Here is a 72,089-nt window from a genome sequence, read left to right as displayed (position 1 = left end):
CTTTCCTATGCATTATAAGTTTATTAATTGGGCACCTGGCTCTTTTGCCCTGCCAGATGTATTGCTTGAGGAGTTTAGTCAATTCTTGAAAATGTGAGGCTTTATATGGTATCGGAAGGGTTCTGAATATATATAAAATTTTTGGTAGGATCAACATTTTATATTCTCCCTGCCCCCGATAGTTCGGTTGCTGAGATTTTGGAAAGGGTTTTTTTCACGTCCTGTAGAAGATTTTTGATGTTGACGTCTGCAATAAGGGATAGGTTCGTTGTCAACTGTATGCCTAGGTAAGGAATCTGTTTGGAGGCCCATATATAAGGGAATGTTTGTTTAAGGTATGAGCTCACATGGCGGTTTAGCCCTAAATCTAATATTAGGGATTTATAAAAATTTACTTTATAGTAGGATATCTGTCCAAATGCTTCTAAAATGTCATGTGTAAATGGTAGAGACACAACCGGATTCGATAAGAAAAGAATGATATCATCAGCGAACAAATTGGCTATGTGTTCTTTTCGTTGGACTTTGAGTCCTGAAATATGTGGATGGGATCTAATGGCCTCCGCCAGAGGTTCTATCATCAGATTAAATATTAGAGGTGACAGAGGACACCCCTGGCGGGTGCCATTCAATATGGTAAAGGTTTTGGATAAAAGCCCCATGGTAAATACCTGGGCAGAAGGATTGGAATAAAGTGCTAGGATAGCCGACAGGGCCTCATTTTGAAAACCAAACTTCCATGTATTCCCACTGGACCCTGTATAACGCCTTCTCTGCATCTATTGAGAGAAGCAGAGAAGGCGTTCCACGAGTCCCAGCTTGGTGGATGATGTTTAGTAAGCGCCGTGTGGTGTCTGATGCCTGCCTCCCTTTCATGAATCCAGTTTGGTCCGGGTTTACTAAGTCTGGCATAATATCAAAAATTCTGTTTGCTATCACTTTAACATACAGTTTAATATCTCCATTGAGGAGAGAAATGGGGCGGAAGTTGGCTGGTGTGTCTGGAGATTTCCCTGGCTTGGGCAGAGTGACAACATAGACCTTAAGCATTTCTGCTGGGAAAGATCCGGTTGTCCTAGCTACGTTAAAGATAGAGAGAAGGTGGGGGGATAGTATATTGCTGAAAGTTTTGTAATACACATTAGAGAGCCCATCTGGGCCTGGGGATTTCCCTGAAGGTAGGGATTGGATAGCTTTCCCCAACTCGGTGGATGTGAATGGGGCACTTAATTCCTGAAGTTGGGTGTTCGATAACGAGGGTAGATGAACTTTAGCTAAGAAAGACTCTATGTTCTCCTTTGTTGGCCTAATTGTGTTGGGGTCCGTATGTAGGTTATTATCACGGTCGATCTGTCGTTCTGGTCGTACATAGGAAACCTGCTTTACGGAGAGCTCGTCGGTATCCTTAGACGCGTGTTAGCGCGAACGAACGCACGCGAGTGCATGTAGATTCTAACAGGCGCACGCGGGTGCGCGTCGGCACGAACGAGCGCACGCGGGTGCGCGACGAAGTGAACGGCCGTACGCGGGTGCGCGGGGTCACGAACGGGAGCACGGTTACCCGCGGGGGCATGCAGACTCGTCGTGCGACCGTTCTTGGCGCCCAAAGGGCTACTTAAGGAATCAGCTTCTGTTCCTTCTTGCTGTCCTGTCTACAGCGTTACCTCTGACTTCTGCTATCTGTTCCTGCTTGTTCCTGATTACCGTACCCGGCCTGTTCCTGACTTCGTTTGATTGGTGCCTGCCACCGACCTCCTGCCTGCCTGACTACGTCTCTGCCTTCTCCTGTGTACTTCTGCTGCCCGCCTGATACCGACCCGGCTTGTTCCCGACCTCGTCTGCTGTCACCCGCTGTTCCTGTCTGTTTGCCAGTGCCTGCTGTACCCGCTGTTCCTGCCTGATTGCCAGTGCCTGCTGTGCCCGCTGACTGCTCCAGCCCGTCCACCTGTGCCTGCTGTTCTCTCGGACTTCTGCCGGCTGTTCCAGTCACCCACCTGTGCCAACGTTGTGACCGCATCCCCGTCTGCCATCGGGTTTCTACTCTCTCGGGCCTCTGTGGATCTCTGCTGCTGCATACCCGGCCTGGCACTTGTACCCTCCGAACTCTTGAATCCCTGTCCCCACTTCCAGGGACTCTCGAGCCAGAGGCTTACGAGGAGTAGCTCCCTGCATTCTGGGCTCTCCAACCAGGTACGTGACAGTTATAAAGAGATGCAGAGTAATCTGCGAATGCGTCTGCAATTTCCTGGGGGTGTTCTACTTTAGCTGTTGTTTTGGGGTGCAACAGATGTGGGATTGATGTTTTAGTACGTTTATCTTTTAAGCGATTGGCCAAGAATTTACGCACTCTGTTGTTGTTTCCATAATGATTAAGTCGGAGCCTTTTCATAGCGTGCTTATGTATTACGCTGTACCATTCTCTAATTTTATATCTTACTTGAAATAACTGGGTTGCGAGGTCAACAGATGGGTTTAACTGGTTACTCTGTTCTAAAGAACGGAGTTCAGTTAGTAGGTTGTTTAATTTAGTAGAGCGGGCTTTTTGGATTTTGGAATTAATTTTTATTAGGGCTCCTCTTATAAAAGCTTTATGGGCATTCCAATTAGTGAAAGGGGTGGTACACTCAGGGTCATTGAAATTAAAATATTCCTGAAGTTGTTGGGAGATTTCTTTTTGAAATTTTGGGTCTTGCAATATAGTCTCGTTGTTCCTCCATATACGGGATGGAGCGTGAGTTCTGCCTCCCTCAATGTGAATCAGGACGGGGACATGGTCTGACCATGTAATATCTAGGATAGATGAGTGTGTAATCCTGTGGAGCAAGTCCTTATCAGTGATAAACATATCTAGTCTGAAGTAGGAATTAAATCTAGGGGAGTAATACGTGTATGATCTTTCGTTTGCATTTAGGCAACGCCAGGCGTCATATAATCCTTCCTTGAGCAGGAGTTCTCAGAATTTAGGGAAATGATTCCTGACTCCAGAGGAGGTATCCAGATCTCTATCTAAAATCATGTTGAAGTCCCCACAAATTAATATGCTTCCAACTCGCACCCGCTCCATTTGTTTAATAACTTTCTTTAAAAATTTTAGTTGGTGCGAGTTAGGAGCATATACACATGCAAAGGTAATGGGAATCCTGTTTATATTGCAAACCAAGATGATCATCAACAAAAGAGTCTTTAAGTTCAAAGTTCACCGAGTCTCTCACGGCAACCATGACCCCTCTTTTCTTCGCCGTAATAGAAGAGTGGACGATAAACGGGAAGTTCTGGTGCATGCATGTGGGCTTAGACAATTTGTGAAAGTGCGTTTCCTGCACTGCCAGTATGTCCACTTTTTGTTTGATTGCTTCTTGCCAGAGGGATCGTCTTTTGGCAGGGTGGTTGAGTCCCCGTGCATTAAGTGAGAGGATTTTAATACTCATAGGCTTTTAGTATGAGGCGATAGTTTCTGCCATGTGTAGATGATTTATAATTCAGTCCTGGGGAGTAATCTAGACGATAGATGAAGATTTCGTTGAGAGTTCGGGTGTACAGTGCCGTCATAGGGATGTGTCGTCCGTTAGGTCCAACTCTTGGAATGGGTCCATGGAGAGTTGTCGTACTGCAGCTTTTCAGACTTGTTGTATAGTTACACATATTTTGTACATACGTGTCGGAGCATAGTAGGTAGATGTATAAGAGATCTTTGAAACATAAAACTTGTGTGTTCAACATGTGAGCAGTCATTTCTTCTTGCCAGTGGCATGACGTATGCAAGCGCTAAGAGATAAAAACAAGCAAAAAGGAAAAAAAAAATAGAACAGCAAAACAAGAATTAGAAACAAGACCCATAAGGGCCAGGCAACTGGGATGCCCAATTTGGGGGATTAACGGTACGGTGTCAGGTACCAAGGACGCTCAGGGAATCCTAATGGAACTTATGGAGGGGAAGAGGCTGTGGGAGAGATTCAAGTGAAATGAACTTTCGATCTCCGTTGTTGTTTTACTTGCCAGTCATTGTGTAGTTTGACTGGTAGTCGTCCTGTCGGCTGAGATGTATCCAAAACTGGAGGTAATATTTGCTATTTTCTCAAGAATTGCAGCCCTTTTTCCAGGGAGTGGATAAGGTGGGTGGATCCATTGTAAGTCGCTTGTAATTTAGCAGGGCATTTCCATTTATACATGATCTTGTGGTTTCTCATGGCTTTGGTTATAGTTGCCATGTTGCGGCGAAGCTGCAAGGTGTATTGCGACAAGTCTGGCAGGATCTGGAGTTTAGAGACCGCCTCTGGGATGTTGTCACCTTTACGCAGTGCCTCCAGGATTTTTTCTTTGGCGTTGAAAAAATGTACTCTATGCAGAACATCCTGGGGTACTTCTTGAGGCAGAAAAGATGGTTTTGGGACCCTGTGAATTTGGTAGATCGTCAGATCCAATGGTGATAGCGACAGGACCAATGCTTGAAAGAGGTCCTGAGCGTAAGTTGGGAGTTGCTGCGCTGTTACTGATTCTTGGACCCCCCGGATTTTTAGATTGGTCTTCAAGGTCCGCCATTTTTAGTTGGATTTTGTCGATAGCCTCATGGTGCGCTGTATGAGAGTCAACCAGCGCATTGAAGGAGGAGGTGACATCGCACATTCTAGACTCCACCTGATGCACTCTTTCCCCCAAGTCGCTGATTTCAGCTCTGCATTGATGTAGGCATGCCATCATGTCATTTTGTAAAGATGATCTCAATAACATTAATAATTCTTTCAGAGTAGTATCGAAAATAGGCTGACCTGTGGTTGGGAACTGTGCGATTGGATCCGCTGGTTGATGAGTTGCCGATCCACCACCGATCGGACCACTCACCTCCATGTCCAGCTCAGCCATTCCAATTTGTGCTTTAATAACAGGCTCCAATCTGGGCTTGGATTTAACAGGGCTTCTGGTCGATGGAGAGTTGTTTGGAGAGTCAGGGGATTGTTTGCCTGTTTCATCATCCATCTCCGCTGTGTACTCTGCTCTGGTGAGCGTCTTAGCTGACACTGCTGACGCTTGAGGCTGCGAGTACTGTGCTGTGTGCTGTCCTCCCCCGCCATCTTTCCGTGGCCCGCGGTCTATGGCCAGGAAGAAGTCTGGTAATTTCATCGCATTTGGCGGGTTCTGAGATCTTCTCCCCATGTTGGATTGGTCGGCGGAGGTCTCCTGTATCGCTGCCACTCGATCCGCTGGCTGTGCTATTCGTTAAGTGGGCTTGTGTGAGCTGATTCCCCGAGCGTTGAGCGGAGCTCTCTTAGAATGCGGCCATCACGCTGCGCGGTCGCCACGCCCCCCCTTAAAGGTTAATTTAAAAAAAAATAACAAACATGTTATATTTACCTGCTCTGTGCAACGGTTTTGCACAGAGCAAAACCATTGCACAGAGCTCCTGGCTCCACCCACTTAACCAGTGCCCCCAATAGCAAGCCGCTTACTATGGGGGCACTGGTATGTGCTTGTTCCCATGCCTCGCTCTATGTATCCATAAGATACATAGAGCTGTGGCCCTGCCCTGCCCGGTCCCTCACTCTCTCCTCATTGGTTCACTGGATGTGATTGACTCAGGACAGCCGAGGCACATCGCTGGATTGAGATGGGGCTCAGGGGAGCATTGGGGGGGGCTGTGTGGGGAGCAGCACACAGAAGGTTTTTTACCTTTCTGCATACAATGCATGAAGGTGAAAAACCCTCAGCCTTTGTAACTACCTTAAGGGCTGCATTAGTGCAACAAATGTTAACCACTTCAATACCGGGCACTTTCATCACTTCCTGCCCAGGCAAATTTTCAGCTTTCAGCGTTGTCACACTTTGAAAGACAATTGCGTGGTCATGCAACGCTGTACCCATATGACATTTTTTTTTTGTCAAATAACTTTTTATTAGTTTAAAGTGAAACATTACACGTCAAACACTTCGGTACAGCATTGGGGGAGCTAAAGAAAGAGAACAGAAAAATTACAGGGGAGAACATACCATAAAAGCATAAAAGCATATTGGCCTACATAGTATAGCCACCTGGAGCAGGTACAAGCCAGGCCAGGTAGAGCTATTCACAGACAGCATGTTCTGCAACACATGTAAGACAGGGATAAAGTCCAACCAATAATAAACCAATCCTCAAGACTCAACAGCCAGTCAAGAGTGGCAATCCGAGGATACAGGTGTCGACTAATAGTGTAAAATACTTATAATACACTTTAACCCAATCAAACACCCCCCCTCGGGGGGGGGGGGTTTGGAAGAGAGATAGGTATAAGAGAAAGGAAGAAGGGAAAAAAAGAGAAAAAAAGAGAAGAAAGGGATACCAAAGGATAGAAAGAAAGGTAGAGGAAAAGGAGGGGGTAGGGGTGGGTAGTCATCCGAAAACTTCCGCTTGCCTGTCAGGGTCGATCGCCCTTAAGATTCCAGGGATTCCAGACTACGTCATGCGCTTCCAGCCGGTCCTGTATCCTGGCGGTCATCCTCTCCATAAGCTCCACGTCTCTAATGCGGGCGTATAATGCGTCCGGGGTAGGGGGGTGTGTTTTTTTCCAATGGAGTGCAACAAGACACCTCGCTGCGGTCAAGATATGGCGGGATAATTTCTGTAGGGATTTGGACAGTTTGGGGAAAGGGACTCCCAGTAAAAAGTGCTTTGGGTTCAAGTCCAGGGGTTGGTCCAGGACACTGGCCAAGAGCGTACGGACTTCCGTCCAGAAAGGGACTATACGAGGGCATTGCCAGTATATATGCAAGAGGGTGCCCTTATGCCCCACACAGCGCCAGCACCGGTCTGTTGTAGAAGGATAAATAGCGTGCAGGACATCCGGGGTCATGTACCAGAAGAACAATATTTTGTATGCATTCTCCCGGTAGAGCGTACACATGGAGCTCTTGGATGCCTGTGACCAAATCACCCACCATTGCTCCTCCGTGAACACTTCACCTAGAGCCTCCTCCCATTTAAGCATATATGCATGTTTGCCGTTAAGACCCATAGGAAAGGCGTTAATTATTTTATAAATATCCGAGATCATCCCCCTCTGTGCCGTACCTGCTGAGACAACTATTTCAAACATGGTAGGCGGGGAGAAACGGAGGTCTGATGAGATGGTCTGGGCAAAGTGACGGATTTGTAAGTAACTATAGAAGCTCTGCCGGGGGAGGTCAAACCGGGATTGGAGTTCAGTGTAAGTCAGTAGTCTCCTAGATCTGGGATCCACCAGAGATCTCAGATGGAAAAGGTTCCGGGAGGACCAGGGGTGTTGCATCTGGCGAGATAGGCTATCTGGCACTCGAGGGTTGGATATAAAAGAGGTCAGGAGCGATTTAGCCGAGGTCAGGGCAAACGCCTTGGAAGACCTACGCCATAGGTTCTGCAGGTGGGACATGGGGCCCAACAATTGGGACTGAGGAACCACTGCCGCCGCACTCCAGAGCATACTATTAGGGTGTATAGGGGCCAACCACCGGGATTCAATTTCCGACCAGCGATTGTGAGGCCTCTGGGTAGTCCAAGAAGCGACCGCGCGGAGTTGGGCAGCCTGATAGTACCTGACTAGGTCCGGGAACGCTAACCCCCCATCCGATTTGGAGGCGGTCATAACCGAGCGAGGTATCCTGTGCCTTTTATAGTTCCATACAAATCGAAGTAGGTCCCTTTGCAATTTTTTCAGGTGAGAGGAGGGGACTGGAATGGGGAGGGTCTGAAAAAGATAAAGGAGTTTCGGGAGGATAGCCATCTTCACAGAGGCTATTCTACCAAGCAGAGAGATTTGGTGTTTCCGCCACTGTAGCAACAGATGCCTAATATCTCCATAGAGGGATGGGTAGTTTGCCTGATAGAGGGAGGTATAGGTTGGGGTGATGTTTACCCCCAGGTATCGAAGGGAGGTGGACCCCCAGTGGTAGGGAAAGTTGGATCGTAGGTGTTCCACCTCCAGCGGTGGAATGTTAATCGGGAGGGCTTCGGACTTCGACGCATTAAGTTTGTAACCCGATAGCGCACTGTAACGATCCAACTCCATATGCAAGTTGGGCAGGGATATCCTGGGTTGGGTAAGAGTAAGAATTATGTCGTCCGCAAATAGCGAGATCTTAAACTCCTGGCCTCGCACCGGAACCCCTCTTATAGCCTGGTTCCGCCTGATAGACGCCGCCAGGGGTTCAATACAGAGGGCGAATAGTAGGGGTGACAGCGGGCATCCCTGACGCGTACCGTTGGAGATGGAAAAGGGCGAAGAGGTGGCAAAGGGGGTCTTCACTTGAGAAGACGGGTTGGAGTAAAGATGTTGTATGGCCCGCAAAAAAGGTCCCTCCATCCCTATGTGGGTCAGGGTGGCGAACAGGAAGGGCCAACCTAGTCTATCAAATGCTTTTTCTGCGTCCAAGCTCAGGAGCAGGGACGGCACTCCCTCCCTGTTCGCCACCTCGACCAGGTCTATCACCTTCCGGGTGTTATCCCCTGCTTGTCGGAGGGGGACAAAGCCCACTTGGTCCTTGTGGATCAAAGAGGGTAGGACCTTGTTAAGGCGCAGAGATAACAATTTAGTAAAAATTTTTAGGTCTGCGTTCAACAACGCAATGGGTCTATAATTCGCGCAATGGATGGGGTCCTTATCTGGCTTGGGGATTAAGGTAAGGAAGGAACGTTGCATATCTGAGGGGACGGGTGTTTTCTGTAGAAAAGCATTAAAGAGGCTGCTCATATGCGGAGTTAAGAGGGGGGAAAATGCTTTGTAATATTCGTAGGGCAGCCCGTCTGGGCCCGGGGACTTATGTGCGGGGAGGGATTTAATGGTCCGTTCCACTTCGTCTTCCGTGACGGGCATGTTCAAAATGAGCAAGTCCGAATCTCTAATTTTGGGAATGGCGCTGTCGGACAAGTACTGCTGTATACGCTGTGAAACCTCCAGCGACACAGGGTTGCTAGGGATGTCAGGACTATTATAGAGCTCCGCATAAAAGCCAGCAAACGTATCAACTATGTCTTTGGGGTGGGAAACAACCGCATTAGATCTAGTTTTTATCTGGTGTGGAGCAGAGAGAAGGGTTTTGTCTTTGAGCTTCCGCGCTAGGAGGGAGTGTGCTTTATTGCCCCTATCATAGTATGTCTGTTTGATCCTCAGCAGGGCTTTCTCAACACGGCGAAGCGCCAGGTCCGCCAGCGCCATTCGCAAATTAACAATTTTCCTAAGGAGTGGTACCGTCGGTGAGGCCTGCAGTTTCTGCTTCAACTGTCTAAGTTCCTTCTCGGTGTTAAGCTTGGTGGCCGCGACATCCCGCTTCAAGGCCGAGGAAAGCGCAATGAATCTACCACGCATCCCCGCCTTGTGGGCTTCCCACACAGTGGGGAGGGGGACGTCTGGGGTCAAGTTCTCAACAAAATAGTGACGCAGGGTCAAGGCTAATTCCGATTGGGAGGGAAGGTGCTGTAGAAGGAAAGTGTTCAGCTTCCAATTATATGGCCGAGTTATCGGGGGGCCTAAATCCAGGGTGAGTAAGATCGGGGCATGGTCCGACCAGGAGATCGGCAGGATAGACGCGCCACGCGTCGCTCTCAACGTAGCATTATTAGTGAAAAGATAGTCAATCCGAGAGTGCATATGGTGAGGGGCTGAATAGTATGTGTACTGCCGATCCCGGGGCCGGAGAGCTCGCCAAGCGTCAAACAGTGCATAGCGGCGAGTGAGTTGCCGAAAAAGCCTCGAATCTCGGAGGGCTCTAGGCGAGGGCGCGCGGGTGGGCGCCGTCTGACGATCAGCCGTGGCCGAGTGAGCCAGATTAAAGTCTCCTCCCACCACCAAATAACCGTGGTCTTCCTTAAATAGACGTGCAAAAACCCTGGAGAGGAAGCTATGCTGATGGACATTAGGGGCGTATAGCGTACACAGGGTGATCGGCCGTGATTGCCACGTACCCTTAAGTATTAGGAAGCCCCCCCGGGGATCGCTGTAATGATCAACATAGGTAAAGGGTGCTCCTTGTCGGATCAGGACAGCCACCCCCGCCCTCTTATGGGACCCCGAGGATAGATACGCAAGCGGAAAGCTCCTGGAGGCGAAGGCAAAAGATCCCCCTTGTCAAAGTGCGTTTCCTGAACCAGGATAATATCTGCTCCCGACTGTTTAAACTCCCTTAGTGCCAGATGCCGTTTCCTGTTTGAATTTAGGCCGTGAACATTCATAGATAGAATCTTAGCCATCAGTCAAGTCCGGGGGGGGGGGGGTAGGAGAGCGGTCTGTGTCTAATAAATCTTACCCGGTAACAACGTCCAAGAGGGACCGCCAGGAGCCAGGAGCAGACGCTTTCCGGTCGTAGGGCCCGGCCACTACGTGTCCGATCCCTGCAGGCAGCGGAAGGAAGACAGAGGAGAGAAGAGAGGGGGAGATAGAAAGTGAGAGAAGGGAGAAAAACGTTAGTACAACAAGAAAGGCATCGCAATGAAAACATGGGCCCATAACCGGACCAAACATAGGGCAATATTTGGCCCCGGGTAAAAAAGTCATCCGGGACTACACGGATTCCCAGGGGGCCACCAGACCCAGCGCACGAGGCCTGGGCCTGGCGGCCGCATAGGAGTCCAAGTCTCCTCATTCAGGTCCTAAGGAGGAATAGAGGAGCGTAATATGTGTAAAAACTTGAACAGGAGCAAAATCACTAAAATATAAATAAGATGAATAAAGTAAAGAAAAAGGAAAAACAACCCAAAAAAAAAGGGTTATGGGGAGGGTCGTGAGAGCAAGGGGGAGCCCACTCTCCCGAATCTCCCAACCAGCAGCCTAAGTGCAGTAAGTTATTGAAAAGGCACCAAAGGGGAAAGGGTAATGAGTGCAACTGGAACCAGGGCAATACAACGTCCGAGCACTATGCCGCTAAGCGGTCAGGGACGCTGCAAAACTTCATCTCCACCAGCAACAGGTCGCGGAGGGCCAACCAGGCAGTGATGAGAAAAGATAAGAGTCACTTGGAAAAGAAAAAAGGGGGGAGGAAGGGCCGGGATCTTCAGCCAGGGCCTTGTCTCTTAGGTTTGTTTTGCGTTTCCCGGTTTCTGGGTCGTTGGCATGAGGGAACCTTTTGCCACAGCGTCGGGGGGGTGGGTTGAGTAGCGATGAGGTCCCAATCGGGAAGCCGGGGGGGGCGGATGCCCAGATCTTCACAGAAAGTCGTCAGATCTTCAGGATACCGCAGAGAGGCTGATTTACCCTGATGTTTGGCAGTGAGGCTAAATGGGAAACCCCAGCGGTAAGGGATCTGGGCGTCTTGCAGGGTACGGAGCAAGGGTTGGAGAAGTCTACGTTTTTGCAGCGTAATCCAGGAGAGGTCCGGAAAAAGTTGCACTGGGTGGTTCCAGAAAGACACCTCACGGGCTAAACGGGCTTGTCGCAGGATATCCTCCTTAAGGTGGAACGAGTTGACTCTGCAAATAAAGTCCCTGGGGCCAGAAGTAGCATTTTTGGGGCGTAGGGCCCTATGAGCTCTATCCATCTCAATAAATTTAGTGGGGGGTTCTCCGAGGAGAGTGTTGAATAGTTCCTGCAAGATAATCTGAGCGTCCTCCGGGCCCTCCGACTCCGGAACCCCACGCACTCTGATGTTGTGCCGGCGCCCCCTGTTGTCCAAGTCCTCCACATGGCGCTGCATATCTCTCAGGAGCAGATGGTGTTCAGCCCCTTGCGTTTGGGTTTTGTGGACCGCAATTTTGGCTTCTTGTATCTCCTCTTCAGCCATCTCCACCCTGTCCGCAAGGTGCTTAAGGCCCGAGTGGAGCATTTGTATTTCCGCCCGACACGTGGATTTGACATCTTCAATCAATTGTTTAAAATCCTCTTTGGTAGGGATCGCTTGTAAGTATAATTGCCACTGAGGGTGCGGTGGTGTTGTGGTCATGTCTCCCGGGTCGTCCCGGTCTATGCGATGACGTGGCGACAGTGGCCTAGGGTCCACGGGTCCAGCAGTGCGAGAGGAGGGGGCATGCTCAGGGGGAGAATCCCAGACCCCCGGCCACTCTGAAGCATGGGCCAGGAGAGGTGGCTGGTGTCGTCCCCTGGTATCCTGGGGTGGAAGGGCTACGGGTCCCCCCGGGTATGCCGACACCCCTGGTGGTCCCCCGTGACCGCGTGGGGGGGAGGGGTGCCCCGAGGTGCCCAGCCTCTGAGACTTAGGTGGGGGCGACCCCGAGTCAGGGTTCAGCAGGGGTCCGTCCATTCCCCCGGGCTCCCGGTACGCCCAGGACAGGGGCTCCTCGGGGGGGGGGAGGGCAGGGAAGTCCTCAGCCGCAAAAGAAAGGGGGGACCCCTCGGACCCAGCACTGGAGTCTGGGGGCGTCCGGAGCATCCTGGGCAAGGCCAAAGAGCACTGAGTGTCCGGAGGTGGGGGGGACCTACTGCCAGAGGGCCCCAGGCCTAGTCCACCCCCCTCCCCGATCCGTCCAGTCCCGCACAGGAACTCCCCGACGGCGTCCAGAGCTGCAGGCGTGCGGTGGGGGGACTGCGGTGCCGAGCAGCATGGGGATAGAGAGGGTCCCAGGGGGGGCCTAGTCTTGTGCCCTGGCGGCGGCGTGGTAGGCCGCAGGCCTAGCTGGACGGCCTCAGAGGCGGGCGGGACCGGGGTTCGACTCACCGCACCGGAGGCCTCCGGGCCCGGGGATGTCAGCCGCGGTGTCCCTCGATCCCCCGGTCCGTGCTGGATGTTCGGATGGGCCCTGCGGGCCGGAGAAGGAGCCCGCGCCGGCGCGGCTGCAGCCGCCGGCGCCATTTTGGGAGGTCCGTCGGTCGGGAGCTCCGTCGTGGAGAAGAAGGACCGGAGGTCCGTGGCTGTGCCCAACGAGGCTACGGGAGGTACCCTGGAGCTGGAGGACCGTGTGGCCCTAGATTTCCCCATCGGATGGGGCTGGATTTTCCCCGTAGGTGCGGTGTAGCAGAGGCTGGAGGGAGAGCAGGAGATTTAGGCTGCCACCCGGGTTGACTTCCGGTCACGCCCCCCATGACATTTTTTTATCATTTTTGTTAAACAGATAGAGCTTTCTTTTGGTGGTATTTAATCATAACTGTTTTTTTTTGTGCTAGACAAACTAACTTTAAACATTCTTTCTGTTATAAAATTTTGCAAATAAGTATTTTTTCTCCTTCACTGATGTACACTGATGAGGCTGCACTGATAGGCTGCACTGATGGGCCCTGATGAGGCGGTACTGATGGACACTGATGAGGAGGCGCTGATGAGTCTGCACTAATAGGCGGCACTGATAAGCAGCATTGATAGGCTGCACTGATTGTCACTGATGGGGCTGCACTGGTTAACAGCAATCCTTTCCTCACACAGACACAGTGTGTGAAGAAAGGAATGTGAATAACCGGCAAGTCCAGACACAGCTGATCACACGGTAAAGGGCCACTGTGATTGGCCCTTTATAGCGATTTGTAAATCTGGGAGGACATCCATGGATGCCCTCCTAGAACTGGATGACCGTGCTGTACCGGTATTTTGGCTATAGTGCAGTCGTGAACCAGTTAACGTGCAAAATATGCACTGCAACACAGCAGAAAGAGTAGAATGATCTCTTATGCCATGTACACATGATCGGAATTCTGGCCAGAAAAAGACCGATGAGAGCGTTTCATAGGAAAACGTGACTGTGTGTGCTCCATTGGAATTTAGCTATCCGAATTTCTGCCAGCCAAAAATTGATAGCATGTTCTCAATTTTCCCGATGAAAAAACTTTCTATCGGAAATTACGATCGTGTGTATGCAATTCCGACACGCCAAAACTCACGCATTCTCAGATTCAACTACGAGACGGAAGCTATTCGCTACTGGCTATTGAACTTCCTTTTTGAAGTTGTACATCACCGCGTTCTAAGCGATCGGAATTTGGTGTGACCGTGTGTAGGCAAGACAGCTTGAGTGGAGTTCCGTCGGAATTCCGTTGGGAAATCCATCAGAGCTTTTTCCGACGAGAATTCCGATCGCGTGTACGCGGCATTAGTCTTTTTCGTTACAGGCTGGGCTTATTTACAAGTTTTAGGGCCCATTCACATCTTTACATTTTTGGTTTTCCAGTGAAAATGCATCAAAATGCATGTTAATGTGTATTAACATGCAGTTTAACAATTATTGCAATGCACTTTACATTTCAGATTAATGCCTTCATAATGCACCTGCATCATTGCATGTCTTGATACATAATACAACGATAAGTATTCGATGGATAACTCATTAGGCAAAGGTGTAATTCCAGCTATATTTTTGTGACCAAGTCCCTTTAAAGACTCCATTTAACTTAAAAAGTGTTACTTAACCCAGGACCCTGCATTCACTATATCTGGTCTCCCACAGTACACAGAACATGAAAATGCAATTATTTTAGTAAATATAAACTGCTAAATACGTTTTCTCATCAGCAGTATATAGCAGCTTTGTGACTTCTATCAGTGTCTGGTTAAAGCTTGTAGGAGGAGTTTTCATACCACACTGGCTCACTTATCTGGATTCAGGACCCCTGAGTCTGACTCTCTGTCTGGACAGTGCTGATTTGGCCCTGTGCTAAACACATGCACTTTCTCAAGCAAAAAAACTCTCTAGCAATACACACCAAACTGAGCATGCGCAGCCTGACTCCAGTAACTCTGTTGTATCTGGACATATTTTGGAGAGTGTGGAAGAAGGGGAGGATCAGAAGACAGGATCCATCAGCCTTTTTACACAATGTAGAGGATTAATACCTTAGGTTCCACAGTGAGTACAAAAAGCATATTTTATTGCATATACAGATCGATTTTTACTGTTGTGGGTTTAGTAGCACTTTAAATGACAAAATGCAGGTCAATGCACCCAAAATGCAAGGCTTTTTCACACCACATTGGTATGAAAAAGCCTTGCTGCTAACAACGTATTTATGCATTTTTCCCGTACTGGAAAAGGCAGCGTATTGCCTGACAAGTTTTCTGGTGTGAACAAGCCTTGAGTGTGCATATTGAGCAAACAAAATTAACTGTGGGCTGTAAATGAGGAGGTGAAGAAGTGGAGCTGTGACTTCTTGAAAATCTACTTGCGACCTAGCAATCTGTTCACATGCAGCTATCATCCTACACACAGCTCCAAGATAACCTGTAACCACTTACATTATTAATAGGTTTAGAATTTAAAGCAAACATAATGATACTGTGAATAATAAAACTCATATAAAAAACAGTGAGCCAAGAAAAAAACTCCATAGCAAGCACGTTTTACTGGGGAAGAAAGAAAAAAAGCAGCTGGAAAATAACTGGTTGCTATAGGCAACATTATCTCTACTTTTAAAATTGGTGATCCTCGTCAGGAAATGAAATTTCAACATATTCTGTAGTATATCACTCTCACTGCTCTTCTTGATACGGGGGGGCAGAGAATTCTGCTGAAACCCATGCTGAGATAAAAATCCATTTGTCAGCTCAGTATGACAAATGCACGCTACAATGTTCAGTCAAAGTGAACCTGTCAGGTCCTAAAAAGACTAATAAAACAGCCAGTAAATATATATTTTAATGTTCAAATATGTGTCTGAGCATTTGAGAAGTGCCTGGACGCTAGATACATGCTGTACTTAAAGTGTAATTAAAGTCAAATTGTTTTTTTTTTTCATTTTGTCATTTTGCGTACAGTAAGACCCCTTTCACACAAAGGGTCCAATCAGGTCCCCCTGTCAGTTTTTTAGGCGGACCTGATCAGATGGTCTATTCATCCCTATTGTCTGATGTAAACGGGCTTGTGTCTATATACACTCACCTACCTCTGATCCGGTCTGCTAAAAATTGCGGCAGGGGATCGGTCCTCCTCCATCTAGGCAGATCAGATCAGAGTTTGTTTACACCCAGCCACCAATAGAGCAGGGAGGACTCTATCCATGTCTGCTTTGTAGAAACTGACCTGACACAGACCTGTCATCTGCCTGCTCTGCTCAGAAGAAAGACCCCCTGCTAATCTAATCAGCTTCTGCCCCATGTGAAAGGGGCCTGAGGGAGATGTATAACCCCAGTCAGTTTTTTTCCTATCTGTGCCCCATAGTGGGTAATTCCTTTCACTTCTTGACCCATATCCAAAAAAGGAAGTGAGAGGAAATCCCTGGGGTATCACCAGGATCACCATAACTAGTGTCCCCATTAGAAGACTTCCCACCAAAGTGAGGGAATCCTGGGGTATCACTCACCAGAATTAGTATCCCCATTAGAAGACGTCCCTCCAAAGTGAGGGAATCCTGGGGTATCACCAGAACTAGTGTCCCCATTAGAAGACTTCCCACCAAAGTGAGGGAATCCTGGTGTATCACCACAATTAGTATCCCCATTAGAACACTCCCTTCCAAAGTGAGGGAATCCTGGGGTATCACTAGGGTCCCCAGAACTAGTGTCCCTATTAGAAGACTTCCCTCCAAAGTGAGGGAATCCTGGGTTATCACCAGGGTCACCAGAAGTAGTGTCCCCATTAGAAGACTTCCCACCAAAGTGAGGGAATCCTGGGGTATCACCACAATTAGTATCCCCATTAGAACACTTCCCTCCAAAGTGAGGGAATCCTGGGGTATCACTAGGGTCCCCAGAACTAGTGTCCCTATTGGAAGACTTCCCTCCAAAGTGAGTGAATCCTGGGTTATCACCAGAAGTAGTGTGCCCATTAGAAGACTTCCCACCAAAGTGAGGGAATCCTGGGGTATCACCAGAACTAGTATCCCCATTAGAAGACTTCCCTCCAAAGTGAGGGAATCCTGGGTTTTCCCCAGAGTCCCCAGAACTAGTGTCCTCATTAGAAGATTTACCTTTGATTATTTTTCTGGTGTCAAGCCCGCATTTGGGATTTTCTTTTACTTTCACTTTTGATGATAATGGTAAACAGAAAAAATAAAGAAGGTGAATCTCCCTAATGGAGGCACAGACAGTAATAAAAAACCTTTTAAGGGGCTCTAATCCTGCTCCACTATCCAAAACAAAAAAAAGTTTTCCCTTTAACAAAAGTCATGGCCCTGTGTACAGACTGATTGTTGGAAAGGTGCTGCTGTTTCCCTGTCAGTACGGTGCAATTAGGCCTCAATCACATGACCAAATTGGCCATTGTGTGGCAAGTATAATATAGATATCTACAGCTGGAGCCCAGATGTTTGCAGACAGCCACAACCAGGAAGCCTGTACCAGTCATGTTAGAGCCACAAAAATTACGAAGAGGCCCCATGTGATTGCAAACCCTTGGCATCCCTTTTTAGTTAACATAAATTGATTAGTTTTGCTGACCCTGAGGACAACCAGGGATCTCACTTCCTGCTTTGGCTAGTCGACAGGAAATAAAGGGAAATCCCCACAATGGGACATAGAGGGCGAAAAAAAAACTGACAGGGGTTTTAAACCTCCCTTACTGTATCAAAATGTTTTAAAAATTTTTGACTTTTGTTCTACTTTAATAGGCGGCTTCTCATGTCCTTATAGTAAACGTGTAATATTTCACATAACTCTTCACACTGTATCAAAATTATTGTGTTGACTTCAGTGTATATTTCTCATAAATGTTTATTATATTCGTTGTATCCTTAAAGAAGTTTAGCCCCCCGAAACAGGTTGGTATAATTTTTACTCTCGCTTTTACAATTTCTTTTAGATTGTAAGCGCTCACAGGTGGGACCCTCCTAACATTCTTGTCTTGAATTGTTATATAACTGTACTGTATTCCTTTATTTTGTAAAGCGCTGTGCAAACTGTTGGAGATACATAAATCCTGCATAATAATAATAATTATTGGAATAATAATAAAAACTAGACTCTGAGGGCAATACCAAGCCAAAACCTATTGTTTTCAATAGGCTCAGTTCTCACCAATGTGTTGTGTTGGTGTGCGCTTTGTGAAAATTGAACTCACTGCATTGCCTCAAACACATCACACCCCCTTCGGCCCCTGTCGGATCGGACTGCTATGGAGGCCTCCTTTTCTGAAGACCAGCCAGTGGAGAAGCCTATTTCCCACTTCTACCAGACTCTGCAATTGTTGGCCTCCACGGCAGTCCCCACTTTTATTCGCAACTGTGACCTGTCGGCAGCCCAAAGATCCGCCATCCTTGCAATGGCACATACCTCCTCTAGGGCTTCTAAAATGGCGGAGATAAACTACAAATTGTTGACGAGATGGCACTATACCCCTGTCGTACTCCACAAGACCTTTCCACAAGCATCACCTTTATGCTGGAGAGGATGCGATGAAAGAGCAACACATGCTCACATTTGGTGGTTCTGTCCATTTATACGCCCATACTGGCTGACTATTTAATATTGGGCCAAAGAGATTCAGAGGTACGAGATTCCCAATGACCCGTGGTATGTTTTGTTACATTGTACAGGTAAACCAGTAGGACCCTATAAGAAGTCCATAATGCCACACCTCCATAATGTTGCAAAGGCACTCATTCCCCAACCTTGGAAAAAAACGACCATTCCAACATTACGCCAATGGCTAATGAAAGTAGACAATATTTAGGACAAGGAAGATTTGACTCTTTCCCTCAGAAGCAAATCTGACCTAGCAAAGAAAATATGGTCCTGCTGGTTTGCTTTCAAATACTCTACCGCATACACAGAAATCATGTCTCAAACGGGTAACGTGAGGATAGCCTGAGGTGCTGCATAAGGGAGATTGGACCGAGGCAGATGCTCCCCTCCCCCTTCCCACCTCTCCCATCTTTGTCTTTATTCTTTAATCTTAATTCTGCATCTTTTCTTTTTTGTCTCTTACACTCTATCCTTTCAAAGATGTATGCATTTGTACAGGGCTTTCACAGAAAAGATAATAATGGCCTGCACTCTATGTTCGATGAGTTTAGCACTAAATTTGATAAGTGGTTTCAAGCTGAAAACACCGACCTTGGAATTTGTTACAGATGGCATTGACATATGTTAATGTAGTATGTAAGGTTACTACCAGGTATTCTCATCAACATGCTTTCACCTACCCTGTATTGTATACTGCATTTCTTGTACTACATCATACATTTTTCTTTATTAAAAACAAATTAAACAAAAAAAAAAAAAAACACATCACAGAGCCCTGAAGTGCACACTAAGGAAAGAAAAGCCATGTGTCTTGGCTCCTGTTCTGATAAAAAAAAAAAAAAAAACTGCATATCAATGCAATATGTATAAAAAAGGTATATCAGCACAACGCAATGTGTTGATAAAATCAAATTTAATGCACATCAGCTCAAGTGCATTTATTGTGCCATAATGCAAGCTGAAGGCAACAGACATGGTGTGAATCCAGCCTTAACCATACACTTGTCTCTCTTCATTCTACCAAACATCCATGCGTGATCCATATGGGATGATTGGGTCAGGCTGAGAAACCATATGAGGAGACCATTCATTTTGTATGGCAAAGGTATCGGTACTCCTGAGTACTTGGCTGAAAGTATTGGCACTCGTACTCGCTGGTAAAAAAAAATGGTATCAGTGCAACCCTATTTAGATAGAATCACATAGTCCAACTTGTTATATAAAAATATAAATTTAATTTATCCTATAATAGATTATTTTAATAAATTAGTTCTCCCTGAAAAAAAAAAAATTCTACATTTCTGGCCGTAGGGTGCCATCTGATGGCAAAGTGAGTTAATACTGTGTCTTGAGAGGGAGACAACCCTCATGTTTCATCGTTCTTCACTGAAGCTTTAAACATATGGGAAGGTGTTAGAATAAGAAAAGGGTAAACATGGGCCTAAGCAGCCCAGTGAGATAAACTGATAAAGAGTACAGCACTAACTGAAAACACATATAATCAGGTACGTGCATTGTGCATTATATTAACTCAAACCGTATACTATTTGGAACAGCCGGTCAGGGGTAATAGAACAATATAAGTGTTATATCTTTGGTAATGAGGATACATAAATAGTGGGGAAAATAGTTTTCATGCATTAGAAGAGTGCTAGCTAGGAATCCCATGTTTAATTAATTCCCTTTGTCAGGGAATAATTTGTCATAGCAAACATCCGTTCTAGAGAGCAGCATCTATTTACCTCTCTGATGACATCTGATGTTTGGGGTGTTTAGGGAGCCCCAGTGTCTCATTATATTGAGCTTAGCAGACAAAATGATGTCAACTACAATGGCTCAGGTTTTGTGGGGGGTATTATTAATGATGAGATGCAGGAGGGCTTTCTCAACCGAAGGAGGAGTAGGGTGCTGGGTGAATTTGGAGATTAATTTGAAGATCTGATTCCAGCATGATCTAATAGAATTACAGTATCATAGTATATGTATGAGGGAACCTGTGGAGTCACAATTTCTCCAGCATTTACTGGAATTGCTGGGCGATATTTTCGATAATCTATATGGGGTGTAATACCACCTATGTATTATTTTCTGGAAAAATTCCCAGTGATCAACGCATAGCATAGATTTATATGTCCAGAGTAGGGATGGGCTTGATGTTCGGGTCGAACATAAGTTTGACTCAAACATTGGCTGTTCGCCCATTCACCGAATAGAGAACAATTTTGGCTGTTCGCAGCAAATTCGAAAGCCACGGAACACCCTTTAAAAGTCTATGGGAGAAATCAAAAGTGCTAATTTTAAAGGTTAATATGCAAGTTATTGTTATAAAAAGTGTTTGGGGACCTGGGTCCTGCCCCAGGGGACATTTATCAACGCAAAAAAACGTTTTCAAAATGTTTTTTCAGGAGTAATTATTTTAATAATGCTTAAAGTGAAACATTAAAAGTGTAATATTCCTTTAAATCTCGTACCTGGGGGGTGTCTATAGTATGCCTGTAAAGTGGCGCATGTTTCCCGTGTTTAGAACAGTCTGAGAGCAAAATTACATTTCTAAAGGAAAAAAAGTAATTTAAAACTACTCGCGGCTATAATGAATTGACAGTCCCGGCAATACACATAAAAGTCATTAAAAAATCAGCATAGGATTCCCCCACAGGGGAACCCCATGCCAAAATGTAAAAATAAAATGGCGTGGGGGCCCCCCTCAAAATCCATACCAGACCATACAGGTAAAGGGTCTCAGATTGTTCTAAACACGGGAAACGTGCGCCACTTTACAGGCATACTATAGACAAACCCAAGGTACGAAATGTAAGTGAATATTACACTTTTATTGTTTCACTTTAAGCATTAAAATAACTGCTCCCGAAAAAATACACATTTTTAAAACTTTTTTTTTGCATTGATACATCTAACCTTGGGCAGGACCCAGGTACCCAAACACTTTTTACGAACAAATTTTTTGCCTGTTCGCATGTTCTGGATATGAACCAAACCGGGGGGTGTTTGACTAGTTCAGAGTAAAGCTGATCTCCATGAAGGTGCCCAGTATTGTTGACCTAGATCTTGTTCCCACTTTAGCATTGTAGATGTTTTGGTGAAGTTATGTGAAGCACAAATTTTCCCATAGAAGAAAGCGATCCCTTTAAAGGTAGAGTTGTCTGGGATATAGATATTACATATCTCTTCCTCTATATTAATTGTTATAGGGATCATACCTTTCTTGAACAGTATAGCTGAATAAAGCGAGAGTGCTCAGAATTTGTTAGATTATATTTTGATTGCAGGTCTTCAAAAGATAGAAGCTTTCCTTCCACTACTAGTTGTTGAGTATTTGTAATGCCACAACCTACCCAGGAAGAGAGCTGAAGACCGGGATTTTTGGAGTTGTTAATATTCTATAGCAGTGATTCTCAACCAGGGTTCTGCACAGGGGCGGACTGACCATTCAACAACTCGGGCACTGCCCGAGGGCCCCGGGCCACTGGGGGGCCCCATCAGGTTTGCCAGCCTCAGTAAAACCAGGGACAGTATATAAAAATCTTGTGTCTGCCATCTGAAATGTCCCTTGCCAACATCCTTTTGGTCTAAAAATACGATATTATAGCTGCCCCACCTCTCCAGTACCTTCTCAGCCAATAGAAACATATCTGTGTATACTGTGTGTACATGTATGTGTAACCTGTGTGATTTTATACTGTGTGGCCCCATAATCTCTGATTGCCTGGGGGCCGCATAATCTCCTATTGCCCGGGGGCCCCATGAGTTATCAGTCCGCCCCTGGTTCTGCAGAACCCTAGGGTTCCTCCAGGGGTTGCTAGGGGTTCCTTCAGCATTGAGCCATTTCTGCCTCTCGGATAAGTTCAGGTTGAAAAAGGCTGTTCTATAGGGACAGGGAGTTGCTCGTGTGGAGAATTGGAGTGGTAGTGTTTAGTAAGTTATCTATTTTAAAGTTAACCAGACAGGAAACTAGCATTTTCAAAAGGAGGCCAGCAGTGGCCATATACATAGTTGCCAACTGTCCCGAATTTCACGGGACATTCCCGCAATTAGGACATTTGTCCCGAATTAATTTTGTCCTGGGAAATGTCCCGCGAAATTCGGTTTGTCCCGGGAAATTGAATTTCCCGTTTTTTTGCCGCCGGCCGTTAGAGGTCGGCGGCCGGCGGAGACAATGTCTCCCCCGGCCGCCATTTTTAAGAAGACCAGAAGTTGGTCTACACCTGTGGCGCCGCCCACCCCCACTGCTAGTGTGTGTTTGTGTCAGTGAGTGTAAAGGGCAGTGGGCGGCGCCACAGTCATCTGCGCGCGGCAACGGTGGCATGTTGGGGGCCAGTCTACAATGTGGATGTCGGGGCGGAGGCCAGTGGTATGTCGGGGGCCAGTGACAGACAGTCATGGTATGTGGATGTCGGGGGCCAGTCTGTGAATGTGGGGGCCAGTGGTATGTCGGGGGCCAGTGACAGTCATGGTATGTGAATGTGGGGGTCCAGTCTGTGAATGTGGGGGCCAGTGGTATGTCGGGGGCCAGTCTGTGAATGTGGGGGCCAGTCTGTGGACGTGGGGGCCAGTCTGTGGACGTGGGGGCCAGTCGTATGTCGGGGGCCAGTCTGTGAATGTGGGGGCGTCATATGTCGGGGGCCAGTCTGTGAATGTGGGGGCCGGTCTGTGAATGTGGGGGCCGGTCTGTGAATGTGGGGGCCGGTCTGTGGAGGATGTGGGGGCAGGTCTGTGCAGGATGTGGGGGGCGGTCTGTGGATGTGAGAGGGGCACCAGATGTAAGGAGGGGCTCCGCTGATGGACACAGATGTGAGGAACGTACCTCTGATGGGGCACCTGATGTAAGGGCAGACTCCGCTTGGGACACCTGATGGCATCTGGTGGCAGGCAACGTGGCTAGTGACGCGCTCATGGCTCCCACCGATTCTGCATTATTTTCTAAGAATTTACACCACACGAAGGCTGTTTTTTTTCACAGCTAATTATTGAGCATGAACATATGAATTTAAAAAGTAAAAGTGACTTCAGTTTAGTTTCACTCTGCTCTTCAGCACAAATGAGCTGTAGTTGATAGAATTACAAGACACTAAGCAGTAAAACTTTCTTATAATACCCATTTATCAGTGGAAATACAAAGTGATGTACTGCCATCTAGTGGTAACTTTCTAATTATACACTTTTTTTACACTGTGCTGAATTAGATGTTGTGTTTATTGGCTACTTTGCAATAAAACATCACCTAATACCTACACCTCTTTTCTTTGGACAAAGTACAACATTTAGCAGAGGAAAAAAAAAAAAAAACCTTCTGTGTGCATTTGCTTCACCTTAACTCATGCAACCAAACAGATTGCTTTCTATTTTAGGCATAAAAGATGTTGTTTAAAGGAACCCTGTTCTGAGAGAGGCTGCCATTGCTGAACTCTTTCATAAATACTATATTTCTGGTTGTCTCTGTTTTTAACATTTAAGTTACTGACATAAAACAAGTATGTAACATGTAAAGACAGATTAAAGTCATTGAACCTTTGATCTGCATACTTATTCCAGTATTAAGCATGACAACCAGGGAACTAGCATTTGCAGAAGCAGAGGACAGTTATTGCATACCCCACACTTCTCTCAGTATGGATTTTCTTTAAAAATGGTGTTTAACCACTTAAGGACCGGAAGGTGTCATGCGACGCTGTACACAAACAAAATTGACATCCTTTATTTCCCACAAATAGAGATTTCTTTTGGTGGTATTTGATCACCTCTGCTTTTTTTTTTTTTTTTGCGCTATAAACAAAAAAAAGCGACAAGTTTGAAAAAAACAACAACATTGGGGGTTATTTACTAAAGGAAAATCCACTTTGTACTGAAAGTGCACTTGGAAGTAAAGTCGCTGTAGATCCGAGGGTGACATGCAAGGAAGATAAAAACAGCATTTTAGCTTGCACATGATTGGATGATAAAATCAGCAGAGCTTCCATTCATTTCAGATCTACCCCTTAGATTTAGAGCGACTGCACTTCCAAGTGCACTTGCAGTGCAAAGTGGATTTGCCTTTCGTAAATAACCCCCAATATCTTTAACTTTTTGCTCTAATAAATATCCCAAAACATTTTTCCTGGTGCCTCCATGGCAGCATACCAGTGATAGCTCCATCTCGGAGTCCTCCCCTCAGGATAGTTACTAGCTTATAAAAAAGGAAACCCATATCCCCCCCTAGCATTCTCCTTTTTTTCCTCATACCTGATGGATAGTTTTGTATGTGTTCTTATCTCTGCCTGGTGCAGCTTCAGTCTGGGTTCTGGCCTCTCCCAGACGCAGTCCCCTGTCTTGGGTTGCTAACAGCACTGAAAAGAGCGGAGCCCCTTCTGAGGGTCTTTTGGGGCAGCAGCAACAGCTTCCTAACAGGGGCTTCAGTTCTGAAGACAGGCTATGCTGGTCTTTGAAGGCAGGTAGGGGCTCTTTCTGAGTCTATTTTCCTTTGCTTACCTTTCCCCCCCCACCCCCTCTCCATTTAAGCTCAAACAAGCTAAAGGTGGCAGGCTCTGATAAAATTGTCCTGCCTGGGAGTGCTTCTGCAACTCCACCATTTCAACTTAGTAAGTGGTCTATTCCTTACCTTTCTCAGAGATGTATGTGGGTAGGTGTGTATATAGATGTATATGTATATATATATGTGTTTAATTGAGTAATTAAACCTTTGTATACTTTGGTATGCGGTAAGGATTAGTCAATATGTTTGTGAATGTACATATACTGTATGTATACCTATATAATTCTAGGGAATATGGGGTCTTTGGGGAGTATTTCCTTTTTTCGCTTGCAGTTAGTTAAAAATATGTATATAGTGTATGTATGTGTATATATATATATATATATATATATATATATATATATATATATATATATATATGTGAATGTATGTGTATCTCATCTGTAATAAAGAAAAATAATATATATATAAAAAAAATCGTAGAATTAGATAATGACAATTTTTTAGGAGCCTTTTTATTCTTTCCTGTCCATTCTTTTAGCTTCTATTTCAGTCGCCTTTACCGCCCTTACTTGCCTTCACAATTATTAACCAGCCACCGTTTGACCAAAACCCTCACTTTCTTAGGAAAGGGCACATACATACTTTATAAAAAAAAAAGAAGAAAGGAATTAGACTAAAAGAGTGCCTTGGGCTGTTACTCTTGTTTCAGCTCTATACACCAGAACACGTCTAACCAGACTTCTGGCCACCAAAATGGACGCTCCAGTCCAAGCTCAAGACACAGCCATTCGTCTAGCTCTCATCAGTCTAAAGGTCATCCTCCAAAAGGCAGCAGTCAAGCAGCCCATCCAGACGAGAGATCAAAGAGTGTAGGGCATGTGGAGCGACGCCTTTACCAGATAAACATATCTGCCAAAATTGCTTGCAGGGTTATGCGATTCAGGGGACCGAAGTTGAGCAGGTCACAGACCTTATTAAAAGAATAGTCAAAGACTCCTTAACTGAACTAATGCAGGTGAACCCCTCTCCGCAGGGTTCCTCTGGCGGGAGTTATCCGTTCCTGGCCCGTCTTTTGCAGCCCCTGCAGGCGCTACATCAAGCCCACCTACCCGAGCAGGAGACAAAAGTGACTCGAAGGACTCCATAAATTAATCGGATCCGTGTGGATTCCATTTTTTCTCTAGCGCAACCAGTTGTATTGGCGGTTAAACAAGCCATTGGTTGGGAAGAAGCAGTAGAGCCTCCAAAAAACAAAATAAAAAACAAAATTGTTTCCCCTTCCTGGAGGAATTGAAAGATCTAGTGGAGGGTGAATGGGGAAAAAGCGGACAAACGTTTTTCCTTGAATAGACTTCAAAAGTTATATCCTCTGGCGGATTCGGATGCGGCTTTCCTGGACACTACTCTGGTAGTTGACGTGGCGGTAGTGCGGCTAGCAAAGAATATTACCCTTCCTATAGAAGATTCGGCTTCCTTTAGGGACCCATTGGATAGACGAATAGATGCAGACTTGAAGAAGGCCTACCAGTTGGCTGGCGGAGCCTGCAGAGCATCGGTGGCCCTGGCTTCAGTCTCCAATGTGGTCAAAGTGTGGACGGAGAATATCAAGGAGGCTATTTGAGAAGATGTCCCCAAAGATATTATTAAAACTTTGGCTGAGCTTAAAATATCAGCAGATTTTATTGGAGAGGCTGCAATAGACACCATGAGATATTCAGCCAGGGCAATGTTCCATGCTGACATGGCCAAAAGAGCATTGTGGCTAAAGCCGTGGGCAGCGGATGCGGAATCCAAACAAAATTGGTGAAAAATCCCATTTGATGGGAAGGCCCTCTTTGGAAAGAGGCTGGAAAAGGCAATCTCAAGAGTGACTGGGGGAAAATCAGGGTTGCTCCACCAGGATAGAAGGGTTAGGCGTTCTCGAGTGGTGTCGTCTAAATATCAGTGGTCTAGAAATAGAAATTCCAGCAACTTCCGGCAAAGTAGGGACTCCAAAAGGACTTGGAGAAGCACGCAGGCTACTTTCTTGAAAACAAATAAGCAAAGAAGTCTCCCCAGCACCCAGGAGGGTGCGAAGTCCTTTTGACAAGAGGTCATCCCCACCAGTAGGTGCCAGTTTGAAGGAGTTCACAGAAGCCTGGCTGCACAGATGCAGGGACCTGTGGGTGGTATCTACGGTCAGGTTCGGACATTTATGGACGTTCCAAGAACAGCCCCCACAAGACTCATTCATTCAAACAAAGATCCCAACCTAACCTCAAAAGGCAGAAGCTCTGCAAAGTTACCTTCAACTCCTGATGGTGCAACAAGCAGTGATACCTGTCCCTCCCTCCGAAAGATTCACAGGGTTCTACTCTCCTCTCTTTCTTACCCCCAAAAGGGGTGGAGAGTGGAGGCCAGTAGCTGATCTGAAAAGGTTAAATCAATTTATTCAGTTGGAATCCTTCAAGATAGAATCATTAGACGATCATACAGGCAGTTCAACCAGGAGACTGGATGATCTCGGTGGATTTGCAAGATGCGTATTTCCATGTGTCCATGCTGCCTGCCTTCCAAAGGTTTTTGAGGGTGGCAGTAAGATCAACTCACGTTCAATTTCAGTGCCTTCCTTTTGGTCTGTGCACATCGCCAAGAATATTCTCAAAGGTGTTGATTGCAGTTCTAGCACTCCTCAGAGAGAAGGGACTTCGAGTTTTCCGTTGTCTGGACGACATCCTATTGCTAGCATACAGTTCAGACCAATTGGTAAAGCATAGGCAAATTCTTCTGTCCACTCTGAAAGAGTTTGGGTGGCTAATAAACACATGAAAGAGGGTCCTGATCCCAACGCAAACAATGGTTTATCTAGGTGCCCTCTTTGACACCCCCCGCAGAAAATGACAGTGATCGCTCAGAAAATGGGCCACGTAAGAACACTATCTCACCTTTCGGTGTCAAATTGCCTAAGTCTGATAGGGACCATATCAGCCTGTATACCGATGGTGCCCTGGTCCCATTGGCATCTGAGGACTTTTCAATGGGGCTTTTTGACACAATGGAAGAGGAACTCACTGTATCAAAGGATAGCGATATTGACATCCAGGAAGAGGGGTCTGCTATGGTGGACAAAAGAAGACAACATCTCAAGGCCTCGCCTCCTACAGGGCCCTTTTGGACCATCCTTACCACCGATGCGAGCGCGAAGGGGTGGCGGGCCCACTGTGGTCACCTGGAGGTACAAGGGAGATGGGATATCCCCACGGAGGGAATAATATCCAATATCCTGGAGCTGCGAGTGGTATATTTGGCACTGATAAAACATGTACGTCAGAAACAGGTGCTGGTCCGTCTGGACAATAAAGCAGCGGTAGCATATATACAACGTCAAGGGGCAACTCACAGCCTCATGCTGTTGAGAGAGGTAGAGCCTATTATGTTGTGGGCAGAGAGAAATCTGGTGGATTTGAAAGCAATTTATCTCCTGGGGCCATTTGAATCGACAGGCGGATCTCCTATCTCGCTGTTTCCCAGACAGCAACGAATGGTCACTCCATCTGGCGGTGTTCAGGTGGATTGCGAAGTTACAGAAACCTCCGGAAATAGACCTATTCGCCTCCCCGACAAACGCAAAGGTGCCAAGGTTCCTGTCCCGCCTACCTCACCCTGGAGCAGAGGCGATAGATGCCTTATCGTGCCCGTGGCACTGCAAGACGGCATATGCATTTCCTCCCAGACCATTGGTTGCGAAATTTCTGCTTAGATTATCGAGGGAGCCGGTCAGGGTTGTGACAGTTCCTCCCTATTGGCCGAAGAGGCCATGGTTCTCTTGGACAATGAGCCTCAGTGTACGTTCTCCGGTCAAAATCCCAGTATTCCCGCAACTGCTTTCACAGGGAAAGTTTTTTTTTTTTTCATCCAGCCCCACACAAGCTGAACTTACATGCCTGGATCTTAAACAGAAAAGATTCCAATCCCTAGGATGTTCGGCAGGCGTAATTTCAACCCTATTAAAGGTAAGGATGCCCTCTACTAATTACATTTACTCAAAGATATGGGATAAGTTCAAACAGTTTGCGGAAGACAGACACATGTGCTGTCCACCTCAGTAATCTTAGAATTCTTACAATCAGGCTCGGACTTGGGACTCAGCCTAAGCTCCCTAAAAGTCCAAGTGGCAGCTATTTCAGCGAGTACCCAGAAAAGATGGGCAGAAGATGCACTCATCGTACAGTTCCTTAAGGCAGTCAAGAAGATTCGCCCACCGCTAAAACGTTCCTTTCCAGCCGGGGATCTACCTCTGGTTCTAGAAAGTCTCAACTGTTCATACCATTGGATTCTGCTGCACTTTGGAACCTAACCCTGAAACCAGTTTTCTTGGTGGCTATTACTTCAGGAAGAAGAGCTTCAGAGTTGCAAGCGTTGAGGGCAGAAAAAGAGCACATAACCTTTTTCCAGACAGGGTAGAACTGCGGACAGTGCATGGTTTTGTTCCAAAAGTTTCTTCCCGTGCCACACTCTGAAGCCTGGGCACTACCAACCTTTACAGACCCACACTCTGGGGCGGTACAAGAACTGGACATTTCAAAAGTTTTAACACGCTACTAACAGGTCACGAGTCCCTTTAGGTCCTCGAATAGGCTATTCATAAAACCATGGGGTAGGAATAAAGGGAAAGAAGCCACATCTAGGACTATCGCCTCTGGAATCTGCAAATTAATTCAAAAGGTGTATAAAGCAAGAGGGTTGGATCTGCCGGCGGTCAGAGCTCATTCCACTAGAGCTGTTTCATCCTCATGGGCGGCAAGGACATGCATATCTTTAGAAACTATCTGCAAGGCAGCCACATGGATGTCTCCAAATACGTTCATGCGTCAATACAGAATTGACCCAGGGGCACTAACTTTGGTGGAATTTGGTAGACGGACTATTGAGTCAGCCCTGGAATTGCCTTAAATTAAATAAAGTTTTCCTTTGAAGCATTACCCACCCTGGTTTTAGCTATTCATTGTATCACTGGTATGCTGCCATGGAGGCACCAGGAAAACGGAAAATTGTTTCATACTTACCGTAATTTTCCTTTCCTGGTGCCTATCCATGACAGCATACATACCCTCCCTGGTATTCGATATAATTGGAGAATGCTAGGGGGGGATATGGGTTTCCTTTTTATAAGCTAGTAACTATCCTGAGGGGAGGACTCCGGGGCGGAGCTATCACTGGTATGCTGCCATGGATAGGCACCAGGAAAGGAAAATTACGGTAAGTATGAAACAATTTTCAGTTTTTTTTTTTAACCACTTGCCGACCAGCGCACGACGATGTACGTCGACAGAATGGCATGGGCAGGCAAATGAGCGTACATGTACGTCCCTTTAAGTTTTCTGCCCTGCCATCGGGAGCGCACCGCTGGCGGCGCGCTCCCGCGCTGGTCGGGACCCCGCGATCGTCTCACGGAGCGGCCGAATGGAGAAGTGCCGTTGTAATCAACATTTCTCCATTCTGCCTAGCAACTAGTGACGCTGATCTCTGCTCCATGTGATTGGAGCAGAGATCAGTGTTCACTAAATGAAAGCCCAAGCCCCCCACAGTTAGTAACACGCCCCTAGGAACACTTAACCCCTACACTGCCACCCACTGGTTAACCCCTTCACTGCCAGTGTCATTTACACAGGAATCACTGCATTTATATAGCAGTGATTACTGTATAAATGACAATGGTCCCAAAAATGTGTCAAAAATGTCCGATGGGTCCCCCACAATGTCGCAGTCACAATAAAAATCGCTGATCGCCGCCATTACTAGTAAAAAAAAAAATAATAAAAAATTATTAATAAAAATGCTATAAAACTATCCCTATTTTGTAAACGCTATAACTTTTGTGCAAACCAATCAATAATCGCTTATTGCGATTTTCTTTTTTACCAAAAATATGTAGAAGAATATGTATCGGCCTAAACTGAGGGAAAAAAATGTTTTTTTATATATTTTTGGGGGATATTTATTATAACAAAAAGTAAAAAATAATGCGTTTTTTTCAAAATTGTCGCTCCTATTTTTGTTTATAGCGCAAAAAAAAAAAAACGCAGGGGTGATCAAATACCACCAAAAGAAAGCTCTATTTGTGGGAAAAAAAGGACGTCAATTTTGTTTGGGAGCCACGTCGCACGACCGCGCAATTGTCAGTTAAAGCGACGCAGTGCCGAATCGCAAAAGGTGGTCTGGTCTTTGACCAGCAAATTGGTCCGGTCTGTAAGTGGTTAAACGAATTCATCAGTTTTGAGGAGGAGGGGCTGGAAATTGTGTAGAACACCACAATAGTTGTGCAGCGATGTTACCCGGAAGTGGAAACGAGTACCTGGTTTTGACAGGAAAAAAACTGCTCCTAACTGTCCATGATTTGGAGCAATGTCCCTCAGTCCCTCTTTCCTCCACATTTGTCCCTCATTTTGGTGTGATCCAGAGCTAAACCTTTCATCTGATTTCTAAATTGCTGCATTTGTAAATTCCAAAAGCCAATATAAAGGAATAGTAGTGGTAAAAAAAAAAGCACTTGTGGGTTTAACCAATCTTTTTTTTTGTACCATTCTCCTTTAAGGGGGTGTGTCCTATTCCTGCATACTTTTGCTGATACCGTGTTTCCCCGAAAGTAAGACACCCCCGATTGTAAGACGTATCGGGAGTTTCAGAGGGGTCGGCTAATATAAGCCGTACCCCGAAAGTAAGACGTATGTCTTACTTTCGGGGAAACACGGGGGTATTGCTGCCTCCAGTGGCGTACTAAGAGTGGGACGGGGGGTGCGGGCCGCACCGGGTGCCACACCCTGGGGGGGGTGCCAGGCCAGCGCCCTCCCCCTCCGACTGAAGAGACAGCGCCGTTCTGATCAGTCTCGGGCAGCAGCTGTTACTCACAGCCGAGCAGAGTGAAGCCGCCTCCCCCTCCTCTTGTATGGCTACACAGTGCTGTCCATAAAGGAGAAGGAGGGGGAGGCGGCTTCACTGAAGCCGCCTCCCCCTCCTCCTCCTCCTCCATACACAGCACTGTGTAGCCATACAAGAGGATGGGGAGGTGACTTCACTCTGCTCGGCTGTGAGTGACAGCTGCTGCCCGAGACTGATCAGAACGGCGCGACGCAACCACAGAGAAGGGGATTATTGCGCCAGGTCCCGGATCACTGACGACAGGTGTCACTGGCTCTGTGTCCTCCCGGTACAGGTCAGTGCTGATACAGAGAGAGACCAAGGAGGGGGAGGGGGAGGGGGGGTGTGAAGAGATTCTCTGCAGCTCTTACGGTATTACCGGTATGTAACCGCAAGATGCATCTGAGGAGGACTACAAGTCCCAACATACCTGTGTGGCTGTGTGGGCTTACAGTTCTCCTCTGCTGAGCATAGCAGCTTTGTATGCTTGGACTTGTAGTCCCCCATAGTGCAGCCTTGCATTCTGGGAATTGTAGTCCTCTGTAATGCAGTGCAGCCTTGCTTGCTGGGACTTGTAGTGAGGTGTTTTTACATTTTAAGGTGGGGGGGGGGGGTGCCAGGCATAGGATGTTAATTTTATGGTTAAAACAAAAAATTCGACAATTTTTTTCCAATATAAGACATACCCCGAAAGTAAGACATAGTGGGGCTTTTGGGGATAAAAAGAAAGTAAGACACTGTCTTACTTTCGGGGAAACACGGTAGGTGTCTCTCATTCCATTCTCAGAAAGTTGGGAGGTATGCTCAAAATCAGGGACAGTTGAGAACTATGCAGCAGGCTTGCTGCTGCTTTTAAAAGCCAACATCTAACCGTCAGACGGAGTTCTAAGTACTGTATTTCACTATATGACCTCAGTTTACTGTTAAAAATAATAAAAATAAGTGTAAAATTCAAAACTCCGGTGGGTGTTACAAGATGTCCGCTTTCCCCCTTCTCAGCGTATCCTTCCTGTGGAAGAGTGCAGGGTGTAACTAGATGGAGGTGACAAAACGTCACTTCCGTTACACATTTTGATGGGTCGTCTAATCTGACGAATCACAGGCTCCAGCTCACGTCCATTGACCGTACAGGACACATCATTCACACTATGGTGATTTCTATCACCACGTGATCTGCCTGACCCCGGACGTGAATGAGCTTGCGGCTCCGACGCCGCTCTGCAAGATCGTGGAGCCAGAGGGCGGGGCGGTGGGAGGAGACTGCACTGGGTCCTCCGCCTACAGCAGCCTACTTTCAGGATGGTTTGATAGACAGGGGGCGGGGTCTGCTATGGATCTCCGCTTCCCGGTGCAATCCTAAACTGAGCGACGGGTGGAAGGCGGGGCGAGGTGGTGGGAGGAGCCTGCGTTGTATCCTGCTCTGTCAGAGTGGCATTTCCTGAGCCAGGTGGCATGGAGGGAGAGTCGGGGCTGTGGGCGCTGTTCCAGCGTGCAGTGAGTGTACAATGGGGGGGGGGGAATTTTTGTATGGTGTGGTGGCCGATCACTTCCTATGTCACTGGGGTGATAGGGATCTGTGTACAGTGAGCCCGGATGGTAGTGCAGGTGATATGATAAGGTGCCTCTAGTATACACCATAGCGCCCCCTGGAGTCTGAATGTGTCACCTAAGGGCTTATGTAAATCACACTACATACCGTGTTTCCCCGATAGTAAGACACCCCCGATTGTAAGACGTATCGGGAGTTTCATAGGGGTCGGCTAATATAAGCCGTACCCCGAAAGTAAGACGTATGTCTTACTTTCGGGGAAACACGGGGGTATTGCCGCCTCCAGTGACGTACGGTACTAAGAGTGGGGCGGGGGGTGCGGGCCGCACCCTGGGGGGGGTGCCAGGCCAGCGCCCTCCCCCTCCGACTGAAGAGACAGCGCCGTTTTGATCAGTCTCGGCCGAGCAGAGTGAAGCCGCCTCCCCCTCCTCTTGTATGGCTACACAGTGCTGTGTATGGAGGAGGAGGAGGGGGAGGCGGCTTCAGTGAAGCCGCCTCCCCCTCCTTCTCCTTCATGGACAGCACTGTGTAGCCATACAAGAGGAGGGGGAGGCGGCTTCACTCTGCTCGGCTGTGAGTGACAGCCGCTGCCCAAGACTGATCAGAACGGCGCGACGCAGGTGTCACTGGCTCTGTGCCCTCCCGGAAAAAGGTCAGTGCATACAGAGAGAGACCAAGGAGGGGGAGGGGGAGGGGGGGTGTGAAGAGATTCTCTGCAGCTCTTGTAACCGCAAGATGCAGCTGAGGAGGACTACAAGTCCCAACATACCGGGCTGTGTGTGCTTACAGTTCTCCTCTGCTGAGCATAGCAGCTTTGTATGCTTGGACTTGTAGTCCTCCATAGGTTAAAACAAAAAATTCGACACTTTTTATTCCAATATAAGACATACCCCGAAAGTAAGACATAGTGGGGCTTTTGGGGATAAAAAGAAAGTAAGACACTGTCTTACTTTCGGGGAAACACGGTAGACATACCCTGACCATACATGTGCAGTAGCGTTTATTTACATGTTCCTCTGCGTGTGTCGTGACATGAGCAAGTCTCATGAGAACATAGGACCCTCGTAGTGAGGGGCACAATACCGGACACGGTAACACAGACGTGCGTCAGAAAACACCCACCATACCACACATAACACCAAAAGTATTGTCTGTAAAGACAGGGGTGAGCGAGTGTGACTGTGCTTTCTCCTCATTGACTCCCGCTGCTGTCTCAGCCAATGAGGAGGGAGAGTCCACATCCAACCAAGGCTATCGTGAACATCGCTGGATTGAAGCGATCTCAGGTAAGGTTGGGGGGGGGGGGGCTGGAGAGGGGGGTGCTGCACATAGAAGGCTCTTTTACCTTCATGCATGTAAAAAAAAAAGTCAGCATTTAGAACACCTTTTAAAGGCATAGTGCATCTTTGCCAAAAAACTGCCCCTGCAGACAGGGGTTGTCTGTAGATACAAACAAGCTGTGCAGCTCTGACTAAAGTTGAATAATGCCCTTGCTATAGGTCAGGGATAGACAATTAGCAGACCTCTAGCTGTTGCAGAACTACAAGTCCCATCATGCCTCTGCAACTGGGTGTAATGCTTGTGGTTGTCAGAGTCTTGCTATGCCTCATGGGAATTGTAGTTCTGCAACAGCTGGAGGTCCGCTAATTGCCTATCCCTGCTATAGGTGTAGGCCATTTCTCCTGAGTCCAGCATGCATCCACAGACACGAATGCCGGACTCGACTCCACCCCCCGTGTCATTGGATTTGTTTGACAGCAGTGGGAGCCAATGGCTGTGCTGCTCTCAATCTATCCAATCAAGAGCTGGGACCACATGGAGAGAAGGACAGCACGTCCCTGGCTAAGAGATGAAGGGGCTCAGGTAGGTAAAATGGGGGGGGGGGTGGTTGGGGGGCGGTGACTGCCAGGTGTTTTTTTTTTTGTTTTTTGTTTTTCCCCCCTTAATGCATAGGATACATTAAGGTGAAATAACACGAGGGTTTACAATAGAGCTGCAACTAACGATTAATTTGTCTGTCGACTAATCTATCGATTATTTTTTCAATTAGTCAACTACTATCCAATTTTATTTTTTTATGAATCTATTGTTTTTTTTTTTTTTGTTTTGTTTTTTGATTAGCTAATTAATCCTTTGGATAACCTTGAGAGTATTGTATGGGCAGAGTATTGCATTGGCTGGCAGAGTATTGGCATTGCAGAGTATTGCATTGGCTGGCAGAGTATTGTATCGGTCTGGGTATGGAGGGATGGCTGCTTCCATCCAACCTCTCCCCTCCACTGCACAGATCAGTACAGAGAGGGGAGAGAGCGAAACCGGCGTCATGTCATGACGCCGGTTTGTTTACAAGTGATCGCTCCGTCAGAGCGATCACATTGTAAACGCCTGGGTGTAGAAAGATGGGCACCGCTTCGGAGCTAGGCCGAAGCCGTGGCCTCTCCTAAGGCCGAGACCGCAAATCGCGGCATGTGCGCTCGGATCACGGATCGGTGACGATCCGTTGCACCCCTAGGGACGGCGGCACGGAGGGGGGAGGAAGAGGGGGGACGGAGGGCAGCGGTAGATACTAAGCACTGCCACCACTGTGACGCATCGACGCCCTGCACGCACGTCGACGTATTTTCTTAGTCGACGTAGTCAATCACGTTGACGCGTCGTGGCAGCTCTAGTTTACAACCCCTTTAACGTTGCTCAAAGCTGCACATTTTGTTTTTTATCTACACACGGCCCTTACAGATATTTGGTGAAGGTGAACCAGCACTAAATAACTCTACAATACTAAAATATAAAGTGCTAATACTATTCATAGATACCTCTAAACCAATCCTAAGGTACCCTGTTTCCCCGAAAATAAGACCTAGTGTGATTGTCGGTGATGGCTGCAATATAAGCCCTACCCTGAAAATAAGACCTACAAGGACTTTAACTAGGGCTTGTATTGCACCCATCACCAACAATCACGCTAGGTCTTATTTTCAGGGAAACGGGGTATAAAGTGCTGATAACAATCTCACTTCCCAATGTTCCAAATAGTGCAATAGCAATGACACCAGAAAAAAATCAACAAAGGTGAGTAATCCAAAAAGTATCCGAAATAACTACAGGTACTAAGCAATAGTCTCTATAGGAGTAAATGCAGCAAAGCAAGGAAAAAAAGTCCAAATGCAATTAATACAAAAGCTTGTGAATATCCTTCTCCAATCCACACCCTGTGTGTGCTAGCCTCTCACCTCAAGGAAAGACCCCAAATGGGTCTAGTTGTGCATCAAATGGATGTATACCACCGCTGTGTCCTTTTCCTCCTCCTCCTTGGTTATATCCTAGACAGATGGTCACTGTAGTGTCAAGGCTGTTTCTCCACAGACACCGAGTTCCATGACCACCTCCTTTTAAAACATTGTCCCCAGGGACATAGGGAAGAAGAGAAGAGCCTCCATAGTGTAGTAGTAAAAATTTAGCATTTTATCTAAAAAGGATAGCAGCAAAACATGTGCCAAACTCACGGCCGTAACCGGAAGTGACATCACCCGGCTCCTCCCTGCTCGTTACGTCACACCACACGTGACTTTTGCAAGGGTACTCTTCCAAACAGCCTTGTTCAAATCAATAGGAGGCTGACATTGCCCACGTCATTTGTGGTCATTGACAGGTAATTCGAGGAGACGGCGATTACCTGTAGCCGATAGGCCCTGGACACAAACTGTGAGCAAGACAAGATGTGAGGGTATGTTTTTCTATTCTAAACTAAACATGCACTTTAAAATATTCTTCTTATAATAAACAATATTGACCAAAAGGATGAATCCAGAATGATCCCTACACTCTTGGACAAGCCCGGTGTAATGAGGATTGCTCAGCCTGGTATTCATGGTTACATTTGAGAAGGGGGGGGGGGGGGGGGGTTAATTCTGATCTAGGAATATATAAATAATGATTAGTCTCATTTTAATTAAACTATTCTTGTGTGTTTGTTTTCAGCCAGTCGATTGGACAGAACCATTGGTGATTGGACTATTGGTGTTCCATGTGCTCTGCTTTGTAATAACCATAATCTCCTTCAAATTCTACAAATTCCAGATTGTATACTTTCTGATAATGGGTAAGGAATGGCAAAATTGTGTTTTCTGTGTCTTTAACCCCTTAACAAATATCTGACACATATGTGCAGTGGCAAATGTGTGGGCTTAAACCTTCCTGCCCAGCCTATAGCAGAATAATGGCCAGGCAGTGGCTTTACCGTTCTGAGTGGACCTCATGTGACATCCTCTCAAAAAGCGCCTCACAGTGGTAGGATCTGTCATTGACTCTGTCCACTGGACACAGCTAATAACTGATCAGTGTACCAGCTCGCTTCCGATACCAGGTGACCAATCACAGCAGGTCACATAACACTTTTAAACAATGGCTCGCTTCCTTTCTTGCCACCCATTGTATACAATTGTGTTGCTAGCTGTGATTGGTCAGTGTGATCACATGGTAAAGACAGGGCTAATTACAGCCCATCTGTATTATGTGATTTAGCTTTGACCAATCGCAATAAAACAAACAGAATGAATCAGTAAAATTATTCACTAAAATGCTTGCTTATAGCTATGTAATTCACTGCTATAAGCAATCGTAATGTGTTAAAGCAAAAATAAATCCTGATCACTTCCACAGAGTAGAACAATGTGATAAGTGTCCTGTATTGAGGTGGTTAATAAATTGGTAGTAAACTCACCTGGACTACTTTGCACCAGTGGTATAAAACTACTTAAAAGTTGTTGGCTTTAAAAGTATTTTAACCACTTAAACCCTGGCTGGCCAAAGACAGAGAGTTTTTTTGTGCTTTGGCACTGTGTCACTTTAACTGACAATTGCGCAGTCGTGCGACGTGACTCCCAAACAAAGTTGACATCCTTTCTTTTTTTCCCCCCCACAAATGGAGCTTTCTTTTGGTGGTATTTGATCACCTGTGCGGTTTATATTTTTTTCGCTATAAACAAAAAAAAAATAGCGGCAATTTTGAAAAAAAAGTCACTTTTTTTTTTCTTCTTGCTATAATAAATATCCCCAAAATATATATTTATTTCTTTTTATTAATTTTTTTGCTCCTCCGTTTCATCCGATACATATTCTTCCACATTTAAAAAATAAATAAAAATAAGCATTCATTGATTTGGTTTGCGCAAAAGTTATAGCGTCTACAAAAATAGGGGATAGGTTTATGGCATTTTTTATTAATACTTATTTTATTTTTTTATTAGTAATGGTGGCGTTCAGCGACAATTTTGGCATGATTTTGGGACTATTCACCTTTTATACAGCGATCAGTGGAATTAAAAATGCATTGATTACTGTGTAAATGTGACTGGCAGTGAAGGGGTTAACCACTAGGTGGTGCTGTAGTGGTCACGTGTGTCCTAGGGAGTGATTCTAACTGTGGGGGGGACGGACAATGTGTGAGACATCACTGATCACCTCTGCCGATTACAGGGAGCGGTGATCAGTGACAGTGTCACTAGGCAGAATGGGGAAATGCTTGTTTATGTTAGCAGTTCCCTGTTCTTCCTCACCGTGAGATGATTGCGGGTATCCCCGCGAACATCAAGTCTGTGGGACCCACAATCGCGCTCACAAAACTCCCGGTGGGCGCGCCCGCAGACCGCCTCTTAAAGGGCAATGTACGGGTACGTGATTCTGCCTGACGTGCCCTTCTGCTGAATTATATCTGTGTGAGATGGTTGGGAAGCTGTTAACTTGTGCAGTTTAGGAATTCTTGCCCACTGTTTCTTTCAAGGATGTCACTGGCGCCTGTGCATTTGTGTGCCGTCGGTCAATGCATTTACGTGCTGTGCCTCTATTTGCTTAACTTCACGGCGTTTCATTGAAATCCCACGGGACTGTTGACTATTTATTATGCAGAGCTAAGTCACCATGCTAACTTTACACAAAAACGAGGTTCACTTGTATTCCACATTCTGACAGTGATATACTAGAAAGATCAGAAGTGCAGATGCAGAAGAAATTGGGAGGGAGCGGCAAAGATGGCATCGTCTTCAGCCAGAACAGAGAAATATGCATAGACTGCACAAATACCATATATACTCGAGTATAGGCCGACCCGAATATAAGCCGAGGCCCCCAATTTACCCCCAAAAAAACTGGCAAACTTATTGACTCGTGTATAAGCCGAGGGTGAGACATGCCTGTCCATCCCTGTGTGTGTGTCCGTCCATCCCTGTGTGTCCGTCCATCCCTGTGTGTCCGTCCATCCATCCCTGTGTGTGTGTGTGTCCATCCATCCATCCATCCCTGTGTGTGTGTGTGTCTCCATCCATCCATCCATCCATCCCTGTGTGTGTGTGTCTCCATCCATCCATCCCTGTGTGTGTGTGTCTCCATCCATCCATCCATGTGTGTGTGTGTGTGTGTCCAGCCTACCTGTGTCCCGAGCCTCCGTCCCGTGCCTTGCCTCCGTCCCGTGCCGTGCCTTGCCGCCGTGCCTTGCCTCCATCCCGTGTCGTGCCTTGCCTTGCCTCCGTCCCGTGCCCTCTTCGTCGGCGCCTCGGCGGCCATTGTAAAATTCAAAAGCCTCCGCCTTCGCCTGTGATAGGCGGAACACTGAATTTCCCAGCAGCCTGTGTTCCGCCTATCACGGACATCGTATCATCCTCGTCCGTAGTACGAGGATGATACGATGTCCGTGATAGGCGGAACACAGGCTGCTGGGAAATTCAGTGTTCCGCCTATCACAGGCGAAGGCGGAGCCGGAGGCGCGGCTTTTGAATGATAGAATGGCCGCTGTCTGTCTGCTCGACACGCTGATCGAGCGGGCAGACAGCGATGACTCGAGTATAAGCCGAGGGGGGCACTTTCAGCCTCAAAAAAGAGGCTGAAAATCTCGGCTTATACTCGAGTATATACGGTAGTAAGAAATCTTTGACGATGCTCCAGAGTATAGAAAAAATAGTAAACTGCGCTCAGGAAGAAATGTACAGAAAAAAATGTATTATAATAAAAAAGGTAAATAAAACTAAACTATAGGCTGCAGCTCTAAGTGGGATACATGCACTGAAATAGGTGAAAGAAAATATGGAGAGCTGCGCCAGTGACACTATATACTTAAACTGAAAATAAAAAGTTGAATGAAGAGTTAAATGGCGTTCATAAAAAATGAATGTCTGCTTGCCAAAAGCGATCACTTATCATACATATAACAATCAAGAGTAAAAAACATATAATTAAAGAAATTGAAATGAAAGTTAAAGTCCAATAAAATGTTCAAATGTAGCAACGATTAGCAAGTCACCACCGTGAGTCCACACACAGCTGCAGATCTGTGTCCGTCACCAGATATGAAAACAGTAACAGCCTTATTAGTATTAATCCGAAGCAGGTTACGATATGAGTGGTAGAACATCAAATCATGGTTCTTGCATCCAGATAACCCTTATCGTAGGTGTATGGCAATACCCCAGCCTTTAGAGCTTCAGTGGTCAATGGTCACGTATATCACCGGTAACAATATCTAAGAGAAAGAGATGCCAATGCCATGGATGGGGAGAGATAGCATCTAGGCTGCTGCCATGAGATTGAACATGCTCCAGAGTATACCCTTGTGTGTAGAAATGAAATAGATAGTGGTGTTATGCTTACTAGGGATTCTTGTTACTGAGTTTACTACTGCTTTAAGACCCCATTCACACCTGAGCGTTTTGTAGCTTGAGGCCTGAAGCTACAAAACGCTAGAGGGGAAAAAATCCATTATTCTCAATGGAGTGGAGATGTGAACCATTTCCATGTCGCCTGAAGCTCAAACAAGTTCCAGACCCTTTTTTGTCGCTCAAATTGAGGAGATTTGGGCATTTTTCTTCTTTTAACATTGGTGACCTTTTGAACTGCACAAAATCGCGATAAAAAACGCAGCGAATCGCATTAAAAGCGCTGCAAAAAAGACGCAAAATCGCGGTAAATTTGACGGGACAGAAATAGAATTGGACCCCTGGAAATGCCTGTTTCACGTTACTGGGGGCCCTAGGGAAAGATATAGGGCAGCAATTACTCCTTTTTTGTTGAATGCAGCAAAAGCTCTAATCCTGAGATATTGGAAAATAAAGGAGACGCCAAGGATAGGGGAGTGGTTTAGAGAAAAAGATAGAATGAGGACTATGGAAGAACTAATACATCTTCAAAGAGGAGCAGGAACAAGATCTCAGGATACCTGGAAGAATTGGTTGGAATTTAGACAGTCTCCGACGTATCTGGGAATTATGGGGGGTGGAGAGGGAGCCTAGGGGTTTGTTGCTGGGCGCTTTCTCTTTATTATGTATGTTTTTTTAGAGGGGTTGGGGATGGGAGGGGAAGGGATATGTGTGTGTGTTTCCCCTTTTTTATATTCACAAAAAATTTTTGGAGGAGGGTAGTGGGGATAGAAGGAGAGGAATCCCCCATTTTATATATACTGAACCTAAGAAAGACAGCCATGGGTAAGAGGGAAATAGTAAGATTAAGATAGGATTTTTTTGGGTGAGAATGTAAGTCACAGGGGGTAGAATACTTGTCTCCCCCCCCCTTTTTTCTTGGATGGGTCGTAATGTGGATACATTTAAGGGTGAAGTCTCCTCTCTGCCTTTACCTTTTGTAGAGGTATATTAAAGATCGATCCAGTCGGGTACCAAATGTAAATCTTTTTTTATTTTCTGTATTTATATGAATATTGAAAACAATGAGCGTTATGTGAAGTAGTTTGAATAAGTATGTATAAGAGCTTTTTTTTTTTTTTTTTTTTTTTGTAAATGTGGAAAACGAAATAAAAATATTTAAACAGCAAAGAAAAAAAAAAAAGGAAAAGGGAGAACATGCTTACTGCAGACAGCTCCCAGTCTAGGCTAAAGATTGCTGGCTGTTGAGACCAGCTTCTGATCATGTGACAATGGTCACATAGTCGCCAATCCTTCCTGCCCCTGGCCGATCCAAACTATTTTAGGGGCTGCCAGGGCAAGTAAGAAAGTGTTATAAGGATTGGACAGTCTTTATAAAAGAGAAACTTCCTAACCTTTACAGCAGTGGTTTCCAAGCTGCAGCCCATGAGCTGGCTGTGGCCCTTTGCTTGCATTTACCTGGCCGTTGAGGCATTTTTTTTTTCTCTCTCTCTCTCATTGATAAAGGTTGAAAAAAAGCCTAAAAAAAAAAAATCATTTACAGCCAACTGCATTTAAAGTGGTGCTAAAGGTTTTTTGACTTAATGCATTATTAACCTTCTGTGCCAGAGGATTCCCCCCCCCCCCTCCAGCCCCCCTTATACTTACCTGAGTCCAATCTCGAGCCAGCACTGTGCATGAGAGCCACGGTTGGGTTAGCCTGTCAGTTTTTCAGGCAGACCCAATCGGAGCATCTATTGCTCTCTATGGAGAGGCAGATGTCAGCAGACATGTCAAGATGGCAGACGTGCTGACACCTGCCAACATCTCATCTAGTCCACTGATGACAGTCGGATGGAAGCGAACATGCGGTCCATTATGGACGGTCCCATAAAGAACAGCGGGCTGTGTCCATGTCCGATCTTTTGGAGCAGACGCAGACCTGTCATCCGCCTGCTCAGCGGAGATCGTTGGACATAGGGTAATCCAATGAAATAATTGTTCCCAGAGTTTGGCTTTAGGTTTATTGAAATTTGCATATAACAATATATATTTGCTGGATAATGTATTGATGGTGTCTGCTTCATGTTATTTTTGCAGTTGCCTTGGTGAGCAGTGCTGAATATATCAATGAATATGCTGCTCTGAACTTGAAGTAAGTAAAACTTGTTTTAAAAATTTTGGTTAAAAAACACCAAAAAAAAAGCCTCCATGTGGACCTAAAGTCTGCAGTACTTATCTCCTGGATGCTGAGCTTAGGTCAATCCTCATTGGTCGGTGCATGATAACATCACTCCTGCATTTTCACAGGAGTTCAGACATCTTGGCACACAGGATCTGTGCCGGAATGTAACTGCGCTATACATATGCAGCTCAGTATACATTCTAGATACGACTGCGAGCAGGCAAGTAGGTTTATTTTATTGCAGACAAGGCATTGCATGGAAGTGCCTGCCTGCTTGCAACTATTTAGTTAAAGCCTTGAAGTGGTATTAAACCCAAAACCAAAAATTTTATATATTGCAGCTTACCAATTATTAGATGTGAGGGGTGCATTCATTTTCTTTTTCCCCCTTTTTTTTTTTTTTTTTTTTATTTGGCTTTTTTAGCCTCTATTTTCACCTGGTGATCTGGCCAGTAACCCATCTCCTGTATTCGAATTTCCTCACTCTGGATAAAGGAGCACATGGGGCACATTTGGAAAACCGCATTGTGAATCTAGATTCTAGAGGAAGGGATAAAGGTTTTCCATAAATAAAAGCTGAGTATTGTAAGTACCTGCGCCAGTTGTCTGTCTCATCCCTATAACTTCAAGAGAGCTTATTCTTTTGGAAAAAACAACAGACTTAGTGGCTGAATCACCAGATGAAAATATAAGAAAGAAAGCCTAAACAAGAAAACGAATGCAACTATAACATTAACAATTGGTGAGCTGCAATAGAATAAATGATTTGCTTTTGGGTTTAACTGCTTTGAGAATTAACTGGATGTGTAGGAATAGACATACGTTTTAGTGTCTAACAGTGACAGGTTGATGTCCATCTTCAAGCTTGTGATTTTATTCACTGGGTTGGAGTAGCAATCATGATGTCATCCATCCACCTCAGCCAATCAGAGGAAGCCTTGTATTCAGCCATAAAAATACATGGCATCCTGTGAATGGCTACACTTTAGGGCTCATTTACACCAGTATCCGTGCATTGCAGTAATGCATGCTATGTTGTGTGCTTTACTGCAGCGCGCGCCAACACGTATGTGGGTGCAGTGCCAGTTCCTTTCATTCTGAATGGCACACAAATGCATCTTACTGATGGAATGTCTTTCATGCATTATGGCATCACGCTGCAACACAACTCTCTCAGAAAGAAGCATTGAGTTGCCATTCAGAATAAATGCACTGCATTATAGTCGAAGCATGTAAGGTTTATTGCGTTGAGATGCAGTAAGGAAAGAAGTTGGCACTTGCATCAACCTTGGTGGGGATCCACCTGTCCATTACACACCTTGGTATATAAAAAGCAATGATAAACATCTGGGGCCAAAGTCGGACCCCTTCCTATGGCGCCCTCAAGAACCCGTCACAGTTAGTTCCCAGATGGGGTGACGGGTTCGACCTCCCACTGAGGACGTCTCCTACTATGCCATATGAAGCCTGCATATTTATGATACTGTGTGTACCCTGAGCTCCTCTCTTATTTTTTATTTTTTTTTCTATCTGTATACTATGAAACCCAATAAAAATCTATGGTTAAAAAAAATGTTTACAAGATAAATGACTGTACAGTCCATAAAGTCTGGGTTATGACACTTGAAGGCAGCCCAGTGGACATTAGAAGCAATACTCTATGGAGGCTGGGGGAGAAAGCACAAAGCACCACTCTAAGTGCAGTAAATCAGAACAATTTATTTAGGCAAAGGATGCATAAATATACTCCACAAGAGTGTGTTTAAAAAAAATTAAAAAAAAAACAGGAAAAGAACAGCCGTCCAGGAGGAAGTCAATCGGGCAGAACGTGGATGCCGTGGAGCGGGTTGCACCGATGGATGTCAGCTTTTCCTGGTCCTCTATCACACGGGATGCCGGGGGATGACTTCACTTCCGATCGTTCGGAATGTCGGTATGCAGGCGACGTGTTTGCGGTGCTCCTTCTTCAACGCATCGTTTGCATACTGACATTCCGTCGACTGGAATTGAAGTCATCCCCCGGCATCCCGCGTGATAGAGGACCAGGAAATGCCGACATCCACCGGCACAACCCGCTCCACACTCTGCCCCTGATGGACTCCCTCCTGGACAGCTGTTCTTTCTTTCCTGACATGCTTATTTTTTTTTATTTTTATTTTTTTACACACTCTTGTGGAGTATATATATGCATCCTTTGCCTAAATAAATTGTTCTGATTTACTGCACTTAGAGTGGTGCTTATTGCGTTGTGTAATGAGCCCTTAAGGTTCTGTTGTAAAGATTTAATAACAAGTATATGCAGCTTTGTATTCCAGAGAACAGAACATTCTGTTAAATGAAACTGAGTTATGTGTTTATTTTATTAGAAATGTTGTATGTTGCCTTTAAAGTATTGTTTTCTCCATATTCATGGTTGTATTTTTGTTTTCTATCTTCTAGTAAGTATTCAAAGCAACAGTACTTCGATTCTTCTGGGATGTTCATTTCATTAGCTTTTTCAGCTCCATTATTGTGCAACACTATAATAATTGTGGTGAGTAGAGCCTTCAGTTCTTTATTTCTATTGATTTCAGCCTTTGTATTTAATTTTCAGCCTTTTTTTTATTTATTTATTTATTTATTTTTTCATTTATTTAGCAAAAAATAAAAATAATGATTTTATACAATGGAACATTACACTTTACGTAGAGCACCGAGGTAACCAATGTGAAGAGGACTGGGATCCAAATGCTGCTGACAGTTTGAAAATGTTCAGTTGGCGATTCTGTCCATCGTAGTCCATATTTAGCTGAAATGGTAGCTTTGCACAAACTAAACCTGAACTGGAAAGCTCAGCTCCCAGCTGTAATAGGTAAATGAACCACTTTCTGCCCAGCCTATTGTCAAATGATGGCTGGGTAGGACATTCGTTGTTTATATGACGTCTTCTTCCAATGCTCTGGCACAATCTGTCACCGGCTGTGTCCACTAGACACAGCCGATGACTGATCAGTGTACCGGCCTACTGCCAGTACTATGTGATTGCTGTAACCAATTACAGCAGATCACATGACAATTGTAAAGAATGGATGGCTTTCAGTCATGCCATCTATTGTGTTGCTAGATGTGATTGGTCACAGTGATTACTGTAACCAATCACAGCCCATCTGTACCATGTGATTATCTGCGACCATTCACAGCTAATCACAACACACTGAATGAATCGGTTTAATTCAGTAAAAATGGTTGCTTATACCAGTGAAATTCACTGGTATAAGCAATCATAGTGTGTGTGTATAAAATAAAATTAAAACAAATCCTGATCACTTCCCCAGAGGAGTAGTTCAGTGTCACTATGATAACACACTGTATTGCTCTGGGCAGCATGTTGACCAGCATTGCTGCGTTGCTTTAACTGACAATTGTGCAGTTGTATGACATTGTACCCAAACAAAATTGATGTCTTCCTTCTTTTTTTTTTCCCCCACAAATAGAGCCTTCTTTTGGTGGTATTTGATCACCTCTGCAGGTTTGTATTTGTTGCTCTATAAATCAAAAAAAAAAACAATTTTTGGAAAAAGGGGGAAAAAAAGGGTATTCATCAGTTTAGGCCAATATGTATTCTACATCATTTATTTTTTTTTTTTCTTAAGGTCACCAGTCAGTCTTTGTTCACCGCCACACCCATTATATAATAATGCTGTACTGCACTGATGACAGTATGTTAAAACAAAAATTGCGACAAAAAAAATGCAACTTCAAAAAACTTGCCATCCCTTTTACTATATACCTTGGACTGTCTAATTTCCAAAAAAGGGTAATTTGGGGGATATTTGTACTGTTCTGACATTTTTTTGGGATTCAAGAAATGAGATGGGCCATCAGGATTGACCAATTTGCAAACATACAGTGGGTATAGGAAAAGAATAACCCCCAATCACATTTTTTGTTGCTTTGCAGCCTAAAATTAAGACACAAAGGTTCCCCCCCCCCCCCCCCGCTGTATTTACTAGTGCAACATATAACATCCAAGTGAAAGATATAACACCAACATATCAGGGGGGAAAAAATCCAAAACAGAATCGCTTGGCCAAATAATTAAATCTTAGTTCCATCTGACCATCTTAACCACTTAAGGACCGGAAGGATTTGCCCCCTAATGACCAGGCCATTTTTTGCAATACGGCACTGCGCCGCTTTAACTGACTATTGCACAGTCGTGCAATGTTGTACCCAAACACAACTTATGAGGCAGCCTACATCCACAGAAAATCTGTAGTTCTTCAAGATGTTTGGAACAACCTACCTGCCGAGTTCCTTCAAAAGCTGTGTGCAAGTATACTTGGAAGAATTGATGCTGTTTTGAAGGCAAAGGGTGGTCACACCAAATATTTATTTGATTTGGATTTCTCTTCTGTTTTTAATTTCCCTTTCAAAATTTACCAAACATTTTTTTCCACTCCATCAAAACATTTGCACAGTAGTGTATACTTGGCTTAACCACTTCAGTACTAGGCACTTTCACCCACTTCCTGCCCAGGCCAATTTTCAGCTTTCAGTGATGTTGCACTTTGACTGCGCGGTCATGCAAAACTGTACCCATATGAAATTTGAATCCTTTTCTTTCTCACAAATGGAGCTTTCTTTTGGTGGTATTTGATCACCACTGTTATTTTTTGCTAAACAAATAAAAGACCAAAAATTTGGGGGGGGGGGGGGGGGGGGGGGAGTTTTTTTTCTTTGTTTCTGTTATAAAATTTAGTAAATATGTTTTTTCCTCTCACTGATTGGCACTGATGAGGCTCTCCTCCTACTCGCGCCATGTCGGCATGAATAGAGAAAAAGAAATAGCCGGCAAAGAGCCTACGTCATAGGCTCTTTACCGAGATCGGAGATGTGGTGTGTCAGAGCGACACACCACACTACTGATCACTGCGCACCCCCACGGCTTATCCTGCTGGACTCCATATGACACCCAGTCAGGCTAATGAAACCACTGCATGGCCATCATTCTGCTATAAGCCGGGCAGAATGTGTTTAAAGTGGAACCTCAAGTCTTTACTGCTATCTGCCTCAGCTGAGTAGTTTCACCCTCTTCTAGTCTCCTGCAGCTCTTACTGGTTCCTCTTGGTGACCCCCACATCACTAATGTATCCTGTAATGGGTGAAGGTCAAAAGAAGGAACCAGTGAGAGCTGCGGTAGACCCCAGAGATCAATGCATGGGGCAATGTCCATTTTTAATGAGGACTAAACCAGGAGATTTCTCAGGATCGGGGTGAAGTTGGACAGTGCAGACAGCAGGAAAGGTATGTACATTTTTTTTTTTTTTTTTTTTTTTTTTTTTTACAAATGAGGCTTGAACTAAACAATTTAGAAATATATGCCTAAAGCTGATGTCTATACATCTTGTTTGTTTGTGCAAAGTGTCAGATGCATGCTAGGGTTATTTTGTGATTTATAAAAGCGAGATCAAAATGGAGCATTTGTCCTTAGCATCCAGCAGACATGTTGTACACTAACTTGCCCAGTGTATAAGTGTTTTTATACCCTGAGTAAGACAAAAAAGGGAGAGTGAGAACGCACACCCCATAGTGTAGCATGCATAAAAAGGATTTAAAAATCAATGGTTACACCCACAAACAACTGAGATGTATATAGGCTTGACAGGTGGTTTGGTGAAATTATAAAGGTTACCCCGGTCCAGAGGAGACTGTGCAGCTCTCCCGGGAGGAAGGTGGACAGACATGGGAAGAAAGTGTAAAGCTGTTTTGGAGTCGCTATCCCCAAGACAGTATTTTGTAAATCGCAATATAAAATAGTATGTGTGTACAAACTTCATCCACAATGAAAAATCAACACAATTATAACCGATTTATATAAAGAAAGGAAAAAAAAATAAGTTGGTGACCTGTCTGACAATACCAAATGAGTATTTAAAAAAAAAAAAAAAAAAATGTTTTCGATAGAATTTATTCACATCAAAGATCATTTGTGTGAGCCTAGATAATTAGGACCGGTTTACATTGTGTATTGCAACGATGATTGAATAATTGAAATAAAATGGCCACATACAAATGAGCAGTAAACAAGATCTCTCCATGCTTAAGAGTTGCATGAAAGGAATGTGTGCATAAATAAATCTATCAAAGGTAGACCATGTAACAAGCCAACACATATTCATATTTTCACTGATCGTGAAAGGCCGTTGCCATTCAATAAATGGCTTCTACACCTGCTCCACTACTTTTTTTGTAGTGTATTGTATCAACTGCTCTTGTGGTATGAAATATGTGGGATAAACTTTAAAATCACTTTGGGCCTGCTTTGATGGGCACTGTAGTGTGGAGTGTGGAGAAGTGCTTGCCTAAATTCAGGATCTCCAGGCATTGTTTGTTGCATCATGACGAAAATCCAGATTTCCGGAGAGTCCATGTCACTGAATCCATTTCTGCCTCTGTCTGAAGGCGGACGTTTTTAAATACTTGTATGCCAGAGAGACATATTGGATTTTTCAAACTATACACCATGTCTTCCAATGGTCTTAACAAGGAACTTGATAATACCATTCTGTAGTGCTCACACTGGAAGCAGTTCCTGGGAGCACATTCTGTGAACCGCCAATAACCATTATTTGAGTCACTAACCAGTCAACCAGGTCTGTAGGTTATAGACCCAATTGTTACTCAATCTCTTGTCGGATTGGCTAGTACCTTTATCCCAACAATACTGTGTGTTGTTTTTTTTTTTGTTTTGTTTTTTTTCACCACTGTTATTGACCACTATATATATTGTTGCAGATATACATGCACATGGTTTTAAATGTGTGCGTGCATATGTGTACGTACACTTTTTCATGTGTATCTATGTATTATGTGTTTCCATTTTATAAACAAAAAATATGTCCGTTCTTCATGATTTCCAGTCCATTTAACATCATCACTGTTTACCATGTATACGTTTTGTCAACTGTTTTACTTTGTTGTATGAATATGTGTTTTGGTCTGTTACATTGTCTACTTTTGATAGATGTATTTACTCACACATTGCTTCTATGCTGCTCTTATGCATGGAGAGATCTTTTACACTGTTCTTCAAATATAAAGTTTTATCAAACACCCAAAAAAGGGGGTGAAGCCCCAACAGTACAACAGACGTGAACATTTTCTGTGATTGTAAGGATCAAATACAGTGTGTGAGATGATTTAAAAAAAAGGTTACAATTTCAGTTACAAGACGGTGAACAACATCAGAACAGACACACATTGCTTAAGAGTTGTTTGTTCACGATTATTAAATTCCAAGTGAACGTCAGAAGATGAAGGGCTCCTCCTTAGTTCTTTTTCACCCAAACACTGAAGGTGTCCGTGTTGCATCGGGGGAAGGGGGTCAGCAAGGGAGTAAAAAGGGGGGGGGGGATATCAAGATGGGTCGAGCGGAAGACATGGCGGTGGAAGACAGCGTAGTCAGTAACTTGATGTTAAAGGGAGTCTATGGCCCCAGGAGGCACGGCCCTTCATCTGAAAAAAATGAAGGTGTTCCATATATTCTACGTTTCTGTGAAAATCTCACCTCTGTGTTGTGCTGTAAGGATTAGATCCTCCATCTTTTTTGTTTATTCTACTTTCCACAGCCAAAGAGCAGCAGTCGGTGGGGAATGTTTCCAAAAAAGGGGAATGCATGTCTTGACCTCATTGAACAGGTGTCTAATGAGTGATTTCTTGTATGCTTTGGCTGAGATCTTTGGTGTAGGAGGAAGAACGCTGCTTCCTCCGGGATGACCTATTCCATGAATTTTTATGTGATGCGGCGGACCTCTCCCCAAAAGTTTTACAATATGGGACAGGACCAGAAGATGTGAAGTAGTGAACCCTTTTCTTCTCCACAGGGCCAGCAGCAGTCCGAAGAGGAGGGAAAGCATTTGTGTAGCCTAGAGGATGTTAGATACCCTTTAGGGTATCTCTTGTGTTTTAGTGCACAGAGAGGATTTAAGTGCAAAATTGATGATATGTTGTTTTTGTGCCGTAGAGAAAGTGAGGCTCCGGTCCGCTTCCCAACTAGACATGTTGTGTATGTAGGTTGTTCTGGAGGCGTGTTTAGTAGAGTATATGTTTGAGATAGTATGTGTGCGTTTGGGCACGTTTCATAGCAAAGGTCCTCAAAGGATGTCAGTTGTCGGGAGAAGTCCTGGGGATTGGGGATAGAATGGAGAAAGTGATGAATTTGTATCGCCTTCCAAAAGGAAAGTTGGAAGGGCCCCGTCGCTTTGGTGAGGTCTAGAATTGGAGGCCACTTCCCTCTAGAAACAAATTTGGAGGCATGGTCACAATCGGAGTCTCTCAATGTAAAGTACTCTAATGGGTGTAAACCAGGTGAAAAGCTTGGGTGTCCAAGTATCGGGAGTAGAGGTGAATTTCTGGTCATGAGGGATAAGTGAAAGGTAGTATGGGAGCTGTGTGTGGCTATTTATTTTATTCAATCGTCTTTACGCCTTTTACAATACACAACGTAAACTGGTCCTTAATTAAGGCTCACTCAAATGATCTTTGATGTGAATAAAGTCCATATAAACAATCTTTTTAAAAAAAAAGTTCACTTCTTTTACAAAAATGAATGCACATTTTCTTTGCATATAAAACATTTTTGAATGTTTGTTATTTTTTTTGTGGTAGGAGCCTGTAAAGTATTTCACCAGTGATCAGGAGATCGCTGATGCCATGCAGGTCTCCTGCACACTGTCGGTGTATCTGCCTGTACACCAATACTCCCTGACAGGAAGACTCCATGAACTACCACAGCACCCTGGTAGTTCATTGGGAACTACAAGCCCTGACATCCTTAGCAGCTGTGTGGGCGTAATGCTGCGGCTGTGTGGGCAGAGCCCTGCACAGCCACGCTGTTTTCAAACCATGACAGCTAGTACAAGGAACTTTTCCCTGTATTGCTGCCATGGGGGGGGGGGGTAAGGGGGGGGGGGCGATGGCTGCAGCACTGGGAGCATGTTAGATGTTCCACCCTAAAATCGGGTGTAACATGTTCTCAAAGGTGGACTTATCCTTTAAATACTTCTTTGATATTGTCAGGTCTGTTTAGACATTTCACAAACTCCTTAATTAAATGTTTTATTTCTTTATATGTTATCAATTATAACATTATGTTGATTTTTTTTTTTTTTTTTTCATTGTGGATGAAGTTTGTACATACTATTTTTTTTTTTTTTTTTTTTTTTTTTTTTATATATCTGTTGGATTGTGATTTACACAATCCTGTCCTGGGGGGGGGGGGGGGGAGCAGCTTCAGGAAAGCTCTGCACTTTCTCCCTATGTCTATCCACATTCCTCCCAGGGAGAGCTGCAAAGACTCCTGGACTGGCACCCCTGGGGGTAACCTTTTATTTTCTGTGGGTAGCCCAGTCTCTTACAGGTTGATAAAGAAGCAAGATCGGTTCAAAACACGTCCCTGGTTATTGGGGTAGACCGCAGTTACAGCAGGAGGCTCTTGATGCTAGACTCCAGTCCTTGCAGTGGCTCAATCCATCCCTGCCAGCAGTGTCATTCAACATCAGCCCACTTGTTCCTCGGCATGTGGCCAAGATGGGGTTCTAGGATTACTCATGTACTGACCCTAGACTAATCTCACCAAACCACCTGTCAAGCCTCTAAACCTCTCAGTTGTTTGTGGTTGCAACCATTGATTTTGAGTAAATTATTTTTATGCATGCTACACTATGGGGTGTGCGCTCTTCTCTTTCCACAGATTTATAGAGTCAGCCCAGGCAGCTAAGCAACAGCACTTTCTTGTTTATAGAAGCTTTTTGAACTGTTTTTTATTTTTATTTTTTTTAACTTGGGCTTATTGATATCTTATTACACATAATTTGTGTTTTCATTTCTATTGTGTGTATGGATTTACCCATGCGCTACATGCACATTGCACCTTTTTGCCTAATTTCAGGAGTTTTTGCTCCTTTTGTTGATTCACAAAAACTCAATTAGGCTTTGATTATTCTGTCAGTGGAGTTTCTCATGGGGCTCATTGCAGCTTATTAATTAACAGACACTCTGCCTGGGTTGAGCGCAGTACGTTACACAGGTTTTCCTGTGTTCCTATTTTATCATGTTTATATACCTTTTATACCATAAACTGATTGATACATCATCTGAAACATATCTGAACCCATACATTATTAGGTTGATAATTTGTTCTTACCTTATTTTTATTTTATTTTTTATAACAGGTCCATTGGGTTTATAAAACCTTGTGTGTGATGACAGAACTTAAAACTTTGCAGAAGAAGAGGAAAAGTGCCAGGGAGAAAAAAAAGGAAAACTGAACTTGGTGAAACTTTCCACTTTGGACTTTGAACATTTAAAGCATGTACCATAACACTTCTAGTCCTGGAGATGGGTACAGAGAACCAAAGGCCAAGACAGTTGTAAATCCTGAACTACCTATCTGTGAGCGATGTCCAAGAATAGCCACAACCATAGACATGCTGTCTGCTACAGATTTTTCTGACAAAGTAGGAAGTGTCTGCATCAGTGTTGGTTGGTTCTTTCTCCCATAGGCTGGAAACTATAGAAACGAATTAGAAATCAGACTTGGAATGGTCCGGCTACAAAAGGATGATCTGTGTTTACTTGCAGTAGGTTACTATACATCATCCATCGTTGTGCCGTCTGCGTCCAGAGCTGTTTGTCATGTGTGGGAAGAGTCATACTGGTACTCCATCTCTCAGCCAGTCATTGATTTTGACAGGCTAACTGCATGAAATGCCCATCATTCCCTAGGCGCATAAGCACAACCATCTGGCGTCTATGTGCCTATGTGAATGATTGATAAATGAACACTTTTCAGTAAAAAAAATTTGGCAGAGCTACTTTAGATGTTCAAAATCTGTGCATCTTGTTTGTTAATCTGGGGCATCTCCTAATATACAATTTAGGTGGTCTACCTAACTATACACCCTAAATCATTACTTCTCTGCACACACTCTTGTTTAAAACCATTCCTAGTCAGAGGGAACCACACTTTGCCTGTGCCTAACCCACTGCCATGTATATGAAATTCTCAGGAGGGGTGACCATACACAGATCATGTTTTTTTTTTTGACCATTGGAAACCAGTGAAAATCATTAAGAAGAAGGGACTCCAGGTTTCTTAAAGTTAAACTCAAGTATATGTATATATTATATTTATAATATATAATTTTTTTTATTTTCTTTGTACATTCCTTTTATGACTTGTCTTCATTAAATTTTACAAAAAAGTTTGTTTTAAAAAAAAAAAGAAAAAGCTTGTTGGCGATTGTTAGCATTTCATTTTCTACAAATATATTAGTTAATAGCAGATCTACACCTTCAATTAGTTAAAATATCTATTTAAGTAGAACTAAACCTAAAATGTAAAAAACAGCAAGCAGCCAGCACTTTTTTTGTTTTTTGCAGAAGAGATGTGCATGCCATGACATGCCTACCTGACTTCTTGCAGTCTTCTAATGAATGTACACTTGGCATGTATTCCTGGCACACACTCTACTGGAATGGCTTACTCCTGTGCACATGAAACTGTCATTCCCAACAGGCTAATCAAGAGGCAGAAAATCTAGCTCCCTAAGGGCCGGTTCACACAGCGAGGCGAGGCGTCTCCGACTTACCTCGCCGCGACCTGCGGGGAGCTCAGCGGCGACTTGCAGAGGACTTCTGTATAGAAGTCAATGCAAGTCGCCCCGAAGTAGTACAGGAACCTTTTTTCTGAGTCGGAGCGACTCGAGTCGCTCCTCTCAGAACGGTTCCATTGTACAGAACGGGGGCGACTTGCGGGAGCGAGGCGAGGCGAGCCGTGTCGCCTCGCCTCGCTGTGTGAACCGGCCCTTAAGTTCGTAGCTCAGGGAGAAGATAACAGTGGCTAGTATGGGATCTAACTGTCGCATTGCTAAAATATTGAAGTATTTTCCAGAGTTTATTCTTTAAAGAGAGGACCAATGAGTAAAACAAAACATCAAATATACACAATATTTATTATCGCAATTCATATACTAGTGACAATTTACTCTTAGATTTTTGTGATTTCCAATGTGGTTCCTTTTTTGCCTAATTATATATATATATTTTTTTTTTGCTTTTCCCCTGTGTGTCTGGTTTTCCATCATGGGTTGTATTGTGTTTTTTTGGTTTTGTTTTGGTCCCCAGCCCTGGCTAGCTTTAGCGGCTTATTACCGCCGTTTTTTCTCACATTAGAGTGGCAGGGGAGGCGTTTTACAGGTGCTATTTTTAGCCCTTTAGCAACTGAAAAATAACCTCGGGAGACTCCAAAATATCCACAATGCAGGAAAAACATGTAACTTATGAACTATTTCAGCCATCCTGTGAGAAGAGGGAGCAGTGTGCTTTAATTACGCCCATGTCATAGCAGTGTCAAACGAGCATTGAAGAAAATGTTCCTCACCTCGATTCACTCACCATCGGTACTTTTGGGTCATCACCATATTGCTCAGTTCAGTATTCAACAGGAGAGCTCCACATAGTGCAAAAATTTTTCATGTATTTATTTTCCATATAAATACTGAGCAGATTGATATGATGATCACCCAAAAGTATTGATGCTAAAGGAGAGGGGAGTTTATCCATTAAAGTGATTGTAAAAATCTTTTTTTTTTTTTTTTTCACGAAACATAATAAACATGATTTGCTTGCCTCCTCTTGGCAGTGGTTTTGCACAGGGCAGCCTGAATACTCCTCTTCTCTGGTCCCTCTTCGGTGCTCCTGGCCCCTCCCTCCTGTTGAGTACCCCACGGCAAGCAGCTTCCTATGGGGGCACCCGAGCTGAGCTGCAGCTCTGTGTGTCCATTCAGCTCCGGAGCTGCGATTCACCACCCCCCCCCCCCCCCCCCTCCTGGTGGGCTAACTGATTTTGGTTAACAGACACAGGAGCCAATGGCGCTGCTACTGTGTCTCAGCCAATCGGGTGGAGAGTCCCGGATGGCTGAGGGACTCGTGGACATCGCTGGACAGGGGGCTCAGGTAAGTATTACGGAGTGCTGTGGAGGCTGCTACATGCACACACACAAGGCTTTGTATCTTAATGCATAGAATGCATTAAAGATAAAAAAAAAAAAGAAAAAAACTCCCTGCCTTTACAGCTCATTTAATGCTGGATGACCCTTTTATTGATGCAATTTGACTGAATCAAGATCTTCTTGTGTATCGTGTCACTTCCCAAGTCAAATATTTTTGAGGAGGTGAGAGATTTTTTTTTCCTTTGAGGTGTAGCTGCTCTGCCCACCCTTCCCTCCTCCTACCCAAACACCAGAAGCCTTTGTATTATGCGAGCTCACTCACAAATTCCAAAGGCTTCTATGAATGGGCAGCAGAGGAGAGAAGTGAGCATACCTGTGCTGTGCCTCTTTCCTCTCTCACAGCCCTGAGTGTCAATGTTTGCTCCATATAAAACTGCCAAATATAAATAATAGAGATACTGTAAGCCCAGGAGGTATCACGCACCTCCTTGGACTTAACTAGTAGTAATAGTCTAATGAGGAAAATTGCAGGGTCTATAACACTTCAGATGTGATTTCTCACCATACATTACATTTCTGTTGCAGGGGATGCCTGATATCGGACGTTTATCTTGGTGTAGACTTGTGGGAAAATCAGTAAGCCAATCACACAAGCGGAGAATGTTTCTGGGGGGGGGGGGGTTGCCATTATTTCATTGCACTTTACAGAAAATTACAGAGCTGCAGATTGATGAAAAGGAAAGGTAGTTTTTAATAACATTCAATTACAATATGACTTGTGTCGCAATTTTACATGCTTTAGGCTACTTTCAGATTAGGCCGTTGTGGGCATCGGCAGTAAAGCGCCACTATATTTAGCGGTGCTTTCGTTTTAACTCCCGCTAGTGGCTAAAAAGGGTTAAGACCGCCCGCATAGTGCCACTGTAGCGGTGCAATGCCGGCGGTTTAGCAGCGCTGCCCCATTGTTTTCAATGGGAAGGGGCGTTTTAGGAGTGAATACAGCGCTCCAAAGATGCGGCTTGCAGGACTTTTTGTACTGTCCTACAAACGCACCGCTACAGAGTGAAAGCCCTCAGGCTTTCACACTGGAGACACAGGAGAGGTGCTTTACAGGCTCTATTTTTAGTGCTGTAGTGCCTCAGTGTGAAAGTAGCCTTTTATTTTTATCCCCCCCCACACGAACGTGAGGTTACCCTTTAAGCTGGCCATAGATGTAGTAATTTTTCTTGCCTGAAACCAGGGGTTGCAGGAGGGATAAAAAAATAGCTGGATTTTCACGTCATCACAGTAAGACCAGGTTTACATATGTGCAAAATGGATGCAGGTTTCACTGCAACTAACCACTTTTATAAATGGACAATCTGAAGTGCGTTTTCATTTTCTTTCCACATTTCCCAAAAACTTGTAAAAAAAAAGACCTCTTTAAAAGACACATTATGCCTTATAGATTATTTGTTGGAGTGTTTTCTTTCCAAAATGGGGTCATTTTTGGGTCCTTTCCAAAGTGCAAGAGGTAGTCAGGAAATTATATGTGTAAATTATGCTCCTAGAACGCCTGAAGGTGCTCCCTCAATGTTGGGCCACTGTATGTGGCCAGGCTGTGTAAAAGTCTCACACATGTGGTATCGCCATACTCAGGAGGAGTAGCAGAATGTGTTTTGGCGTGTAACTTGTATGCATGTGCTGTGTGTGAGACATAACCTGCTAATATGAAAATTTTGTGAAAAAAAATCTTGATTTTGCAAAGAATTGTGGGGGAAAAATGACAACTTCAAAAAACTCACCATGCCTCTTACTAAAGACTTTGAATGTGTACTTTGCAAAAAGGGGTCATTTGGGGGTTATTTGTACTTTACTGGCATGTTAGGTTCCCAGGAAATGAGAAATAATGGCTGTCAGTACTTCAGGTGTGATCAATTTTCAGAAATTGGCACCATAGCTTGTGGACTCTATAACTGTCACAAAGACCAAATAATATACACCAGTTTGAGTTAATTTTACCAAAGATATGTAGCAGTATAAATTTTGGCAAAAATTTATGAAGAAAAACTACTAATTTGCAAAATTTTATAACCGAAACAAAGAAAAATGCATTATTTTTAAAGAATTGTCTTTTTCTTTTATAGCGGCAACAAAAAAGTTTTTTTTTTTTTTTTTTTTTTTTTAAACAGCGGTGATTAAATACCACCCAAAGAAAGCTCTATTTGTGTGAAAAAAAAGAGACAAAAATGTCATATAGGTCCAGTGTTGCATGACTGAGTAATTGTCACTCAAAATGTGAGAGTACCGAAAGCTGAAAATTGGTTAGGAAGGGAGTTTAAAGAGGAAGTAAACTCTCCCACTCTGATGCTTCTTTTCATTTAGTCCATTATAATAAGTAATTATCAAACTATAGCCACTGTAATCCAGTCCAAGTTGCATATTACTTAATGTTTAAAGAAACTTTAAAAAGCTTTTTTCTAGGGGTTAGGCAGTGCCATCTTAAGTATTGTTTTCTGAGTTCACAGTGGAGTGTATTTCTGACCTTACATTGAGCACTTCCTGCACTGTTAACCAAGCCTCCTTCTCAATTGAACGTTTCTATGGCAACCCTGCTTCCCTGTTCATAGCTGACTTGTTTTATTTCATAGTATTTACTTGTGCTGATTACCTAATGTTTGCCTGTGTCAGTCTTATCAGCTGATAAGACTGCAGTAATGGCCAGGTTTACACTGCATGTGATTTCACGTAGTCATATGGGGTGTAGGAGGAAGTTCTGAGTGATTATGAAATCTCCTGGGAGTTCAGTGTTGTGTGCGGTAGGAAGTCCTAATAAGATAGACAAGCACATAGAGAGTGTGTCGTAAATCAGGGGAGATCTGGGCATGCTCAGTGACTTCATTCTAAAGAACAAAAAGGATTACAACAATACTAAGCAAGTAAGGAGAGATCTACAAGCAGTGTTCATTAAGGGTTTTTATGATGATTTACATGGGACAAAGTTGTGGGGGAGAGTTTACAACCACTTTAAGTGCCCAGTTGGCAAGTGGTTAAAGTAATAAATGTTCACAAACTTCTTACTGTTGATCTTGATAGTGACAAATCCTTCAGAGGTGGCCCATACCACACCTTCATTTCCCCAGATCTCTGCCATCTGTACAAACTGTTCATTATCCCCTGTAATAGAGGAGATGAGGGGTACCTGCAATTTACCATCTATACCAGTCCTGGGAAGAATGATAATTGGGTATAACTGATCTCTAAGACGCTGGTCCAGAAGGAGTGTGAGTAGGCCTTGTGTACACACCAGCAGTGACGTAGCTGGTAAGTGACCCTCATCAGGTTATCATATTCAATGTTTATATTTTAAATCCTAAAGCCTAACAACTCCAGCTAAAACTGTACAATGTGCTTTACATCCACCCCCAAATCTGTCATAGAAGGCCCTGTGCATTGGATACAAACGAAATACATTGTGTACATTTGTGTTCTTTTCTGTAAAAATTGGTAAGTTTAAAAGAAGAATGTACAATCAGATTGTGACATGTATGGTCACCCTAAACTTGGCATGCTATAGGCGACCAACCTGTATAGAAATAACTCACCTGCTTCCATGGTGCCGCTCCCTCTCTGGCCGGATTAGTGAGTTGTCAGTCTCTCGATGGTGGAAACATTGTACAATCATCCTTCACCAGCGAGGAAGAGCATTACTGCCATAATCCAGCCAATAAGGGAGTGATGCTACAAAAACAGGTAAGCGGTCCCTCCACCCTCTAGTGATTCTGTGTGACATTCTGTAGGTACAACACTGGCAAGGGAACTAAACTGCTGCAGAAACATTTTTCTTTTTTTAAGCTTTTAAAGTGGAACTAAACCCATCAATCTGTTTCCCAAAACAGTCACATTCAGGGAATGCCGTGAGAGAGAACGGTAAAAGTGCTCTCAACCAAACTGTCAAGACATCAAATGGTTGCTGTTGTAACTGAGCACATGGGCAGCACCCAGGCAACTACAGATCTAACAGAGGCAAAGATGACAGCTTCATGGGCTGTAAACAATCGCTTCCAACCCAGAGGCCCAACCTTTGGCCCTCAGGGCCCCTGCAGACACTACTCTTGGGTTCTCCATTTCCCTGTAATAGCCGAGACTTCTAGCAGTTTCAGTGCAATTTGAGCCCATTCATTTTAAATGAACTCAAATCACACCAAAGAACTGCATGCACCTTTTTTTGAGCTGCACCACAACTAGATCACATGGCCATTTTGTACTATGCACTGCGTTTGCAGTGTCGTTAACGACACCTGGAACAGGTCACAAGTGCAGTGCGTTTTGCATGCAGTATGGGACACCGGAACTGATTGCAGTTTTTCCCGCACTGCATAAAATCTAGACTTAAAGTGACTGTAAATGTTCCTTTTAAAAAAAAAAGTATACTTACTTGCTTTGTGCAATTGTTTTGCACAGAGCGGCCCTGATCCTCCTTTTCTTAGATCCCTTTCGGGACTCCTCCCCCCCTGCCCATGCCCCCATAGCAAGCAGTTTGCTCGCTCCTTAGCCCAAAGACACAGTGAGGCCTGCCCCTACTCACTCGCTGTGACTGACAGCAGCAGGAGCCAATGAAGTCTGTGTCTGAGTCAATGAGGAGAGACAGCCTCTGCATACCCACTTTAACCATCTTATGTATCATAGTAAATATTGGTGAACTGCGCCACAAAATTAGTTCTAATCAGTACACTAAGAAAAATGTGATGAACAGCGCACTCTTTACCAAAACATACACATCATAAAGTGCAATATCATGAATGACCGCTAGATGTCCCTAGTGGATTGATTAACATGCAGTGAACGTGCAAAATATACGATCATGTAAACTCTGAAGTGCTATTATACTTAAAATGATCACCAGGTATCTCCAGTGTATAGAAAAAAATTAAAATAAACATATGGTGCAGTTTCCAAAAGGTAAAGTAAGTATAAATAGAAAGAAATACAATGTCCAAAAACATCCATCAAATGGTTTCCAATAGTGCATACGAGTCCATTGGTCCATTGCTCCACCAACTCTGGTCACACAGCCTACTCACCAGATTTACATGACCCCCATTACAGGAGTCGTATACAGCAGATTGGCACAGAATTAATCCCGATGTTCGTCTCAGTGATTCAGCAAAGGAAGCCTCCAAAGACAGATTGGATCAAAACATCACTAAATCTCCAGGCATCACTGAAGGAGTAAAAGGAAGAAACGATCTCCCATGGTGAAGTACGTATATTTATTTAAAAAAAAAAGCTATTTAAAAATTCCACTTGAAAAAAAATACAATACAAAAGAAAGTGAAGCAGGGGCGCCGACTTGCGTTCCGCTATTGGTGGAAATGACGTATTACGCTCGACCACACCCAATGCGTTTCATCAGCACGTCTGACATCATCAAGTGTCACAACCATGTAACCCCTGATGCCATCACCGGCTGCACCCACTGTTGATATCTCCTAAACAGTGCAAGTCACTGTCCGTACAGGTAAACCTTATTGTAAGTTTACCTTTGGTACAAAGTAAAATGTGGACTTCACTTTAACCACTTGACAACTGGGCACTTAAACCCCCCCCCCCCCCCCCCCTCCTGCCCAGACCAATTTTCAGCTTTCGGTGCTCTCACACTTTGAATGACACTATACCCAAATGAATTTTTTGTCCTTTTTTTCCCACAAATAGAGCTTTCTTTTGGTGGTATTTGTTCACCTCTGGGTTTTTTTTATTTTTTGCTCTATAAATGAAAAAAAAAACGTAAATTTTGAAAAAAACGAAAATTTTGAAAAAAAAAACGAAAATTTTAAAACAAAACGCATTTGTCTTTTGTTTCTGTGATAAAATTTTGCAAATTATAAATTTTTCTTTATACATTTTGGCCACAATTTATACTGCTACATATCTTTGTTACAAATAACCCAAATTGGTGGATATTGTTCGGTCTTTGTGAAAGTAATGCCGCGTACACACGTATCAGATTATCCGGCGGACTTAGTCTGGCAGACAAACCGCCGGACTTTCTGTAGAGCTACCTGCCCACACACGACACTTTTGCGGTGGACTGCTGTACTTTTGAAATGAACGGACTCGCCCGCACACACGGAGGAAAGTCCGCTCATTTTGAGTGCGGCTCCAGGTAGCCGGGACTAACAAAGGAGGCGTCGCTGGCCCCGTCACCTGGTATGGACTTAAAGGGGAATCCCTACGCCGAAAAAAACGGCGTGGGGGTCCCCACCAGGTCCATATCAGACCTTTATCCGAGCACGCTACCCGGCCGGCCAGAAAAGGGGCCGCGTGCCCTCAACATGGGGGCCCCCCCACCCCAAAGCACCTTGTCCCTATGTTGATGAGGACAAGGGCCTTTTCCCGACAACCCTGGCCATGGTTGTCGGGGTCTGCAGGTGGGGGGCTTATCGGAATCCGTGAACCCCCTTTAATAAGGGGGCCCCGGATCCCGGCCCCCCACCCTATGTGAATGAGTAGGGGTACAATGTACCCCTACCCATTCATCTGTGAAAAAAAATGTAAAAAAACACAACACACAAGGGTTAAAATAGTTTATTGCACAGCTCCGGGGGTCTTCTTCCGTCTTCGGGGGTCTTCTCGCCGCACTCCTCCGCTATCTTCTGCTAGCTCTTTTACTAGCGGAGGAGCTCGGCTTTCTTCTTCGCCGCCGCCCGCTTCTACCGACTTCGGGGGTCTTGTCCCCCTCTTCGGTTCTTGCCGGGCCACCGCGCCTTCTTCTAGCTCTTTTACAAGCGGTGGCCCAGTCTTCTGTCGCCGCTGTCTTCTGGCCTTCTGTTCTTCTCTTCTTCAGCTGTTGCCTCGTCGCTATCTCTGGTCACAATGACAGGGACGCGGCATGCGGCGACTTATATAGGGACATTGCTGGATGATGTCCCTGCCCATTATAATGTCACAGTCCCAGAGGATGCTTATTAAAGGTGGCTCACGGATTCCGATAAGCCCCCCGCCCGCAGACCCCGACAACCAACGACCAGGGTTGTCGGGAAGAGGCCCTTGTCCTCATCAAAATGGCGACAAGATGCTTTGGGGTAGGGGGGCCATCCTGCCCCCCCTTCCCCACGGCACCCCCCCATGTTGAGGGCACGCGGCCTGGTACAGCTCAGGAGGGGGTGCTCGCTCGTCCCAACCCCCTTTCCTGGCCGGCTGGGTAGCGTGCTCGGATAAGGGTCTGATATGGACCTGGGGGGGGGTCCCCATGCCGTTTTTTTGGCATAGGGATTCCCCTTTAAGTCCATACCAGGTGACGGGGCCAGCGACGCTTCCTTCGCTGGTCCCGGGTACCTGGAGCCGCGCTCAAAATGTACGGCGGACTGGCACACACACGGCCGTATTGTCCGCCGAAATGCGAGTCCAGCAGACAGATTGATGTGCAAAAACTCCAATCTTAGTCTGCCGGACTTTTGGGTAAAAAAAGTCTGCTGGAGCCTACACACGAGCGGATTGTCCGCCGGACTTTTCCACCGGATTGTTTGATTGTGTGTACGCGGCATTAGAGAGTCTACAAGCTGTGGTGCAAATCATACAAAAATGATCACACCTGATGTGCTGGTGGCCTATCTCATTTCTTGCAACCCCAACAAGCCAGGAAAGTACAAATACCCCCCAAATTACCCCTTTTTTGAAAGTAGACATTCCAAGGTATTTAGTAAGAGGCATGGTGAGCTTTTTGATGTTGTAATTTTTTCCCACAATTCTTTGCAAATTGAAGATTTTTTCTTTTATTTAATTTTTTCCCCACAAAATTGTCGTTGTAATAGGTTATTTTTATACCACAAATAATGCCCCAAAATGAATTCTGCTACTCCTCCTGAGTATTACGATACCACATGTGTGGGACTTTTCCACAGCCTAGCCACTTAGGCCCAACATGCAGGGAGCGCCATCACGTGTTCTAGGAGCATAAATTACACCTCTAACTTGTTGACTGCCTATTACACTTTTCAAGGCCCTGTAGCACCAGGACAATGACACGTGACACCGACGTGGCACTGATGACAGATGGCACTGATACGTGGCACTGATGACAGATGGTACTTATACGTGGCACTAATACGTGATGACACATGACACTGATGCCAGATGGCACTGATACCTGGCATTGGTGACACGTGACACTGATAACAGATGGCACGTGATACTGACAGGTGGCACTGATGACAGATGGCACTAATATGTGGCACTGATGACAGATGGCACTTATATGTGGCACTGGGGTCAGATGGCACTGATGACAGGTGGCACTGGGGACAGATGGCACTGATGACAGGTGGCAGTGGGGGCAGATGACACTGATGACAGGTGGCAGTGGGGGCAGATGGGCACTTTATTTTTGTTTTTTTATTTTTATTATTATTTTTTTTCCAGTAACTGCTGCATCTCTCAGCGGTTCATTTCTCCCTCCTCACAGGCCTCTGTGTGAGGAGGGAGAGCCGGCGATGAGAGATGATCTCATATGTTTACATATAAGATCATCTCTCATTGGACACGCCGATCGCACTGTAAATGGCCTCTGTGATTGTCCATTTACAGCGATCTGTAACTGGCTGTGTCCAAGGGACACAGCCAGCACAGAACTTCCCGATGCGGGGAAGTAAACAGGAGGACATCCAGGGACGCCCTCCCAGCAGTTATTGTCCGCGCTGTAGCCGTCTTTTGGCTATAGCGCGGGCGTGAAGTGGTTAAGAAGTGTGTGTGTGTGTTCTCCCTCCTCCCTGCAGTCTTCTAGAACATGTCACAGGTCCCAGAAGACTGCGGGACCATTCACAATGTGCAGCTCGTCCATGTGCAGTGGGCACCCGGCTGTAAACCTGCAAGCTGTCACACCTGTGTGCCCACAGTTGAGATGCCGGGGACTGAAGACGGCAGGGGTAAGCACAGCGCTGGATCCTGGGACCGGTGAGTGGTTGTAAAATTTAAAAGTCAACAGCTACAAAAATTGTAGCTGCTGACTTTTAATGAACTGATATGACTGGAGCGCCTCTTTAATTTATGTTTATGGATGAAATATAATGAACATGTCACTTTATTCTAATGGGCACATGTAGCTCTATCCTAATGGGCATGGGTCACTATTCCAATGGGCACACGTCACTCTATCCTAATGGGCACACGTCACTTCATTCTAATGGGAACATGTTGCTCTATCCTAATGGGCACGGGTCACTCTATCCTAATGAGCAGGGGTCACTCTATCCTAATAGGCACACGCCACTCTAATCTAATGGGCACACGTCACTCTATCCTAATGGGCACACATCACTTTATTCTAATGGGAACATGTCACTCTATCCTAAAGGGCACGGGTCACTTTATTCCAATGGGCACACGTCACTCTATCCTAATGGGCACACGCCACTCTGTTCTAATGGGCACACGTCACTCTATCCTAGTGGGCACATGTCGCTCTATCCTAATGGGCACGGGTCACTTTATTCCAATTGTCACATGTCACTCTGTCACTCTATCCTAATGGGCACACGCCACTTTATTCTAATGGGCACTTGTCTTTTTAGTCTAAGGACACTCGTCACTCTATTCTAATGGGCGCATGTCACTTTATTCCAATGTGCACATGTTGCTCTATCCCATGGGCACACATCACTCTATCCTAATGGGCACGTTACTTCTTTCCAATAGGCACATGTCACTCTATCCTAATGGGCACGTAATTTTTAGTCTATGGGGAACTCGTCACTTTTTGAATCGATAGACTATATTCTATGAATTTATTGATTTTTATTGACAAATTAAATTTCCAATCAGAGCCTAGCGCTCCTCAAGGCAGCCATCAGACATTTTTGGGCCCCTTAAACAGCTTTAGGCCTGACCACTAACACCCATATGCACTCAGCCCCCCATCACCTGTATATATGTCAGCCAATCTCTGCCCATCTCTTGGATCATGCCCAGGGATTGCATAGGCAGTGCTGGAGATGGGCAGAATCCTTACAGAGCCACGCCCCCATCCTGTTATTTTTCTCTTTGTGCATTCACTATGTTAGATTCTCCAGGGGGCCCTCGCGTGCCTCCTTATAAGGATGTGGCCCCTCCCACATGACATCACAGGCCAATGGTAAGAAGCTGCAGCCTGCAGGGGAGTGTCAGCAGTAGTGTGTGCTCAGTGCTGTGGAGAGGGCGTGTGGCAGAGAGCTCCGGAGCAGCTTAGCTCAGTGAGTCACAGAGATTGTCATCATTATATCATCTTATTTATTGTTATCTATAACTACATATCTATTATCATTTCACAAAGTAAATAATAAATATTAATAGATGACAATAATCCAGTATTATTAGCTTCTTTCCAGTCACCCTATAATAAAATTACCCTTTTACCTCCCCCTCCCCCAACTAGTGCTTTTGTCTGTTTTCCCTCTTACCCGCTGCAGCCGGCAATACCTTAGTCCCCCATCCAGGTCCCTTATTGCCACCAGTTGTGGTACAAGGAGGGCTGCTAATCCAGCTTTGCCATGGTACCCCAAGTCTTCTGCCGCCCCCCTGCGGTGATGCATGTCAGTCCTTTCTCACTCCTGAGAGGACCCCAGCGGTTGGATGTACCACAGGGATTGTCCATGTCACTGCCCAACCAAGGACCCTCAAACAGGGCATGAACAGAATAGGAGGCTCTGGACTGTGGTGTCACATGTGAAAAAAAAAAAAGCCATTTAGATGTTTGTTTGTTTGTTTTTTGCCATAACATCACAGAAAGGAATAGGAAAGGCAATATTTGTACTTGACAATTGTTGGTGACCAATCTATCTCATTTAAGACACGCTCTTTCTCCACTGGTGCTGTTCCCCAAAGCAACCAATCACAGTCCATGACCACTTCTGATCATCAACCAATCACAGTCCATGAACTCTTCTGACCATCAACCAATCACTCCATGACCTCTTCTGACCATCAACTAATCACAGTCCATGAACACTTCTGACCATCAACCAATCACAATCCATGAACTCTTCTGACCATCAACCAATCACAGTCCATGACCTCTTCTGACCACCAGTCCCCACAGATACACACAGTCCTAGATCTCTCCTAGCTAGTCCCCCATCATTTCCTGCTAACAGTCCCTGCAGGTGCATAAAGTGCCCAGCTTATCTGGCCGTCATTCTTCAGATATCTGTCTCCATACGGTCCCTGTCTCCTTTGCTTATTAGCCCCTTAACACAGTCCCTGATCTCCTGGGATGGTCAGTCCCTATATACACACTCCATTATTTGTCAGTCCATATTCAAGCAGCCCCCTATCTTCCCCTTTAGTTCCTATAGGCTAAGATAGTCCCTGTCTCCTCATCCTATCAGTTCCCCATACACATGGTAATCCCATCTCCTCTACCAGTTCCTGTCACCTCTACCAGACCCTGTGCACACATATAGTACTGTCTCCTCTAGCAGTCCCACTCCCTACAGGCTCACAGTCCTGTGCACACATGCTCCCCTGTCTTCTCTGAGTGCCTGTTCACACAGTCCCTGTACATAATGTGCCTGTCTTCCTCTCTCTGGGTCCCTGGTTTCATCTACTAGTCCCAGTTCCCATTGCCTCTCTCAGTCCCCATCTCTTCTCTCACTTCCCTGTGTTGGTCCCTGGTCCCCTCTCCTGGTCTCTAAGCTCCTTTCTTTCTGTCCCCAGTTTCCCTTCACTCAGTCCTTTTGTCCTCTTTCTTGCTCCTTTCTGTTGGTGCCTGGTCTCCTCCCTCTCTTGTTCCTTGGTCCTCATCCCCCTCTTTTGGTCCTGGTCACCTCTGTCAGTCCCTGTCACTTCTCTTTGTCTCTAAACTCCTCTTTCTCTCTGTCCTTGTCTCCACTCTCTGTCGGTCCCCGGTCTTCTCTTTCTCAGTCCTTATTTCCACTCTCTGTCAGTCCCCGGTCTTTTCTCTCTCAGTCCTTGCCTCCACTCTCTGTCAGTCCCCGGTCTCCCCTCTCTCATTCCTTGTCTGCACCCTCTGTCAGTTCCAGGTCTTCCATCTCTCAGTCCTTGTCTCCACTTACTGTCAGTCCCCAGTCTTCCCTCTCTAGTCCTTATCTCCACTCTCTGTCAGTCCCTGGTCTTCCCTCTCTCAGTCCTTGTCTCCACTTTCTGTCAGTCCCCGTTCTTCCTTCTCTCAGTCCTTGTCTCCCCTTTCTGTCAGTCCCCAGTCTTCACTCTCTCAGTCCTTGTCTACACCTTCAGTCAGTCCCCATTCTTCCCTCTCTCAGTCCTTGTCTTCACTTTCTGTCAGTCCCCTGTCTTCTCTCTCTCTCTGTCTTTGTCGTCAACCTTTGTCAGTCCCCATTCTTCCCTCTCTCAGTCCTTGTCTTCACTTTCTGTCAGTCCCCTGTCTTCTCTCTCTCTCTGTCTTTGTCGTCAACCTTTGTCAGTCCCCAGTCCTCCCTCTCTCAGTCCTTTAAACCACTCTCTGTCAGTCCCCGGTCTTCCTTCTCTCAGTCCTTGTCTCCACTTTCTGTTAATCCCCAGTCTTCCCTGTCTCAGTCCTTGTCTCCACTCTCTATCAGTCCCCAGTCTTCCCTCTCTGTCCTTGTCTCCACTCTCTATCAGTCCCCAGTCTTCCCTCTTTCAGTTTCTCTTCACTCTTTGTCAGTCCCCGGTCTTCCCTCTCAGTCCTTGTCTCCTGTCTGTCAGTCTCCGGTCTTCCCTCTCTAGTCCTTATCTCCACTCTCCGTCAGTCCCTGGTCTTCCCTCTGTCAGTCCTTATCTCCACGCTCTGTCAGTCACTGGTCTTCCCTCTCTCAGTCCTTGTCTCCACTTTCTGTCAGTCCCCGGTCTTCCCTCTCTCAGTCCTTGTCTCCATTCTCTGTCAGTCCCCAGTCTTTCCTCTCTCAGTCCTTGTCTCCACTCACTGTCAGTTTCTGGTCTTCTTTCTCTCAGTCCTTGTCTCCACCCTTTGTCAGTACCTGGTTTTCCCTCTCTCAGTCCTTGTCTCCACTCTCTGTTAGTTCCCGGTCTTCCCCCTCTCAGTCATTGTCTCTACTCTCTCTCTCAGTCCTTGTCTCGTATCTCTGTTAGTCCCTAGTCTTTCTCTCAGTCCTTGCCTCCACCCTCTGTCAGTGCCCAGTCTTCCCTTTCTCAGTCCTTATCTCTAATATCTGTCAGTCCGCAGTCTTCTTTCTCTCAGTCCTTGTCTCCACTCTGTCAATACCTGGTTTTCCCTCTCTCAGTTCTTGTCTCCACTCTCTCAGTCCTTGTCTCCACTCTCTGTTAGTCCCCGGTCTTCTCTCTCTCAGTCCTTATCTCCGCTCTCTGCAGTCCCGGTCTTCCCTCTATCAGTCCTTGTCTCCACTCCCTTTCAGTCCCAAGTCTTCCCTCTCTCAATCCTTGTCTCCAACCTCTGTCAGTCCCCAGTCTTCCCTCTCTCAGTCCTTGTCTCCACTCCCTGTCAGTCCCAAGTCTTCCCTCTCTCAATCCTTGTCTCCTCTCTAAGTCCTTGCTTCCAACCTCTGTCAGTCCCCAGTCTTCCCTCTCTCAGTCATTGTCTCTTCTCCCTGTCAGTCCCAAGTCTTCCCTCTCTCAGTCCTTGTCTCCACTCCCTGTCAGTCCCAAGTCTTCATTCTCTTAATCCTTGTCTCCGCTCTCTGTCAGTCCCTAGTCTTTCCTCTCTCAGTCCTTGTCTCCACTGTCTTGGTCCCCAGTCTTACCTGTCTAGGTTTGTGTGAAGACATGAAAGGACACTGCCTTTTAATTGGTAGGCTAGTAAGGGACAAATGTATGCGCATCTATCTGCATTAGAGGATCAGTAGGTGAGAATATGTGTGGAAGATCGGTGGCAATACTCCTAGTGTCTCTACAGATCTAATCAGGTAATAAACACATCTTGGGGATTCTTCCCATCTTGTACATTTCACCTGCATTATTACAGGCTAATGTGGATGGATTTATATGGAAGAGTGCTCAAAAATGATCAAAGAAGGGGACAATGTGTAGGGAAATTACAGATGATCATCACATCACCCGCCATATTGTAGCAGTATCAGTGTAAGAAAAGGGTTGTTGCTCTTATGTAGATCTTGGTAAACAAATCTGTAAAGCAAGAAGGGAGGTTATAGGATGGGACCTAATTCAAACAGGTATCCAACATTAAAGAAGCGATGATTAGCATCGAGTAAGTTAGCATAGTGTAGTTTAGTGTAGGTCCTGCCCTAAAGGATCTACTTTGTCGTGGTGGGTAGGCATGTAATCTCTTGGTTAAAATTGGCAAAACAGAAGAAAGAATCAATTCTCCAGACAGTTTCACTTTCGACTCAACTACAAGACTCTCTGTGTGTGTGTGTGTGTGTGTGTGTGTGTGTGTGTGTGTATATATATATATATATATATATCATCCTTGTGGCCTCCTCAAATGGTGACAATACAGTGCATGCATCCTTAATCAGCCATTGGTGTGGAGAAAAAAAGCTGAGGTGGCCTGAGCCTGTCGTCATGCCGTACTGACACAAGTACTCATTGTTGCTGGCTCCCTTACAGTAACAAGGGAATGTCTGCCTCCCCTTGTTGTCCTCCCAGACATTATTGAGAGGGAGAGGGAGGGGGCGGTGCTTATAAGCAAATGTAAAGAAGAAGTTGAAATCTGTACGTAGATGCACTTTAATCAATGTAAAGAGGTGTTTGGTGCCCTTTAATTTGAGTACTCACACTACACAGACACATTCCACTCCAGATACAATATAATACACTGCAATATAATGCGCCAAATGTACAGGGACGCACAGAACTATATGTTGTTAAACTGGTAGTAACGCACAGAAGTAAATGGCGTTAAACTGGCAGTAACTCACAAATCTATATGGCGTTAAACTTGTAGTAACACACACAGAACTATATGGCATTAAACTGGCATTAACGCACAAAACTATATGGTGTTAAACTTGTAGTAATGCACACAGAACTATATGGCATTAAACTGGCAGTAACGCACACAAAACGATATGGCGTTAAACTGGCAGTAACGCACGCAAAACGATATGGCGTTAAACTGGCAGTAACGCATGCAAAATGATATGGTGTAAAACTGGCAGTAACGCACGCAAAACGATATGGTGTTAAACTAGCAGTAACGCACGCAAAAATATATGTCGCTAAACTGACAGTAACACATGCAAAAAGGATATGGCGTTAAACTGGCAGTAACACACGCAAAACTATATGGCATTTAACAGGCGGTAACCCACGCAAAACTATATGACGTTAAACTGTCAGTAAAGCACGCAAAATGATATGGTGTTAAACTGCCAGTAACGCACGCAAAACTATATGGCGTTAACAGTCAGTAATGCACGCAAAACTATATGGCGCTAAACGGACAGTAACGCACGCAAAACAATATGGCATTAAACTGGCAGTAACGCACGCAAAACTATATGGCTTTAAACTGCCAGTAACACGTGCAAAACTATATGGCGTTAAACAGGCAGTAATGCATGCAATACGATATGCCGTTAAACTGGCAGTAACGCACGCAAAACTATATGGCGTTAAACTGGCAGTAACACAAGCAATACGATATGGCGTTAAACTGGCAGTAACGCAATCAAATAGACGGGGGTTCAACCGTCACTACACTGAAGATTTCTGAACTGTCCCTACTCTAGCTATACACTAATGTCAAGATTACTGGCACGGTCTCACTACACTACACTGAAACTATCTGTGCTGTCCCTACTCTACACTAATGTATGTATAAATGACACAGTCTCTCTATACTACAGTGAAACTATCTGAGCTGTCCCTACTCTAGCTACACACTGTGCAAAGCTGAATAATGGTCCTCCTCACTACACTCACACTATCCCTAGACTGACACTAAACTAATATTCTACACTGACACTGACAATTGAAGCAAAATTGCACAGTATAGCACACTAAGGCCGCGTACACACGGGCGGATTGTCTGCCCAACTTAGTCCGCTGAACCGTGTTTCAGCGGACAATCCGCTCGTGTGTGGGCTTCAGCGGACTTTTTCAGCGGACTGTCTGACGAACAAAGTCTTACGGAATTTCCGTAAGACAGTCCGTCCAAACTTGGTTTCAGCGGACAATCCGCTCGTGA

The 72,089-nt window shown here is 45.1% G+C and overlaps 1 protein-coding gene across 2 annotated transcripts; it reads left to right on the top strand.

The window, feature by feature from the left end:
- The first annotated feature begins 32,964 nt into the window (after positions 1-32,964).
- Positions 32,965-57,457, top strand: TMEM18 (transmembrane protein 18). Of its 2 annotated transcripts, none has more exons than XM_077488700.1 (5): positions 32,965-33,154; positions 37,188-37,308; positions 42,932-42,986; positions 45,456-45,549; positions 53,231-57,457. In XM_077488700.1, exons 1-5 carry the CDS (start codon positions 33,113-33,115, stop codon positions 53,324-53,326), a joined length of 408 nt encoding a protein of 135 aa, XP_077344826.1. In that variant the 5' UTR covers positions 32,965-33,112; the 3' UTR covers positions 53,327-57,457. The 2 variants fall into 2 exon arrangements, with proteins under 2 accessions (XP_077344826.1, XP_077344825.1); XM_077488699.1 differs by lacking the exon at positions 32,965-33,154 and adding an exon at positions 34,183-34,495.
- Positions 57,458-72,089: the final 14,632 nt, after the last annotated feature.

This window comes from Lithobates pipiens, unplaced genomic scaffold, assembly GCF_037356315.1.
Source record: "Lithobates pipiens isolate NorthernLeopardFrog02 unplaced genomic scaffold, aLitPip1_a1.2 Scaffold_18, whole genome shotgun sequence".
Lineage (NCBI taxonomy): Eukaryota > Metazoa > Chordata > Amphibia > Anura > Ranidae > Lithobates > Lithobates pipiens.
The sequence above is the reverse complement of the archived record's forward strand: the minus strand, read 5'-3'. Positions and strand labels throughout refer to the sequence as shown.

Coding starts and splice junctions, on each gene's coding strand:
- TMEM18 (XM_077488699.1), top strand. CDS start 34,430: ATGAGGAGGGAGAGTCCACATCCAACCAAGGCTATCGTGAACATCGCT. Junction 42,987..45,455: donor TATGCTGCTCTGAACTTGAA/GTAAGTAAAACT, acceptor TCTATCTTCTAG/TAAGTATTCAAAGCAACAGT. Junction 45,550..53,230: donor GCAACACTATAATAATTGTG/GTGAGTAGAGCC, acceptor TTTTTATAACAG/GTCCATTGGGTTTATAAAAC.